This window comes from Sorex araneus, chromosome 6, assembly GCF_027595985.1.
Source record: "Sorex araneus isolate mSorAra2 chromosome 6, mSorAra2.pri, whole genome shotgun sequence".
Lineage (NCBI taxonomy): Eukaryota > Metazoa > Chordata > Mammalia > Eulipotyphla > Soricidae > Sorex > Sorex araneus.
The window spans coordinates 136,339,742-136,411,830 of record NC_073307.1 but is presented as its reverse complement, the minus strand read 5'-3'; the positions used below and the strand labels follow the sequence as shown (position 1 = coordinate 136,411,830).

Below are 72,089 nucleotides of genomic sequence, written 5' to 3'. Positions count from 1 at the left end.
CAAGATGCTGCTCTGTCTAACGTTCATCCATTTAAAGAAGGCCTTCAATTCTGTTGAGTTTGAAGTGGTCATCGAAGCTCTAGCCAAACAGGGCATTCAAACTCAATACATCAAGATCCTCCATGAGCTGTATTACGGATTCCCACCAGGATCTCACCATTCTAGAAGGAAGTGATAATTGACGAAGATCCTCCATGAGCTGTATTATGGATTCCCACCAGGATCTCACCATTCTAGAAGGAAGTGATAATTGACGTAAAGAGAGGGGTGCGACAGAGCGATACCATTTCACTGAAACTCTTCAGTGCCACCCTCGAGAACATCATGTGATGGCTGGAATGGGAAGGAATGGGACTGAATACAGACAGTCAGCAACTTCACCACCTCTGCTTCGCTGATGACATCGTTCTCATAACACCGAACATTAGCAAAGCGGCACAAATGCTGGCCAACTTCGACCATGAGTGTGGAAATGTCGGACTGCAGCTGAATCTCAACAAAACAATATTCAGGAAAAACGAACTAGTCCCTGACGTTCCATTTGTTCTCAAGGGAACAAACATCTCTGAATGCATCAGCTATGTATATCTGGGTCGAGAACTCAACATGAGGAACGACTTGGCACTAGAACTGTGCAGAAGGAAGAGAGCAGCGTGGACCACCTTCAAGAGGGTCGAAGAAGTGGTTAAGAGGACAAAGAACCTCTGGCTCTGGGCACATCTTTTCGACTCCACCGTTCTTCCTGCACTAACATATGCCTCAGAGACCTGGGCCCTACGATAACAGGATGAGAACACTATTTGGGTATCCCAAAGAGGAATCAAAAGATCTATGCTAGGAGTATTATGTTTCACTCAAGTGAGAGAAGGAATCCAGAGTTCTGACCTCCATCGATGATTGAGAATCAGGGACGCTGTCTTGTTTGCCAACGTGTCAAAAATCAGATGGGCTGGACACGTAATGTGATTCAGAGATGTACTAGAGCTGTTACCTATTGGACTCCATGGGATGTCAAAAGACCACGTGGCTGCTCACCAACGAGATGGTCAGACTTCTTCGTCAAAACCCTGAATGAATGGTTTGAGGCACTTCCTGTCCCTGGAGCAAGCAGATATCATTGGGCTACACTAACACGCAACAAGGACACATGGAGACGTTACTGGCACCCGCTCGAGCAAATCGAGGATCAACAGGATGACAAGTGATACAAATGATACTCCAGGGGCCAAAAACATCCTGCAGAAAAATCATCTGCACTCCTATGTTCATTGCAGCACTATTCATGATAGCCAGAATCTAGAAATAATCCAAGTGCCCTAAATCAGATGACTGGGTAAAGAGACTATGGTACATCTTCAATATTATGCAACCACCAGGGAAAAGGAAGTCATGAAATTTTCTTATAAATGGATGGGCATGAAGAGTATTGTGCTGAGTGAAGTGAGTCAGAAGGAGAGGGACAGACATAGAATGACTGCACTCATTTGTGGGATATTAAAAAAGAAAGAAAGAAAGGAAAACATAGTAGGATACTAATACCCAAGGACAGTAAGAACAAGGGCCAGGAGGACAACTCATGGTTGGAAGCTTGCTGCAGGTGGTGGAGGGGAGAGGGCAGTTAGGACTGACAAGTCCACTATGGTAGTGATAGTTGGAAATAATCACTCTGGACAAGAACAGAGAGCTGGAAGTAAGTAAAAGGACGAACATGATAAGCTTTCAGTGTCTGTACTGCAAACCACAGTACCCAAAAGGAAGGAGGAAGAGAAAGAGAGACAGAGAGAGACACACACAGAGAGAGACAGAAAGAAGAAAAGTTCCTGTCACCAGAGGCAGCCTGTGATGGGTGGGGAGGGTGGGAGTGAAACTGGGGTGTTTCTGGTGGGAAATGTATAGTATGAAGGAAAGGGTGTTGGAACATTGTATGCCTGAAACTCATTCCTGAACAATTTTGTAACTGTGTATCTCGCAGTGATTCAATAAAAGATAAAATAAATCCTAATATTGAAGTAGCAAATCAAAATAAATACAAAGTGGATGAACAGGGAAAAAAATTGGCAAACATTTACCACATATAATTCTCTTCAATTTAATATCTAAGATAGATACTATTGAATTATGGTTTTCTTTGGTCAAAATGATAAAAGTACTCAAGTCTTTTAAGTACTTAAATACTTGGCAATGTAAAAATTAAAAGAAACAAATTCCAAGGGAATGGAAAGTGTTAATTTTATCATTTGTAGTGCACCATTAATTATTCCTAAAAAACATGGTAACATAAATAACAATTGCGGGCTGGAGCAATAGCACAGCGGGTAAGGAGTTTGCCTTGCATGCGGCCGACCCGGGTTCGATTCCCAGAATCCCATCTGGTCCCCTGAGCACCGCCAGGAGTAATTCCTGAGTGCAGAGCCAGGAGTAACCCCTGTGCATCACCAGGTGTGAATCAAAAAGCAAAATAAAATAACAATTGCTCCAATATTAATATTTTTAGCTTTCAAATTTTCATAAACTTAAAGGTATTTTTATTTTATTTTAAAATTTTATTTATTTATTTATTTTTGATTTTTGGGTCATACCCGGCAATGCACCGGGGTTACTCCTGGCTCATGCACTCAGGAATTACTCCTGGTGGTGCTTGGGAATAGAACTCGAGTCGTCCTCATGCAAGGCAAATGCCCTACCCACTCTGCTATCGCTCCAGCCCCGGTATTTTTAAATAATAGACTTTATATTTAAGGAACATTTGTTTGAATTTGAAGATAGCTTCAAATTTTTAACTTCATGCTAAATTCAAGTAAACTAGTTTTTATTTTTGAATAGTACATAAGATTACATTTTTACCTGATTATTTCTATATCTGTACCTATCGTTTTTATAGAACAGCTAATAAATTAATGGATCTTAGAAATAAAGATTTACGTGGCTGGAGCAATAACACAGCGGGGAGGGCGTTTCCCTTGCATGCGGCCGACCCGGGTTTGAATCCCAGCATCCCATATGGTCCCCTGAGCACCACTAGGGGTAATTTCTGAGTGCAGAGCCAGGAGTAACCCCTGTGCATGGCCGGGTATGACCCAAAAAGCCAAAAAAATAATAATAATTAAAAAATAAAGATTTACAATTACAATTCTTACTATTACTTATATTCTTTTCTTTACAGTTCCCAACTCTAAATCCACCTACTTTTTTTTACTATTCTAGAAGCCTGAAATGAAGCCCAGCACATGTACATAATGATCGTTTTGACTGGTGGGAGTTGTTTTAGTATTTTTCTAGATTGATATTTTTATAAATAATAATCATGTGCCATGTTTTAAAGTTATGTAAAATTTTGTGTGAAATTTGTTTATTGGATATTTGTACATGTGACAATCTAGATAATAAAAAATAAATACCAAAGATTATTTATACAAAAAGAAATGATTTCTTTCTTTCAAAGCTAATTGAATCTCATTCTTCTGTTAAGACTTTGCTGGTCACAACTCATCCTATAATCTTTATATCACTCACTTTCTATTCATGTAGGTTCTGAGACCATTGCTATTTGTGGATATGTAAACCATTCCTGCTGCAAGATCTTTCTGGAAAATCATGCTATACTCTAACGTTAGCACTGTTAGGAAGAATACAGTTCAAGAAAATGTGGTGCCTCCTGTGAGTTCTGAATTTAAAGTTACACTCAATGCCAATAGCACATGTTTGTTTTTGCATTTATGGAAAAACTATACTTCCTGTTTCTAAGAAAATGTGATGATTAAGATTCAAAAAAAAACAGGACTTCACTCAATTTTCCAAACCTCAGGTGTCGCTCTTTCAGAGGGTCAACCTATAAATATGAAAGTGTCATTGCTGGAATCTGGATTAAGTACTAATTCTGCCAGCTGGGAAAATTGTTTCATCATTCTGTGCCTCCATTTACTGCTTCATAGGGAAAAGGTAATATTGAAGACACTATCTACATACCTATTAGATTAAATAAGTTCTGACAAGAAAGTACATAGTATTCTGTTGACTAAGTAAGCACCAAGTTAACACTGACCATTGCTTTACTCGTGAACCATGTTCCACAGGGGCAGCCTTACCAGGTGGAGACACAGAACTTAGATCTGAAAAGACTGCTTCTCAAGGCACTGACTTCTCTGGGAATCCAGGCTTTGCTGCTTTTGTCTTCACTCTCCTGCCACCTTCACCATAATACAAAACCACTTGAGATGACACTATTTTCACTTTAGCTCCAACCAAGTCTATCTCAGATTAGAATCATGACATAAAAGTAAATTTTGGACTCAACTCAAACTTTCAGAAATTTCTGGAGATTTCTATTTGGAATGACTTCACCAACGATCTAGTTTAACCTGTTGATTTACCCCCTCTACACCCCCTCCCCAAAAAAAAAACCTGAGCAAAAGAGTTTGAGAAACTTGTCAACTAGATTTATGGTAAATTAATGATGGAACCCATGTTTGGAACCCAGACCCTGAAGTTCCCAAATACTTATCCTACTGCAATGTAGCACTGTAGCACTGTCGTCCCTTTGTTCATCTATTTGCTCGAGCAGGCACCAGTAACGACTCCATTGTGAGACTTGTTGTTACTGTTTTTGGCATATCGAATAAGCCACGGGTAGGATACTCTCGGTAGCTTACCAGGCTCTTCGAGAGGGACAGAGGAATCAAACCCGGGTCGGCCACATGCAAGGCAAACCCCTTACCTGCTGTGTCATCGCTCCAGCCCACTGCAATGTAATACCCAAAATAATATCTTATTTATATATATGTATATAAAATATATAATTCTTAGACTATTAATCCAACTTAGATTTTTGCTTACTCACGAAGAAACTGAAGTTAAAGAAACTTAAGTCAACCACCCCAGGTAACTTAACTTGTAAGTAAAGCAATTTGGAACTAGTCTGTTTTCTACTCCTACTTACATAAAGATGCTATCTCCATCCCTAAAGTAAGAGTGAGTGTCACTGTAGGCAGAGTGGTAAAGTCTAACTGTTGTGTGAACTTGAACCAAAGTTGCTCGACCTTGTACACTGTGGCAGCACCTTATGCATTGCCTGTCACCTTGTTTGTGATCAGTGTGTAGGTGAAAATTGTTGAATATATGAAGCACTTTTCCCCATGTACCCACTTCCTCTTTTGCTTTATCACAAGGAACCCCAGTGTAAGCCCAGCATCAACCCAGAATCCTCTCTATCCAAAAATAGATGAGACACGTTCTCAGGTCAAATTTAAGATACGGCCTCTGTTTTCACAGCTTTGGTAGAGATCACAGACTCCATTGAGTGTGAATACACTGTTTGTTTTCCTTCTTCTCCTTCTGTTTGCCATTGGGAAAGTCCATTAGTTTGAATGACATGACTAAACAGTCAAAGAGAGAACAGTTGATGTGTTAATAACTCTTAGGTAAATACCATTTGTTATTGTCACCACTGAGACATTCAGAGAGGTGGCACCATTTCTGGTCCCGGACTGTCCTCTTGTCAGCTCTCTGTCTTTCAGCAACCTGAAAAGACAGATTTGAAGAGAGAGCGAGAGAAGTTTGAAAGGGATTGGTGAACAACAGGGGGTAAAGGGCATGAGAAAGGAAAGATGATCCTGAAAGAGAAGCAGAGTGAAACTTTTTAAGTACAGATATGTGCACATGGACACATACCCACACATACCCACACCACTCACACACAGACACACACACACAGAGTGAAGCAGAGGAAAGATGTATGAGAGTGATGGTTAGTAGAATCTTTTACTTAATCCCATGCTCTCTGTTCTCCTCTTTAAACAGACCTAGGGACCTTCTTATTTACCCTTCCTTAGTCGCTCTGACTTTGTCATTCTGGCTCCATACCTACTCTCTCACTGATTCAGATATCTATATTTTTTCCTCCTTGATCCATCTGGAACCCAGAAAGAAGATGGTGTTGGCTGGACTAAAATCTATGTAAGAATGTTGCTTAACATCCCCTTGGAAGTCAGGAAAAATGAACTATTTCTTGAGTTCATCTCTATGTAGAGGATGGAAGATCACTGGGATTATGATGAACCCAGGAACAGGAAAGTGGAGACTGAGGTGGAAGGATTCATGAACAGGAAAATGGGTTTTCTCTCTTAAAGGCCTAGGAGCCTTGGGTGTTTGTATCAAGTTCTCTGCATGCAAGTGAAATGACGCAGATGCAGTGAAATCATACAAATGAAACAATCTTCTAGCTCTAAGTATCTCAGAACTATGATTTTAAGGAACGTAAGATAACAGCTTCTGTTTGAAATTTTGTGTCTGACTAGGAATGATCTGACATGATCAAGTATAGGTTGAAATGTCTTGGGAGTGCCTCTGTTGGCTAGCTATCATTATGTTCCCAAATCAGACACTGAATGCTTCTCTTTGAGTTTTTATAAATTTAAAAATAATTGCTTAATTTTGTTTGGTGCTAAATTCTTTTCATAACAAGAGAGAGGATGGAATATTATGATTCTGATCTCAATTCTGGACTCCGGCAATGGTTTAAATATCAGTTCTGTCACATAGATGACACTGATCACCAGCAGGGTGATCTCGGGAAATATTATTTACCTCTTTAAGTAAAATTCTCATCTGTAAAATTAAAAATAATAGTGAAGCTTCTTCTATGGGGATATAAAATAAGAATTAAAATGAAATTAAAACAAAGTAGTATTCACTTGTATAAATAAGCATTTGATAAATCAAGTATGAGAATCAATCCACTTAATTCTCACAACATCCTCGAGATGAAGAAACTAGGGAGGTAGAAATTAAGCAGCATGTCTCCACTGTGACAGAGAGAAGGCCATGAGCAGGAGTAAAAATCTGAACCTTCTCCCATATTTTTATGAAATCTCTGAGCTGAGCTTTCAAGGACCTAAGCTCTGAGGGAATAACTTAAAGAGAGGATAAAAGAAGACTAAGTCTTTAATGAGGAACACATAGAGATAGAAGGACAAGAAGAATAAGAACTGAAGAGTGAGTATTCAGAAAAAGAAATAGTTGCAAGGAACAAGGGAGAAAAAAATATTTCCCAAAACTACGTAGGGAGAGAAACCAATATCAAGAAATCATGGATCCAACAGGTATGGCTTAGAATCTGAAATTTAGAAAAAATTCTTCAGTTATTCAACAAACAGTGATGAAGTCAGGCACATGTTGGCGTATCTCAGATGTAGGTGTATGTTGGTGAACATAACAAATAAGATACCTGCACTTCAGGACCATGTGTTCTAGCAGGGGGAGAAAAATCCTATAGAGCCAACTAATCGGGTTTAAAGTATAACTTCAAATAGTGTTAAATTCGGAGAAAATATAGTTAGGACCTTATAATAAAAATTGATAGCCAGGTATGTGAATAGTTGCTGCTAGTACGATTAGGAAAATCATCTTTGAAGGGCAGGGACGTACCTGGTGGCGTACAAAGCTTACTCCAGGCTCTATATTCAAGGATCGCTCTTGGCAGGGCTCAGGGGACCATACCTGGTGCTGGTGATAGAGTCGGGCCCATTGCATGCAAGGCAAGTTCCTTGCCCTTGCACTGTATCTCTGGCCTAGTAAAAGTAACTTTTGAACTGAGATATGTGTAACTAGAAGGAATCAATTATGTGAAAATCAAATGTGCATTTTAGGAAGAAGGAATAGTGAAAACAAGGTCCCTGAGACAGGATTGAATTTGACTGTGATCTTCAAGAGTGTTTTTAGGGATTGGAGAGTTCAAAAGACTGAAATATATGTTTGGTTTGCACAGGGCTCTGGATTCCATTCCATCATAGGAGACCAAATCAGTGACCTCATGTAACCACATGTAACACAATTCTGGTGGCAAAAGAAGAGGGTATTTTTTTAGTGAATGATTAGAGGTTATGCTTAAGAATTAATTTGTAAGAAAGTAAAAGCCTACAGTGTTTGCTCATATTCATGAAGTTGGTCTTATAAAGAAAGAAATAATATGAATTTCATTTATAATAGGGAATAAGAAGTTCCAATCTCCCTATTAGGCAATTTTTATTTATCTTTCCATTTTAGTGATCTCCTTTCTATAGCAACATATTCAACCAAAAAGTCACAAACTTGGACCAATTGTATTCATGACTCTAGGGTATTTGTGAGAGGCTAGAGATAAGATTAATCAAATCCTCCCACTCCAAGGCTCAATTGACAGCTTCAAACTTGTTTACACTTACAAAACTGTCACCATTCCAACAAACACAGTAATATTTGCTTTGGATCTTTGTTTATTTTATTCTCTACAGTTCAGGGTCACCAATGGTTTCTAAGGCTCACGGGATCTTATTTCACTGTTGGGTAGTTTTACTCACTATACTTTTTCTACCCTTACACCATATTTGCAGGTTTTATTCTAGAGCAGTGAGAAGGACTATCCAATATAACTTACCAAAGTAATGGAAAATTTTCATATCTCCAACACAATAGATACCAGCTATTCATCACTTGGAATGTGGATGGTGTGAATGAGAAACTAAAATTGATTATATAATGTTAATCAAACATAAATATGTAATATAGATATGCATGTGTCTATATGTGGTTAGTGTTGATGGTTTTGGACAGACGAAGCATTACACTTTAGGAGGGTTTTTAATTCCCAAAGAGGAACAACTTTGAAGTTTTTATTGTGTAGTGATTTAATAGAAATGCATCAATACAAAGAAATAAAGATGAGATCACCGAGGGATTGTTTTCTCAATGAGACAGAAAGTGGAATTGATTCAAAGCTGACCAAGTTTGATATGCATGAATATGCATACTAATTTAGTCCAAATTTAAAAACAATTTTAAGTAAAATAGTTTTATTTAAGAAGATCTATTTAGAGAAATGTGAAGGAAGGAGAAAAAAGAGAAAGAAAGAGGAAGATGTGTTCTAGAGAGGTCATGCATTTTTCCAGCTGGCAAAAAGCCCAAAATAATAATTTTTTTGAATCTTATCAATCTAAAATTTCCAAGTCTACAAACTATTCCTTTTCTGTATTTTCTAAAAGGTGCTGGTTTCCTGAATGTTTTCTTGATGAAAAATCTCCATTATCAAGCCTGATTCAGAAACTGAGAACACTTTTCTCTTAGAGATTAACAAAGCACATCATCACCATCAAGGTTTTGAGAAATTCTATAGTCAAGAGCTTTATACATCACTTTTTATTTTTTAATTAATTTTTTCTACAAGATGCACTCAAATACTAATTTGGCTATTCTTCCTGACTTCATTTTATTAAAGCACCACGAATTACAAAGTTATTCATAGTTGAGATTTTGACACTGAATGTTCTATCACTGATCCTGCCACCAGTATACATTACTTTTTAGATAAGTATATTTATAACGTCTAACCATAAAAAACGTGTGTAATAGCAGCATCCTCAGAAACTAAAGAAATATGAGAGTGCATAATATGCTCCCTAAGAAAAAGAGAATTAGATAAGCATCATCAGTTCCCTCCTTCAAACAAACCAGATGACTTTGAGAAGAAGGCAACTTAACTTTTTTGACCCTAATTTTCTCATTTGAAAATTAAAGATAGTATTTATCTATCACAGACTTGCAGGAGGATTACATGTAATAATGTATTTGGAGAACATGTCAGTAACTGGAACTAAGTGGATGTCTGCCCAATGATTAGATATCATTTTAAATTATTATTTTAAAAGTTGAATAACTGAGTGACAAACTTTCTGATCCCCAGGAAAATCTATTGTGTTGGAAACCTGGGTATGAAAATATTCTTTGCATTTCTCTTTGCTTATCCTTTACTAATAATGTGTACTCACTGTGTGTACTCTCACCCGTGTTTATTGCCTCTCTGCAATTCACTCTTACTATAATAGTCAAAGGGGTCCTTTGAATCTAGACACTGGAGCACGTCACTATTCCTTGGTTCCCCATCTCAATCACAGTGAAAGCTAGAGCCTTTACCATGAGCTCCAAGTTCCATGAAATCTGGTCTGCTAGTTTCTCTTTGTCATTTCTTACTATTGGACATTTTTTTTACAAGTAGACATTTTCCTGTTCTTGAATGTGTCAGGAGCATAGCCCCCCAGCATCTTTGCAGTTGTACATCCTTCTAGCAAAACATTGGCATAGCTCCTTTCCTTCCTCTGATACTTACTCAAATCTTTCCTCTGTGTTTGGTGTTCCTAGGGATAAATGTGTTTATTTCAGCTTAAATGGACCATGCACTTCACCATACACATCAATATTCTCTGCTCTTTCTTGTATCACAATTCTTTTCTACACCTCAGATATGCTGTAGTTTATTTGTGTTTATCTCTGCTCTGCTTCCATTGACTGGGCATTAACCTCACGGGCAGAATTTTTTTGTCTCTTCTTGGTACAGAGTAGATTTTTTTAAAACTTCAATGAATTCTTGTTGCATACATAAGTGCAGATATGTCACGTAGTTTGTGGCACTTAATTCAGTGTTCCTTACCTCTAAACCCAAGTTTGGATCCTTTGTTAAAGCATGAAACACACAATTAGAAACAGGTCTCGGTAATTTTTATTAGTGTCTTTGAGGACCCATCAAACAAAAAAAAATATGTTGAAAAATATACTTCTTTCACAAAACAGAAATACTCGGGTTGAATTTAACAATTGAAAGGTCAAGATTTCCTATTTAAAAAAAATAGTGGCACTTGGGGTTGTTTCCCACAAATTGTCAACCCAGAAACTTGATGGGAAGAAAAGCAAGAATTACACGGATAACTACAGAAAGAGAATCCCAATTTAACTAAGCTTGTGGAGGCCCATACATTTTTGTGGTTCATAAGGCACAGCTTCAAAATATTATTATTACATGCTCTACGTCTTAACTCAGAAGTGAAGTTCTGAACACCAATGCTGAGAATAATTCAACTCTAATATCAGGATTGCTATAATATTCTTGTTTTCATATGGGAAAAAATACCCAACTGATTCCTAGGGAGTATCTATTGCACTTCTAAAATCAGATAAGCTCCTCACATATATAGCCCCAAACTGTGCACAAAGTAGACACGAATTTTTTTTTACTCTAAAGGGATAGTAATATTTCCTTTCCAGTTGCTATTTACCTTTTCCTATATTTCATACATTTCAAAAACACAATTGCAAAGCTAAAATCTAATACTTATGATAATCTTATTAAAAGATCCCTCAGTATTTTTCAAAAAGGAAAACATAAACCAACCCCAAAACACTAAAACTTATAATTGCTTTACATTAAATAGCAATTTACATATATAAACACATTCATAATCTTCATTGGTTAAAAAATAGGTCAAAGGTTCATTACTGGTTTCTTGTACCAAGTCTTTTCATCCAACATATATTGGCTTGCAGAACAAAATAGCCTGTTCTGGTTTCATTCCGTTGCAGGTATGAAGGCAAGTAGAGTCTCATAGTAAAATGTCCAAGTAGCAGATAGCATTTCCTTGAAGAGCTACTTTACTGCTATTTCAGTGAAGTTTGAGCTATTTTGCTGCTATTCCAGTGAAGATAAGATTCACGTCCCATTTATGGGTATAGTCTCCCAGTCTGTGGAGTCTTCCAGAAGAAATTTATTCATTAATTCAACAAATTAGACCATTTATCTCATGCTAGGCACTGGAAAAAAATATTGATAAGATATAGTCTCTACCTTCAAAGACTTTATAGTCTAGTAAGGCAAAAATGTTGAGAAAACAATAGCAGATTTAAATGAAAAGGCATAAGCTGGGTCATCTCTGCTTTAATTTCAAGTCCAAAAAGCTATAGATATGTCCTTGGGAGCCAGGACCCTGCTCAAGTTTCATCAAGTCAAATATTTGGGAGCTCCAGATGGTGAGAGTCAGCTAGTCTTAAAGTCTTTGCAATACATTTCCTGTCTCATCCCAGGCTCCTGTGAAAGCTACAATTAAGAGCCCAAGTCTTTAGTTTACAGAAGTTTAAAGAGATCATGTGAACATTCAGCACAGAGGAGCTTCTTTGTGTGTCCTTCCAAATAGGGGGTTTCACCTGGTGCTGGGATTTTGCTCTCCCTTCCAACACTGCAATGGGAAGCATTCTGTTCTCACTCCACGTAGGCGTGGCTCAGTTGCCTTGGAGTTCTCCAAGTCAGGAACAGCACATAGAAAATGCATCAAACACAAGTCAAGACAATAGAAATATATGGGGAGAATTTAACACTCCAGCTGATTTAAGCAGGAACCCTGTGCCAAGAATTTGTCATTTCCAATAAATAAAACAATCATCAAGTTATCTGTAGAACTGTTCCTGTAGCTACACCCCAGACCCATTGACTACCTAGCAGGGGTTGTTCCTCAATGAAGAGCCCGAGAAAATGCAGTAGAATGTGAAAAACTCACAGGTTTAGGGAGGAGCATACTCCAAGAAGGATCTAGCTACCTCCGATGATGAACAGGCCAAACCAGGGAAGGAGCAGCGAAAAGCAAATTAGTAGATGTATGTAATCACACATTTCAGATGCACAAACATTCCTATGTTTATACCAAGCCAAATACCTAGATGCTTTATTCGTTCTGTGTAAAGTATAATCAGATGCTGGGAAGGTCTCATAGTTTCTTTTTTTTTTTGCTTGGGAAGCAAAGTGTGTCTTGAGTGTAGTAGTATCTCCACTGCATAGGCAAACTTTGAAATGCTCATTGTTAGTCTGCCCAGTTCCCTCGGTAACTGTTAGTCTGACAACACAGACTAAAACCTCTGTGTAAAAGACGAAGCTAAACAGAAACAAAAATCACACCTTCAACAGTTCATTTATCTCACTAAGCTGGTATTTCAGCTTATGGGTCTCATTATAATTAGGACAAATTCCATATTCTTCTTACTTCCAGCTTTCTGAATATTACCAATACTTTGAACCGTTGACCAAATTGTTCAACTCTTCTGGGTAAGACATTGTGGTCAGCATTCCTTTATAAAAAAAATAAAATTTTTTTCATTAAAAAATACTGTCTTTCCTTAAAAATACAGGTCATTATCCCCATGATGTTGCTCGTGTTCGAGAGGCAGGCAGGAAGAGATGGTCAAGAACTTGGAGATCCATTAGACAAGTTGCAAAAGGGTTCTGAATGTTCAAGTCCATTTTCAAAGTGCCAAAGGTTCGTGTTCTTCTCAGATTTTATGTCCCAGTAAATCTGCCGGTACCCCAGAACAACTTCTTAGGAATGATGGGTTCCTGAATTTATGTTTATTATTATTTTTCATCCTTCCCTCCTTCCTTTTTCTTTCTTTTATAAATAAAGCATTAATCTTACCTAGATGTAAATCTAGGTAACATACTACATTCACTTTGAGATGAGTTCAAATTACACAAGAAAGCAATGATTCAAAAGTGAAAAGATTTTAAGAAATAACAGCTGCAAAGAAAAATTTCAGGAGACCAAGGAAGATACTACAGAAGGTTGGAGTTTGCTTGCGTTTCACTGATTCATATTTGATTCCTGATACTCCATATGGTCCCCAAATCATAGCTAGAAGTGACCTCTGAGTACAGAGCTAGGAGTGAGCCCTTAGCACCACCAGGCGTGACCCCAAAACAACAACAAATAAAAAAAGATAATTTTTATAACTCTCCTTTGTTTTTCTCTTTTCTCTCTCTGTCTCTCTCACATAGATACACACAGGTACACACACACACACACACGCACACACACACATGCACGCAAACACACACATTATTTTCTGGGTGTTTCCTCTTGTAATATAATTTGCCTCTCTAATTCCAGAGAAAATATCTTCTCTTATATTTCCTGCTACATTACTATGTTTAATTTCTCAGAGTGTGGCTCTCATCTGAAAAGTACCCTTACAAATTTCTAACCCATTGTCCCTAATAATTTTTAAATGTTAAAAATAGGTTGATATTGAAGTCTTGCTTTTGTTCCCTCTAGGACTAAAATATGTGTCCTTCTTGTTTAGAGAACAAATCATCATTATCATCTCAACAGACTAACCTTGAGGTTCTCAGTCATGGAAATTTTGTCCCACAGGAGACACTTGGTAGTATCTGGAGACAGGTTTTGGTTGTCTCAATTTATGGGATGTGAATGTTTACTGACATCTAGTATGTTGAAGCCATGAATTTTGCTAAACATCCTACAATGTAAAGGGCAGCCAAACGATGTTCCACAGAATTATTTAATCAAAAATTTAATGTGCCAGTGAAGGAATCTAGGAATATAAGCATTAATTCATCACCATCTCCTTCTACTTGCTTATCTTAAAGCAATTAGGATAAAACTTAAAACCAAGACTTGACCTTCTTTCCCTCTTTCTTAAGTAACTGGTTGGGAGAAGAGGAAGCAGATGCCATTTTTATACTAAACATTCACAGAGAAGGGAGAAGATAGCCTTGGAATCAGGAATATTGTTCCCAAATGAGTACCTACCTCCCCCCTCCAGTGTTCCTCTCACAGATTTCGATGTTGTAGGTTCTGTGATTGTGCATTGTTTATCATTCACCCTAGATTTTGAATGTCTCTATCTCCATTCACTAGCTCCTGAAGATCAGATTTAAGCTCCTAGTATCCCCTGCTTCCCCTAATCATTTGGAGCCCCTACACGCCACCCCTCTTGGTGAGGCTACATGGATGCTTATATCACCTTTTCCTAAACAATTTTGCATAGAAAAACATGTAATGCCCTCTGATATTTTTTCTTTTTTCTTAGCAAGAAACACAAGACTGCAAAATGCCTGCTCCTCTTGCAGCAGAGAAGAACTTCACAATAGAGGCAAAAACAAGTCACAACCACATACAGCATCATATTTCACAGAAAACTGTGTACATTTGTTCCCCAGACAGAACATACTTCAAAGTAGCAAAATAATCTTATCAACTGTAGTGTTCCTTCTTCCCATTAGAAGTCAATCCCCACCCCCACCCCCATCGTGGTACATAAATATCAGAGAAAAGTAGTCTTTGAAATATTTACGTCCAGGAGTTCTTGGTTTGATATCATTTGGGTGTATTGGGGTTTGTGTTCAAAGTTTCGGTGGTTTCAGTTTTCATTTTCTCTCCATCCACGTGCATTCTTCCCAAATTTATATACCAGTCTTCGTCCATCCACACGTTCCAGGATTTCTCTTTTGTAGTAATATCTGGGACAGAGAGCAATATAAGAGGAAGCTGGTTAGACCAAGGGCGGGGGCAGGGCCTTATCATCTGTTGAGACTGGAAAGGCCTCACCTCATCGCTCTGCTGAGCTTCTCGTAGGTCATACTGCTGTTGTTTTTCTTTTTTCCCCATAGCTGAGCCACAGCCTCTGATTTCAAGAACCTGAAGATACCCTCAGACCGGTCTTCCCACTTGATTAACCCTGGATTCTTGTCTGGATTCAGAAGAATGTCTCGGATGAATTCCCATAAATGAGTCCCTCGGGGATCTGAGGAAAAGTTCCCAATGAAGCGTATTAATAACCAAGTCATAAGAAAAATAATAAAATAAGCAAAAAAGAAAAGGAGGAGGAGAAACATAGAATTAGAACCTTTTTCTCCTCTCCCTGCCAGACCATAAGTGTCAAACTAGAACACAGAATCCCCAACCATAGTATATTTAAAAAGAAAATTGGAGAATAAGTAATCACTTTTAAAGAATATTTTTTTACAGGGCTAGAGCAATAGCACAGGGGGTAGGGCATTTGCCTTGCACGCGGCCGACCCAGGTTCGATTCCCAGCATCCCATATGGTCCCCTGAGCACCGCCAGGGGTAATTCCTGAGTGCAGAGCCAGAAGTAACCCCTGTGCATAGCCAGGTGTGACCCAAAAAGCAAAAGATAAATAAATAAATAAATAAATAAATAAATAATATTTTTTACACATCAGATTGTGCTCTCTTTTTGTGCACTCCTTCAACCCTTAATCCCATGTTGCTGATATTTTACATATCTTTTTTATTTTTTGGTTTTATTACTAAAGTAAACAGAACTACTAAAGCATACTGTAGCACTGTAGCACTGTCATCCCATTGTCCATCGATTTGCTTGAGCGGGCACCAGTAACATCTCCATTGTGAGACTTGTTACTGTTTTTGGCATATCGAATACTCCACGGTGTGCAGGGGAGATACTCTCGGTAGCTTGTTGGGCTCTCCAAGAGGAGTGGAGAAATCCAACCTGGGGTCAGCAGCGTGCAAGGCAAATGCCCTACCCGCTGTCCTATCGCTCTGATGTTTTTTGTTGGTTTTTTTTTTTTCACTGACCTGGTTGGGGCGGGGAGTCCCAAGGGGCTCTCGCTTCTGGTGCCAAGTGCTGGGCTGGCGCCCCTCGGGCACAACCCTGTCCGGGGACAGCGCCAGGTGGGGAGTTTGACTGGGGCGGTACACCTGTCAAACGGTAATGCTGGTGTCCTAAGGCGAGCTCAGGGAGGACAGAAACCTCCCATGGAGCAGAAGGGCAAAATCTCGCTTGAAAGAATACTATAGCATCTAAATACTAATGATCTGGGCCTGGGGATAGGAGAGAGAGCACAAGGGGCTGACGTGCATATCTGTCATGTGCAAGGCCCTGGAATCAACCCCCAGCATCACATGTCTCTCCCCAACACCATAAGCATTACCTTGGTGGACACCCAGAGTAACACCAGGCCTGAGCATCTCTCAGGCCTGGACAGCTAAACCATGTAAGGTCAGAAGTGCTTCCACCACCTGGGGCCACTGAGCACACATGGAGAGTACCCCCATGCCCATCCCTAAAAAGAAGTCATTTATTGGAATCATAACCCTACCTAGAATAAGCAATAAAAGAAAAAACTTAGTCACACATCTTTTCTGCTTCTTCTCATTTTTTTCCTTCTTCAATTATTTATTTACTTTCCTTGAGAAAAAGAAATCGCTACTCCCAGGCTCGCAAAAATTATTATTAATCGATGTCTCCCTTTAAGAACAAATAAGACAAAATGAGGGAGAAATATCTTTGAGTCTCCATGCTGAGAAACAACTGAAAGCCATTTAGCCAGTGCAGACTGGGATAAACAAATAGAGACAGCAAATAGAGGTAATGTTTGTGGAAAAATTAGAGAACTCCAGTTAGACCGAACTTGAAGAAAAGGGTGAAGAGCAAGTCAACTTACTGTGCTTTTTAGTGTGAGACTTTGCAGGGTGGTCCTGCTCCTTCTTCATATCAGGTGACTCTACTAAAGAGAAAAAAAATGACAGCCACTTAATTGAGCCATGTTCCCAGTTATCATTTGGATTCATTCAATTAGCCAACATTTATCATGCACCCACTACAGGCTTGGCACTGTTCAGATAATGTGACAGAGACCAGAGCACAATGGAGATGGTAGGGGCCATGGTGAAAAGTATTACAGAGTAAGAAAACAGGATAACAGCACGGGCATGGAAACGATTTGCAACATCAGGCGATCACGAAAGGTCTGATAAGGAACCAGAAGGACGTAAGGGGGACAGACACAGAGTTTGTAGAGGAGCTTTCATTAATGAGAATACTTCAGCGCAAAGATCCTGCGATTGGTGTGTATCTGCAGTTCAAGGACACTCATGGGATGGTGAGCAAGGGGCAGAGGGTAGAAGCTGATCAAGAAGGTCTGCTGGGGTGTTTTTAAGATTTTAGCTTCTGTTCTGAGAGCTTGAAAGCCATCATGGGACTATGTCATTGAAAGGGTTTGTTGTTCTCTCTCTCTCTCTCTCTCTTTTTTACATAATACAAAAATGTAAACATTTATAACAAAGAAAGATGGTTTTTAAGCCAAAGGAGTGCCCCTTTTTTGGCATGCAAAGTTACATTTTAATCAGTCTGACAAAGGGACCATTGACTGACCAGAGCTAAGTACAGAAGGCCCATGGTAGACTATGGAAACACAGATTAGTTTAACAAATGATTCATTATGGTAACCTTTAGGAATAGCAGCAAAGAGGAGGTGACAGAAGCAAATATATGAAATAAGCTTTCTTAAAAAGTAAGTGAAATGATCTAACCTTGTTGCATGTGTATGAACATGTGGTATAAATGGACAATTCAGGTGCTGGACGCAGGCAGATCTTAACCCCCAAACCCCACAATCAAAAATCTTCCCATTTTTGTGGCCTAGGGACGTGGTTCAGTGGTAGAGCACGTATTTATCTGTACATGACCCTAGTTCAACCTTGCAGTTGCACAGCAAGTGTGACACCCCAGCACCTTAACCAGTGTTACCTTCTACACTTACGGAAACATAATAACAAATTCTCCCCGTTTCTAACAGTGCAGTTCCTAACTACAAGCCATTACTATTAAGAAATTGAGCCCATCAACATACCTCTCCCATGTGTATGACAATAACATCAAGCTTCCTAGCATAAAAAAACATTGACCTATATGTGACCTCCACAAGTATTTAAACTGGTGAAAACTTTCCACAGAAGGAGAGAGTCCAGGGTGTTGATTGAACTGTCAAGGTGAGGCATTTTTTTTTAAGTTTGAATAACCATATTTCCTAATGAAAAACATTAGGAACAACTCCTGTTTATTGAGCACTTACTGTATCAGGGTTACTGTATCAGAACTCTTGGTATGAATCACTTTACTTAATTCACAAACCAGTGGGTGTTATTGTGTCCCCTAATTTACAGCTGTGAAGAAGAATGAGACCCCAGAGAAGTCAAATGACTTATACAATTCCCACAGCCTGTAAGCACAGCCAGGACATAAGCACAACAGTGTGGACAGGGATTTGACTCATCACCACCTATGCACAAGATGTCTAAGTCTTTGTTGCCAATAATCAGGTTGAACTCTAGAATGCTCTGGTTAGTGGAAAAAGTTTTCCAGTTTAGTGATTCTGTGTTCCCCGACATGTGTGGCCTATTCATCTGATTACCCGACTTGCCCAAACTGAGACTGTGCCAGCAGTTTCTCCAAAAGCCAGGGCAGAACAGAGACGAGGGATTTTAAAAGATCTGGTGAAGAAGAAATATACATATATATAAACCACTCCTCTTTCTAGTGATGTGTGTCTCTCCTGGCATAGCTAGCAGGAGAACCTGCTCCTGACGTGGGCTTCTTTGAAATTGGGAAGGACAAATTCACAGGAAATCCAAGGAAACACCACTCTCTCAGCACAGGTTTCTCACTGAGGTTGCGACATCCCATCAGGATGTGACAATATTGCAACAGGTCTGGCACCCACCCTGGTTTCCAAGTGATACATCAGTCTGACAGGGCCACGTTGTTCTACAGACAAAGAGTGGCATTTACCCAGCAGGCCACAAGCAAAGCTCATTTTCAAGTGGCTTCCAGGAGGGATGCCGGCCATTATTCCAAAGCCAGGGTTGAATTCAGACAAAACCCAGGTGACTCTCAACGTAATTGGCCATTGTCTTTTATGGGGGCTGAGCTGATATAGAGTCAGTGGTTTATATTGAGTCACCTTTGTGAAAAAGAAAAAAGAAAAATCTGGGCCCTTGCCTCAAAAATACACACACACACATATACATACATACATATATATATACATATATATATACATAATGTGTCAGAATAGCACAGCGGGGAGGGCATTTGCCAACCTAGGTTCAATTCCTTGGCCCCTCTTAGAGAGCCCAGCAAGCTACCAAGAATACCTCACCCGGATGGCAGAGTCTGGCAAACTACCCATGGCATATTCGATATGCCAAAAACAGTAACAAGTCTTACAATGGAGACGTTACTGATGCCTGCTCAAACCAATTGATGAGCAACGGGATGACAGTGACAGTGATATATATCTATATCTATGTATATATATATATATATATATATATATGGGCTGGAGCAATAGCACAGAGGGTAGGGTGTTTGCCTTGCACACCACCGACCTGGGTTCTACTCCTCTATCCCTCTTGAAGAGCCCGGCAAGCTACCGAGAGTATCTCGCCCACATGGCAGAGCCTGGCAAGCTACCCATGGTGTATTCAATATGCCAAAAACAGTAACAACAACCAGTAACGTCTGGTTGTTGCTGGTGCCCGCTCGAGCAAATCAATGGACAATGGGATGACAGTGATGCAGTGATACATATATATGCATAATATATATGCAAATTAGATGTACAACTCAGGAAAGTCCCTAAACATTTTCAGGGAGTTGGGTCTCACCTAGGAATCCACAGACTTTTCATTTAGAGACCTCAGACCAGAAGGACCACAAGAGAAGTATTTCTTTGTTAACCATATACTGGGGTTATATCTCCCTTTAAGGCACACGTGCACGAGCACACACACACACACACACACACACACACACACACACACGCACCAAAATGCCTCCTTAATAAAAATCTGCCTGCCATCCTAGAAAGCAATGGGCATTTAAATACAGGCAGCTTTCTTCCAGCCCCCCTTGTCCTCCTCCAGTGTTCAGTGACAGGCTCTGGAATGTCTGAGGGCCTAGGCTCGAAGATCTTTTGATCAGTAACCTCAGTTTGAAATGACTGCCCCTCCCCCTTACCCCCCTCCCCCCCCCCCCGTCTTCCCCTCGGCCCCCAATAAAAGGCAAAAAGCTTTGAAGGGAGCCATGTGGTTAAGTGATTCACTCATAAAATAATGGCCTGCTCTGGGGAAGTTGTCCAACTTGGCTTTCTCTCCCTCTGCTCCCAGGCACCTGAGGCCAAGGTCCGGTCGGGCAGGGGAGCCAGCGCCCAGCCCGGGGTTTATGAGGTAGGCTCCCGAGAGCATGACTTCAACTAAGCTGCTTCGCAAGAAGGGAAGATTAGAAGCATTTGCATATGATTCAGCGGTGAGCCATTTCTTTACGGGATATACAAATTTCTGGGTGATAATAGACCGTGCCACCCTAGCTTTAGGCTCCACAAGCCAGCAGAATAAACACATCAGGCCTGACTTGGCGTGATGGGCTCGAGGACTATCGGGCAGATCAGGAACATTGGCGGTGGCCATTTTATGCAATGGGCAGATGACAGAGAAATCCAAACAAAGCCCGCTTCCCCGCCTGCCTTTATCACACAGGGCATCAGTTTACATTGGGCCTCGCCTTGGCGCTGCTTGTCACTTGCATTAGAAACATAGAAAGATACTTAACTGCACTCAGCTTGACAGCAGCTTGACATGGCAAGACCTAGGCAAGCGGCAGGGTACAGTTGGGGGGGGGCAGGGAAGAGGTGTCTGTTCCCACCCAGTAGAGACTAACCAACAGGACTTGACCTATTACAAGGTTGCCAATAGTTATCCCATTGGCAGCTACCTTTCTGTTACTTCAAAGAAATGGCCAACCCTTGACACCCAATTGATTATTTGAGTAATAATAATTCTGATAAAGGGCCTGCATGGCTTATCTCATTTTTCCAGCCTGTGTTACGATCACAGCCTAGGAGTGGGGTGCAGGAGTAGGTGGGGTGGAGCAAGAGATGCAGGGACAAGGATCAAATGGGTGGAGGAGAGCAGATTTCTAAATCCCATCTAAAAGACCATAAAAAAATAAAAGAGGCGGGCTCAGGAGATGTTAGGTTCCTTGTTACTGAACTATGAAAGCAAAAACTGGCCTCTCTCAATTGTGAGTTTCTAGAAGGTAATCAGGGTAGAGAAGAGGGAAGAAGAGTGGCCAGCGGAGAGGGCGGGAGAGCTGTGATTATGGCTTTTGGGTTTCCTGGGTACCAATGACAGAACCAGCCCCGAGGCTCAGGAAGTGGTTGGTTTAACTTGACTCTCGGTTACATCTTTTGCACTAAGCCAAAGACTGAATCAGAAGCCTGTGATTGGAAACCCCTGGGAAGTGGGAGAGGATGTCAGAGGTCTCAGAGCCGGTTTCCGAACTCGGAAGCCTTTGGTTTTGACTGGGTAGCAACAATTGCCACTGAAAGTTTACCCTGACTGGCTCTATTCACCCAGAATGGCAAATATACTGCCAAGCCTTTCCAGTGTTTGATCTATTTCCTAATTTCAGCAAATACTCAGAGTGACACATAATGCTATGGGCTGTCAGAGTTTGGGGGGGGGGGGTGCGGTGGCAGGGGGACAGGAGGCGGGGAAGTAGAGAAATGAATTGGCCTTAGTTCTTAATCTTAATTCCTGAAGCATTTACACTGGCTCCCAGCCCTGTCTCATTCAAAGGGCTTGACCCAAACAAAACCTCAAACCAAAAGCTCTCATAATTTTGGTTCTCAAAAATACACTCAACAAAGGCAAAAAATAGAGGGAGAAGAAGAAGGAGAAGAAGGAGAAGGAGATGGATGAGAAGGAGAAGAAATGATCCACAATCATTCATTTAAAGCCTGCTTCTACAGTTGTCCTAAATTTAATTCAAAGGAATAAATAATTTACTGACATATCTAAGTTCCATTTCAGAGACCCAAACAGATTCACACGCACATAATTAGAGCACGGAACAACATGAATCCCAATTCATTTTTACATAGTCTTGGAAAGTGTCTGTTTATATGGGGTTCAGGGGCAAATGCAGTCTGAAAACCCCTCTCTATGCTCTCCACAAAGACTCCAGACTCTCATCTGAGAGTCATGGTATCCCCTGATTGCATCCAGCGTTAATTAAATGTAACTAATGTGAGCATAATTCATAAAGTGCAGATGGCTTGACTGATGAGTCATCAGGGTCAGACTTAAAAACTGATCAAACAATCTGATTTTCAGAGTTCTGGAAATTTCCAACTGATACAGTTCTACCCAAAGACTATATAATCAGTTTCACTGACCTCTGAAAAACCTTATAGAGCTTTTTTTTAAAAAAAAAAAATCCTTTCAGACTTTTTACTAAGGCCAGTGTAATTTACCAAATATTAAAATGTTAAACCCTCTGGGGGTTAGACAGACAGTATAGTGGGCAGGGCACTTCAACCAGGTTTAACCCCTGGCACCCCAAATTGTCCCCTAAATACTGCCAGAAGTGATCCAAGAGCCAGAAGTAAGCCCTGAGCATAGTGGAGTATGGCCCCACGAAACAACAGCAAAAAGAAATTAAATTCTCTTCCGTAAGTATGCCTACACAAAGTATAAATAACTTTTCCAAATAATGTTCCCATAATTTGTTTTCTAGTATTTGTTTGTGAAGAGAACTTTTGTTGTCAGAGAGAATGATTTGTTTTCTTAGGATGACAAGTACTTTTCTGAAAAGTATCCTTGCTAATGGTCTTTAGGGTTGTGACCCAAAAGTCGACCATTTATAAAGAGGAACACCATCCTTTTCCTAATCTTTTAATAAAAATGACATCTAGCAAAGAGTCCATGTAGGATATGGGTCATTTTCATTACACGTCCATGAAGTTCACTCAGCCTGGATGTCAGAAATACTTACCAACAGGTAGGTGACCTGAGGTCGTCATGGAGATCTGGGCCCGGCAGAAAGTTTTGCTATCCAACAAATCTATGGCAATAAAAAAAATAAGACATTCATTCAAAGCCCCCTTCTATAATATAACACAGTGACTATCAGAGAAACAATAGGAATGTTAAAAGACATTAAGTGTTGGGAGTTAGTTACCTACTGTGCTACCATAGTTGGTGTCATATAAATAGTTTTCTTCTTTCCAGGTGTTCATGATGGAAGGGTCTATGAAGGACAGAAATTGGAAACGGTTAGCAATCATCTCCCTCTGGGTAAAGACTTTGTCGTTTCTAAAATACTACTTATCCATGTGGTATAGTGGGGATAGGGGAGGTGATCCTTAGTTAGAAGGCTCATCTGTATCAACAAAATACAACCTTTTTTAAAAGCTTTATTGAAGTTCTGTAATCCACAATACTGTTAATGATGATTTCCCATGCACATCATTCCAACACCACAATTCTCACCAGTGCCTTCCCCAAGGATGCCAACACCATTACCTTTTAATCCCCTACCCCCACCCCACCACCCCCCACCATGAACTCAGCTGGGTATAGATTGTTCTCTCACTGTGTTTCCAAATGCTACTTTATAATAGTGTTGCCCCATTTTCTTCCAGCCTGCTGTGGGTGACAGATTTTGTTATAGGCCCTATCTATATGTTCTATATCAATTGCATTTTTTGAGAAAAGGAGGCTCCCAAGTGGAACTCAGAAGCGTGAGGGCCCCACCAGCATTTTTATGCCAACGAGGCCAGTGATTCATCACAGGGGCCAAAGGTTGCCATGCTGCTCAAGCATGATAGTATAAGAGGTTGCCTAGGCCACCCAGAAGTTTCGGGGGTCACTAGGGCTGCATATTGTGATGCTCAGGGGACTATGTGGTGCTGAAAATTGAGCCTGGGTCAACTTCATCAGGACATGTGCACTAACTTCTGTACTATCTTCTAGTTTCTACACTAGATGTATGTTTGGAAGATAGTCCTATACTGAACTAATGTTTGATTTCCCAGGAATTTTTCCTGTCTCTGCCTGGCAAAAAAAGTTTCCAAAGCTTGGCATTGTCTTCCATTATCCTATATGGGCACCAGAATATTTTTATGTAAGATATAGAACATCTTGTTAAATCATGGGCTTACCCTAGTCATATTTTTCTGGGAGAACTAAAGACGTTTCTTTTAGGAAACTTCTTATCACAGAAATAAAACATCTTTATTGCTAAAATCCAGAGACATTCTTCTCTCAAGTGACAGATCTTGCCTCTGAACTTTTACCATTGACTTAAGAAGTGACATAAAATTTTTCAAAACAAAGCTAATGGGAAAGCAGAAAAGAATCAAAAAAACTTTGGAGAGTTCAGCCATTGGTTTGCTTCCAGTAAAACCTCAATGTCTTTCTCCCACTCCTCTCCACTCCTTTCTAGTCTCTCCTGCCCTCCTCTCACCTTTTTTGCTCCTCTCCTTCTCTCTCCCTCTCTCTCTCTCTCTTTCTCTCTCTCTCTTTGTCTCTTTCTGTACACTGCAACTCTGATTGACTTGTCAGATTTCATATACAAAGGAAACTCCCCTCCACCTACCCCAAATGAAGTTCAACTCCTACACAACCCCCAGATCTGGGCTAGTCTCCAACGGGGACTTTTTTCTTTCCTGGCTAGCTAGGAGCTGGAAAATCTGCCATAAGAGCTTACCTTGTCCCATGAGTAACTTCCTTCTCCCCCCTCCAACCCTCAGAGATGGCAGCTGCGACCCTCCACTCCCCTCCTGCCCAGATTCTTCTGAATTTCAGGGCCCGGGTGGTATGCCACTGGCCAGGTTTCATTTTGTTTTTATAGATAAATGGTATAAAACCTGACTCACTGACTAAGTCCTCTTGTTTACGACATAGGGATTTAGCTGGTATTTTAACTAATAGCTACGTGTTTGGACACCCCAAGCCCAGTCTCTTGGGGTTACACCCTCTCTCTCCTTGTTGGGTCACCTCATACACCTGTTGTTGTCTCTGAAAACAAACCAAACCAAAAAGGTTTTGGGGGTGTTGGCCCCTTGAGGAGCCTCTTCCCCCTCCTCCTAGGGTGGACCTGCAGCTCAGCTTTTCTGAACTGGCAACACAGGAATGTCTGGATGGTCAAGAAGGAATTATCAAGTGATTTGGGACCTCTCTAATGCCATCTTGGCACCTCCAGTGGGCCTATCAGTCAAGTCATAGAGGGGTGGGGTGGGAGGACCCCATCATCTAAATTAAGTCTATGTCCATCTCTAGGGCAGTCAGGCACATAAAGCAGAGGCCCCAGGTAATGCAATCCCTGGTCTCTGGGGATAGGTGGTCTTTGGGGTAGAGCTAGGAGAACCTAATTAATATGCTTTGTAGCATTTGTTTTTTCTTTAATAATTGCAGACTTGTCCACTTATAAAAGAGTAAATAACTGCATGGGGACTGTTTCAGCCTGGAGTGACTCACGAATCACCCCTAGGTCAAATTCTGTTCTTGGTGACTAGCACGCAACGCTCAGGGAGGGCTGTGGCAAATTTGGTCAACCCACATGGCTCGCAATCTCCCTGATGTGGGTGTGGGGAGTGACCCTGGAGCAGTGGCAGCTGCACAGTTTTTACAAAGGCCCAGGTCTGGGGTAGTTCTCTCATGAGTGAGTGGTCATAGGTCCAAATTCAGTATGCAAAGAACTTGGTGAAAGACCCAAAGACATTTTCTGGGCACCTGTGCTCCTCCATGGCTGAAAGCCCAACCAAATTCTTCTGGGGCTGTGGACCCAACGCAGAGACTGGAAAATGTTCAGTTCTCGAGGAAGTCGAGTTCTACAGCTGCCTTTGGACATCCTACAGAAACTTTAAACACTCCAGGAGCTATGTAACTACAACAAGAAGTCCTTTCCCTTCTCTTGAGAAACACTCTCCTACCAAGGCAAGACAGGAAGCAACATTTACCCTTGCTTTTCTCTCCTCTTTCTTCTCATAACTTGACACGTCTAGTACCCCTCCCTTCTTTGTGGTGAGTAGGGTGCTTCCTGGAGTACTGTATTTTTCCTTTACTGTACTGGAGTCTGGATTGCACATTGGACAAGGGAAGCAAAGAGGTGTGGACAGAGCTCAGTTCCCTATCAGTCTATAAATCAGAAATAGTATCCAGTCACTTGTCCCAAAGACTAGAAGCTCGTGGGGAGACAGTCCTTTAGAGACAGCCAGGGAAAAGCCCTCCATGGCCTTTACCTCTGTTTGCATCTACATTCCCCCTTGCACTCTCTTTCTCTCTCTGTCCCTCTCTCTCTCTCTCCCACTCTCTCTCTTTATGTCTCTCTCTGTCTCTGTCTCTCTCTTTCTCTCTCTCTTCCTCTCTCTCTTTCTCTATCTCTGTCTCCTTCTCTCTCTCTCTCTCTCTCTCTCTCTCTCTCTCTCTCTCTCTCTCGCTGTATCTCTCTCTCGCTGTATCTCTCTTGGCTTTCCACAGGATGTTGCCTACCAAACTGGCTTCCTTTGTCTTCCACTACTCACCAGTTTGTTCTGTCTTGACAATGACGTTATGTGTGGACTGGAACAGGTCGCTGCTGCACTGGCCTGTGAAGGACGTATGGGGAAAGTCAGAAGAGATTCTGATGGCATCAAACTTAAGGCTAAAACAAGGACAAGGCTGGCTTCTTGTAGAGTTCCTGATCACCCCACTGCCTGTTTCCCTCTACGTAGTGGGAGGAAGGAGTTTCACTCTCAGCGTATAGAAACTGAAACCCAAAGTTCCTGGTCTATAAAATCAGCAAACTAGAGCTCCTACATCAAATGGATTTATTTGACCTTGTAGAAAGAAAGAATTCAGTGAGGGCAGAAATAGTATTTCTAGGATGCAAAGAAAATTCTGGAAATCAGAACACCAGTTTTCCACTAAGAGCTGCAATGCACTGTACCTTTTTAAATCTTGTTTTCCCCATCTGTAAATTTAGGGGATTTTAAACTAGATAGTCATTAGGTAGGCTCTAAGGTGCTTTCCGATACTAAGATATGATAGAAAACAAAAATAGAAAATGTGAGGGAAACAACTTTAATTAAAATTGTTTGAGTCATCCTTCATCTTAGCCAAACCCATCTTATTTAGATTCAATATATGAGATTCACTTGGATGAATGCAATGAGTCCTATCCACGCTTTGCAGCAACTCTCCGGCACACATCTCGAAGACACATCCTTGTGAATGAATGTAGAGCACTTGTACTTCCCTGTTGTAATACCAGTGTCTTAGGAGCAATGTTCACATTGTTAACCTATCTGAATTCTGGGCTTTTTTTTTTGAATCTGTAAAAAATATTTATTTTCTTGGATAGTCATTAAATGAATTGATTCACTTTGAGTGCTTAAGAGGAGTCAGTAAATTTAAGTTAATAGAATGTCGAGAAATGAAGGTCAAATCACAACACCAACAAGACCGAGTGATGAGACACTCAGGCAGCAGCAGCATGTGACGGGGTCACACAAGTCACAGATGGACAAAGACAGGTTAGAGAAGGCCATGGCACCACCCCGGGCTACCAACCTCAGGCTTCAATCAGAGCAAAGCTTTAAAGGAGTGGATTTAATTGGAGGTGGGGAGCCAAATATTTTTAATTCTTCAAGTGTAAGACTGCTCTTTCTGAAGGCTCCACGGGTTATTTATAGAGCCTTGTTTGGTTTGATTCTAGTAAAAGAAAAATGAGCAACCACCTCTGTGAGGTGGGTGGGAAGAAGGGAGTGCCCAGGAGCTGAATGAGGTCACCCAAAATGGCGGCTGCTGCTGCCAACCGCCCTGCCAGACCAGGCCTCCTCCGTGTGGATAGAACCTGTATGAGTCGTGGCCAGACTTTGGAAGACTCGTTTCCAAAGCCCTGACTTCTTTTTTTTTTTAATTAATTTATTTTTTTAATTAGTGAATCACTATGGGGGTACAGTAACAGATTTACACATGTTCATACTTGTGTTTCTCTCATACAATGTTCGGGCACCTCTCCCTCTACCAGTGTCCATTCTCCACCACCAGTGAACCCACTAACCCTCCCGCCTCCCAATCCCATCCCCCTTCCCTCTCCTCCCCCCACCCTCGCCTCTGTGGCAGGGCATTCCCTTTTGGTCTCTCTCTCTCTCCTTTTGGGTGTTGTGGTCTGTAATAGGGGTATTGAGTGGCCATTGTGTTCAACCTTGCCCAAACACGGTTTCTGCTAAGATAGATGTGTCGATCCTCCTGCGCACAAGGCAGCTCGACATTCTTACATTTTTGTTGCTTTCTGAGAAAAGCATGGTTTTCAAAAGAGCTAGACACCATCAGGGGAATCTGACTTCAGGGTCAAGGGCATTTTCAAGCTGAATATCCTGTCCTACCACATCATTTAAGGCAGTCAAGAATATGTACATGTGTAAAACTATCACTAATGGGCAGCATTTGGAATAATGACCAGTGTGCTAGGGGAGGGCAGGCAGCATCCATTCCAGAAATCATGACAGAAACATCTCATATGTGTCCCCAGACTATTAGTCATAGCCTCATTACAAAGTTATATAGAGAGCTGCAAAGAATGTGTGAAAATATGATGCTGCTCCCTTCCCAGCACATAGATCTAATTTTGTTTATTTTCTTAACTCCCATTGATCCCAGCTCAAGAACCCAGGTCTACGAATTTAAAAATCAAAGAAGTCATAATGATTTTTAAAAGCTGGAATTAAACAATTGAACTTTGTTTGCAAGGAAGGGAGAGAAAAGAAAGATTTTTTTGAAAGTAGCAAGTGTTCCGTGAATATGCAGTTAGCCCTTGTCTCCTTGAAAATTAACTCTAAGGAGAGAATTAAATTACACAGGTGTTTATAAGGGATTAGACACACCTCATACCCTAGGCTTATTCATGTCTATTCACTCACGTCTTCTACTTCCCTATCACAGGAAATAGTTATTTGGAGGTGAGACTATCCTTTGTCATCCCTGACAAGCAACCCTGCCAGAGAGAGATAGTCTCTTTCCGGTAAGCCCCTCGACGGGAGAGAGAGAAACTCACCGTTCCACTTGAGATGCTGCAGGTTGCTGTAGAGAAGCTGACCCGCTGTCCCTGCGGCCCGAGTAAACTCTTGCAAAGTCATGCTGCAGAGGTGCTCGCCATTGATATCGAACTCCTGGAAAGGGATGCAGCTGGCGTCCAGCTGGTTGGTGTCCAGGAGGTGCTGGAGCCATTCCCACACCTGGTACTTGGTCCAGTACTGGGGGTGGATTTCATGCCACTGGCCTCCAAAGAAATTGCTGGAAACTGTAAAACAGAAAACAGCCCCATGAATAAACTGTGGGTTGTCCCTGGGCATTGTTCCAGACAAGAGGCTGAACTGCTGACTGCTGGACTCCACCACGCACATACACACACATATGCACCCCCTCCACCTGGGAAGCACAATCACGGTCACTAGGCCAATGCGTAGGGGTCAGAGCACAAAGCAGGTTCAGCAAAGAAGGCTCTCAGAAAAGGGGTCCTTCTCTCAGCCATCGTGGAGCCGATCACTTAGCATGTATCCATTCATATGCCCTCCATGATGCTTATTTGTGAGAACTAGGTGAGCCCAAAATATCACGAAAGCTAAGGCATTGCTACAATTTCAGGAACTCACTTATTGTCCACACCCAAATTTCTTCCTTTCTTCTCACCAGCCCCTACCTTTATCTTTGTGTTTGGTCTTTGTTCTCTCTCTCTCTCTCTCTCTCTCTCTCTCTCTCTCTCTCTCTCTCTCTCTCTCTCTCTCTCTCTCTCTCTCTCTCTCTCTCTCTCTCTCTCCCCCTCTCTCTCACACACACACTATAAATATTACCCAAATTCCAGTCTATTTTCAATTTTAAAATGAGGCCTGAGATTCTTTTCTCTGCGATACCTCTACATCTTCCAAAACTAGCACAGATAATTCATCTGCTAAACAGACTGCTATACCTCCATCCCATAATGGTTATTATAGGTACTATGGTATCATCTCCCTCTCAAATGCTTTTAGTAACTTCCTATTGTTACTGCATTAGATATAAAACTACCAAATAAGCTGCCAAGGAACAGCTACTAAAAGTTTTGACAGCTATTCTCCAAGTGACCTGTGACAATTATTTTTCTGAATATTGTTCTTTTACTTGGCTTATATTTCACTCTAGCTACCCGTGGCGTATTCAATATGCCAAAAACAGTAACAACAAGTCTCACAATGGAGACGTTACTGGTGCCTGCTCTAGCAAATCGATGAACAATGGGACGACAGTGCTACAGTGCTATATTTTACTCTTTCTCTTGAGTGCCTTCACATATTTCAGACTTCAACAGTCCATGGAGTCACTACAAATTCCCCTGACTTATTGTAAATGTTTGTTGTCACCCAAATCACCAGAAGGCCTGTACATTCATAATGGCTTTTATCATGTTCTGCTTTTATTTTGGAGTCTCTAAGTATCATTTATTCTCTATGCCCATTGTCTTCTCAGGACCATAGGCTCTGTTATTCGTCCTTGTATGTCCTATAAAAACTACCTGACAATTTAGCATTGTAGGTATTAGTGATACATTTATTGGAGGAATTTGTTGCAAATGATGTAGAAATATGATAAGATAATGTAGAAATAATAATGCTGTAAAGTGCATTCATAAGAAAATTAATTAAAATACCAGTAAAGAAGTGAAGTTTGTGCAAGCCAATAAATACTGAAAAGCTGAATAGGAGCTAAGTAAGCATCAATGCATGCAAGTCTCTGATGATCATTTAAGAGAATCTCACCAAATCAGCCCAAAACTCTGGGGAATGGAAAATAAGGAGCCAATCTCTGGGAGCATATAACAGACAGGTAGATATTATAGGTGCCTTGAAAACAAAAAATTAAGGTAATATGCCTTCTTCTGAGAAAGATGAGGAGCTGCCAAGCTGAAAAGGGGAAAATCTTATGGATTATGACATCCGTGTATTGCCACAAACTTGAAAATGAACCAGTAAAGGAAAATTTAGTCATAAAATTGTCCCTAATTTTTCCTTCAAAGTCATGGTAGATCAGTTCCTTTCAAAGTCAAATATGATTATGAATCACTAGAGAATATTATTCAAGTGCAGATTCTGATTCCATATAACTGGGGTGAGGCCTGAGTTTCTGCATTCCTAGTGCTCTTTCAGAGGATGGTTGTCTGTGGACAAAGTTTCAAGGAAAGGAACTAAAGACTCCTAAAAGTTTAGATTTCCCCTATCAACTATGGCCTAGCCCTCAATACCCTCAGAGAAAAGGGAGAAGAGGAGAATATTTCCAACCCAATTCCTCACCCTTCAGAATCCATACACTGGCTCTGGACCTCAGAAACACTAGAAGTAGGTCAACATCACATCACATAAGGTCAAAGATGACTATCCTGGGTACCACCTGCCACTCACAGTCAATTTTACTACCCTATTTCAAGGTGAGACTAAAGCAGGGTGAGAAATGAAAGGGGGTAAGGACTTAATTGTTTCTGCTTAGTTTGGGGAGCATACCCAGCTGTGTCCAGTGCTTACTCCTGGCTCTGCACTCAAGGATCACTTCTGTGGGGAGTTCAGGGGACAACAGAATTCAGACTGGGCTCATGCAGGCCAATGCCTTGCCTTCAGTATTATCTCTCAGCCCCAAAGATTGAAAAATATCATCCCCAAATTTGATACCCTAGAATTACTCTCAAATATAAAGACACACCAAATTTTTTTATGATGTGTTTCCACTACATCAGAGTTTAAGTATAGAATGTATTTTTTATGAATTCCTTAGTATTTTTTCCTAAAGTAATTGCAATGACTTCAGTAGACAACAATTTGTTATAACCCAATACCAGAACTGAAAAAAAATTATCTTCTCTCAATTTCACATGACCAGGGCTAAATGTCAGTTTCTTTAGGATAGCCTGTTAGAACTTGGAAGAACCAGAGAATTTTGTCTGAAGTTGAACTGCGGGATTATTTCCACTGACAGGAGACATGATTGTCAGATTCTAGGTCAGGACAGGAGCATGTTGTTCTTTAGGGCCTGCAGATGTCATAAAGGCAAAACAACACCTGAATTCCACTCCCTGCTGCACACATGGCCCAGCCTTCTGCAGAGCTGACAGGAGAAATGCTGTCTTCACCGAGGGCCCAAGGCCGGGAGGTGTCAAACTTTTCCAGTCTGTAGTACTTTCCCGCCCTGTTTGGAATTCCCCTTCAAGTTCCCCATACAGAAACTGTGCCCTGCAGTAGAAAAATACTACAACCCAGAAAGGGCAGCAATCTGGGGGTAAGGAGGAGACTGATGACCTAAGAAGGGAAGGTCACCTGTTCACACTTTCACCCATGTTTACCTGGGTTTCCAAGTGGCAAGTGTCAGACCTGCACTTACATCAGCTGCTTTGTGAAAAGAGAAAACTTGCAACTTCCACTCATCCTCTTAGGAGTCTCTCTGCTCTCCAATAGGCCCTTTTCATTGCTCCAGGGAAGCCGGCATAATAGATTTTCTTGTGACATGATCACCATCAAGTATGGGGTGGGGATAAGCCTCAGAACTATTTAAACCCACGACAGTGTGCCATGGAGCCATCTGCCCAAGCAGAATGCCTTTTCCACAGGGTGTGGGACACTGATTCAGCGACATACTTCTTCAGTAGAGCTTCTACAGTAAGCCATGAGTTGGGTCACCAATCCCTTTCTAAGCCTCACCACCTAAATGTCTATCTTCTAATCAGTAGGTTCTCAATGAAGTCACTTAATCTCAGAAGTAGGAAGGTCAAATGAGGGCCCTTGGTCTTCTAATTAATCTCCTCTTCCTTTACAAAGGGAAGTCAGGGGACATAAAATGATTGAACTGATACAACCTCATCAACTTCCACGGAACACACACACACACACACACACACACACACACACACACACACATTCCTTTTCTCCTGTCCTATTTTGATTTCCCAGATATCGTCAAGACTGTCAACATGTGGCCTTCCCTTTAGCCTTCTCTCCTACCACTCTCTCTCTTCTGGTTGCTGTGCTGGAAACAATGAAAATGTCAAATGAGTTTCCCTTTGGATCCCTGGGGCCAAAAGAGAACTCCAGCATAAAGAACTTTCTTCTATTCTGTGAAATCAGAAATTTCTGCTGAGTAAAGCCTGAATTTTAAAATCACTCGGTTGGTAAATGAAGCCTAACTAAAGCCAAAGAAGCATCTCCTTGGGGAAGGACGTTGACACCCACTCGGGCGCTTACCATTGCACGTGGGGTAGCTGTCTGTCCAGGTCGGCTGCTGGTGGAGGAGGTTGTTGCTGGGGTTGAGATTCATTACACCACTTCCTTCCAGAATCATGATCTGCAAGGGGATAAAACAGCCCATTCACTCAGTGCTCTTGGGCAAATGTCATTTGAGAGGACAGATCAGAGAGTTAATTTAGGAAGAAAAAAAAAGGGGGGGTTCTTCCTTCAACCGCTGCTTCTAAAGCATGTTGCCACAACCCTTTCAGTAAAAGCAAAACTTTCTGGCAATTAAAAATTTCCAGGATCAATTTTCATATGCATGAGGCAAGTTTTTACAGTCACCCATTCATAAATGAATAACCTCCAATCAGGAAGAGAGCGGGAAGAAAAGGCAATACTTGTTCACAGAGTGAGGTTGGCTGACTTCCAAGCTTCGCTTTCTTCTCTTTCTCCTTTTTTTTACTTCCCCCCACAAAAGTGAAAATGCCAAAGAGGTTTTGTTTAAAGTGGAATGGCAATCAATGAAAATCCAAGTCGGTTGAGACCTGGCACCTGTGCGAGAACCCAGACCTGAAACCAGACAGCTCTGACGCACCTGTAGAACCCTGACCCCAGCCTCCAGCCATTCCCTGGGTGCAGGGAGGAGCCCGAGGGCAGGCCACTTGCACAGAAACTCCCTCACCTGCGAGCTCCAATTCGAAAGCAATTGACTCGGTGAGAGTTTCCAGAAACCCACTGATTTTTCTGGGAGACATCGCCCCTTCCCCCTCCTTCCTAAGTCATGACCAGTTTTTCTATCTTTCGGAACACCTTGAGAAAACCAAGAGTTTCAAACGGGATCTCCAGATGATTTGTGGATTCATTTTCTCAGTCAAGGACCCTGGAGAAGAGTTTTTTTCTTTCACGGGCCTGTTTGGATTTATTATTACAGAGTAAAAACTTTAGAATAGTCTCTTCTATTCTATGGTACCCTCTGCTATCTATGGTGTTCCCACTGTCTCCAAACCAAACACCCTCTGCCTTTTGGACTACAGTCCCAGACGTGTGTTCAGTCATTCAAAAGAAAAGTTGCATATTTCTAGAAGGCAACTGAGCATTGTTCTCATCTCTAAGAGTGATGTGTTCTTTCTGGGAGGCTGAGAAAGTTACCTTGATAGCTGCACATTGTAGACATTTTTCTACCTACAGTGGAGAACATGTTGTATTTTCAATGTCACCAACATCTTTAGGATTGAGTTGCCCATCCAAAGCAGTTCCAACACTCAAATTCCTTGATCGAATTTGACTACTACTCTTAGCTCCCATCTACTGCCAGAGAGGGGAGAAAGAGGATCTAGGAAACCCTTAACATGTTTTTCCTATGGCACTTATCCAACCAATGTTTTTCAGTCCTGTAATAGACCAGGGGCTCCATATTTGGCCTGTAATCATCTTTTTTAGGGAAAACTAATTACTCAGCACAGAAAAATAAACTACTCAGCAACCCGCTAGAAATCTACCTTAAAGAAGGTAGTGAACAAACAGAAACATCCCATTTGGGATTTTTTTGCTTGTTTTGTTTTTTGGCTTTTGGAGGGTCACACACGAGGATGCTCAGGGTTTCTGTCTGGCTATGCACTCAGGAATTACTCCTGGCAGTACTCGGGGGACCGTATGGGGTGCCGGGGGTCAAACCTGGGTCAGCCGTATGCAAGGCAAATGTCCTGCTTGCTGTGCTATCGCTGTGCTATAGTTCCCCTCGCACCCCCACTCCTCAGTTGTGGTATCAGCCACATCGGGAAGCACTGATTAGACATGTTCCTAGGGAACACGTAGCAATGAGGAATCTAGGACAGACAGAACATTTATAAATGCTAATTAGCACCTCCATGGTTGTGTGGTAAATAATTAGGCCCGGGTCCAGGCTACGTGGAAGAAAGAAAGACAGGGTGGGAATGATGAACACTGTAACATGTAGGGACCTTGAGTGAGAAAAAGAGAGAATTGCTTCCTATGTAGCAGTACCAGTTTCAAAGCCATGAAAAGCTGGGGTTGATTCCGAGTTCTTCCCAGTTAGTGACTAGCTGTGTACCACCTGCACCCTCTCCGAACCCAGTTTCCTCCTATGCAAATGCAGGTCGCCATGCCTATCCATGTGTCTGACGGTTGGAGATTAAATGAGTTTCTATACCTCAAGTGCTATAAGCAAAACAGGACACAATTTTAGGCAGGTGTTAAAAAGACAGTCTCTCTCTATCTCTCTCTATTAGTCACTCTCCCCTCCCACCCCCTATCTTTTTCCTCGGAAAAAAAAAGACCGTGGGCCTCAGTTTCCCCATGCACAAACTTAAACAGGATGACTCACTTAATTCCTAAGTTCCCACCCAGAAACCTCTTTGGTTCTCACCTCAGAGAAGGAGCCAGCCAACCAAGGAAGTCAAACCCTTTCTCTCTTTTTTCACATTAACTGGGCTTTTTCCCATCCAGTTTTCTAGAGCAGTTGCCCGAAGTGAAGAAATCAGGTGGGGGACTTCAAGGCAGAAGCAAACTTCCAAGGCTGTGGGGAAGGAGGGGGCATGGCCCAGTCTCCTGTTTGCTCAAGGCTGGGCTTGTTCCTCGCCAGCATTTGCTCAACCACAAGCAGTAGAAAGGTTACTGTTTAACCCTGGAAGGGCTGAAGCTCAGAGCCCAGCCTACCTGCACAGAGGAAATGGCCCTCCTGGCTGGGGTGTCGGGGAGGGGTGTGCTAGGAGGGGCAGGAAAAGGCTTCCCTGAAATTCTTTCACAAGGATTTGCCTGGAGGGCTCTTTCAAAGTGCCCATTTCAGAGAAAGTAACGTCTGTCCTGGCCAACTATGAGCTACCTCCTCAGCGAGGCAGGACTTCATTTTACCTCTTCCCCCGAACCAAAAGGCCTAGTGGTGCGAGGCTCGGGAGAGTTCTAGAAAGCCGGGGGAATGTGGACTCAGTTGCCAGTTCCCCTGTGCGTGACCTTGAGCAAGTTCCGAATCTGTCCAGCCAACGTTTGTTTTTTCGGTGTGCTGTTGTTTGGAGCCACAGCCAGCAATGCCCATTGGTAACGCCTACTCTGCACTCAGCAATCACTCCTGGTGGTGTGCTGGGGACCAGAGGGGATGCTGAGGATCGAACCCGGGTCAGCTGCATTCAAGGTAAAAGCCCTACCTGCTGTACTATGGCTCCGGCCCCGAGCCAACAACTTTTTATAAATCCGCACTCACCCACCCCACCCCCTGCCTCCTATAAAGTGGGACTGACCCCAAACCCATGGGGGCGGGTCTGAGAATCAAACGCAGGTGTCCGTCGAGAGCAGGGAGCCATGAGTGTCCCAGGACAGATAAGGAAGAGAGATTGTCATTGGCCACCAGGAACTTATGCAGGCGTCCAGAGAACCCATGAGGACCTGAATGTGGCCACGTCCCCATGTCCTACGGCCTCCCCAAGACCTAGCTTGTGCGCAGGAATGCAGCTCCCTGCTGGCACCCTCTGTCTGAGGGAAAGCAGCTTGCATGCCGAGGGCCCTATTTTACAGGGCACAGTAAATGGTTCCTCCTCATAAAAGAGTTTATGTGGCTTAACCCTCAGTGAGTCAGAGTTCACTTGAGCTCACCCAGGCTTATGAGGGAAAATGATCGGCGTCTCCAATCCAGCATGGCGCTGCCGTGGGCACCATGCCCTCAGGTGGGCACATGAGGCCCCAACAACCCCAGGCTGCCCAAACGAAAGGCCTTTTACCAAGTCCTACCTGCCTCTCCCTGCTGAGGTCCAGCTCTTCGGGTGTAAAATGGGGACATTTGTCCCCACCACGAATGTTGAGAAGATCAAATGCAATAATGGATGATCAATGTGCTGAGAATTATAAAAAAAAAATTATTACTATAACCATCTGATCCACACCCCCATCTACTCCGTATACTCATAGACTTTCTATAGTACCTAGTGATTACGGGATAGAAGAAGCAATCCTTTTAATTACAAAGTAGGATATTATTGAATCTCCTTCTTTGAGCTTCTGTCCTTGCCTTCAGCATAACTTTTATTATTTCTTTTAAAAAATAAAATAAAGTCCTCAAGAATATGAAGTAAGGACTCTGAGGCTTAGCTTCAAATTCACTGTCTCCCAACCACATGACCTTGACCGATTATCTTTCCCAGCATCACTTTTTTCATGGTTTCTTAAAGGAAAGGCAGGTGAGAGTAAGAAGAGGGAGATATTGATGCCTTAAATGTCAAGGGGTTATTGGGATGATAAATAATATTCTCTAAAGCAGCATTTCTTAATCTTTTCCCAACGAAAGCCACTTTCAGCCCTTGTTTCCTGTCTGTGCTTCCTCTCTTCAACTGATTGGCCCTTTTGTCTTGTGTCATGGCTTTGCATTTACATGATTTTCACCCTGAGAATATCCTGGGGGCCCAAAAGAGTCCAGATGGCCCCTGCTTGAGAAACAGTGCCCTAATTCCCCCAACAGGTTTAAAAATGTCTAATCAGGCACCAGACATGAGCCTTCAATAAAAATCTGCTTTCTCTCCTTTCTTCTAAGATCACTTTGGGGTCAAGGATGTGGCACATGGCAAAGCACATGCCTTGGATGTGTGAAATCTGAGTTTGATCCATGGTACCACTAAATAAATAAAGGAGATAGAATTCCAAACATCTTTTCTCGAAGTATTTCTCTAAGACACTTTATTTCTGGGACTGGTAAAAGTAAATTACAAGCCTATGTAAGAAGGAGTCAAAAACAAAGGACTCACTTCTCTCCATGTCGCATTCAAGGGGTGATTCTGGGAGATGATCTACCTGTGTGCCAAGTGAGAGGCTGGGCTTCTGTCTCTACACAGATGACATTTTGGTCTGAGCTGGTTGTTCATTGCAGGGACTACCAGGGAATTTCCAGATGTGTAGCTGCACCCCTGGTCTCTACCCACTAGATGTTAGCAGTGACACTCCCCTTAAAACATGTCCCCTCGCATCCGTACATGCTTCAGCCAAGGACACTGGTTAAATGCAAAGCCTGTTGAAACCCGGGGTTTGTTCTTGCTGCTATAGCAACCTGGAGTTGTCACGTAGCCTTTCTGAACTGCTATTTCCTGTCATGGGAGGTCTTAGTGCCCACCACCCACATTTGCTGGAAGATTAAATGAAATAAGAGACCTTAGCGCCCCATGCACAGTTCCTGGCACGTAGGAGTCGTAGGTTGCACAGCGAGTGCACTGATGCCAGACATACACATCAGAAGCTAGAGCACTTGTCTTGCACGTAGGAGCCCTGGGTTTGAGCCTCAACATCAGAAAATAAAAAAAAGGGAAAAGCGGGGCCGGAGCGATAGCACAGTGGGTAGGGCGTTTGCCTTGCACGCGGCCGACCCGGGTTCGATCCCCGGCATCCCATATGGTCCCCCAAGCACTGCCAGGAGTAATTCCTGAGTGCAAAGCCAGGAGTAACCCCTGAGCATTGCTGGGTGTGACCCAAAAAGCAAAAAAAAAAAAAAAGGGAAAAGCTTTAACAGGTATTAAAACTACCTTTTGTCAATTCCCACAGTATAAAGTTAACTAGGCCCTTACAAACAATACATATCACACACACACACACACACACACACACACACATATTTAATTATATGTAAAGCCCAAAAAGTGGAATAAAATGTGGATTATTCAAGGATTTCTTTTTCATGTGCTTTTCATGTGCACTCTCTTAACCCCTCTTTCATGTGTAAAAACATCAGGAGAGCATGTATTTGACGCTGTGTTCCATTGACCATACAGACTTTCACTTTCACACACACACAAAAATAGCATCTTCCTGCAAAGCCGTTTTTAAGACTGCCAGCTTTGAAGACAGAAGTCTGCTCCTTATCTGAAGAGGAGGGGCAGGACATGCTTCCCAGTGGACTATAGTAGGAGCGAGCTTCTCATACCAGGACCTTTTGGACCTAAGCCTGATTGAAACCAACTTTTACAGAAAGAAAGCAGTATGCCCGCTGGGGAAACCATAACTCACATTACAGTGGGAGAGATAGGCTGCACTCGGCTCCAGTCTGTTCATGGACAGTTTCAGATTAAACACAAGCTGCCTTCGATGGCTAAGGACTTGGACAATTTCTGCACCGCCCACACAACAGAGACAATTGCAACCCCTGCATCCACTCCTCCTCCAGGCCTCATCAAAGACTAGACTCCATCCCAGCACCACTTTTACCACCTACACACACACACACACACACACACACACACACACACACACACACTGCTGGCCGGTGGGGTTGGACGCACCCTTGTCCTGGCCCTGGAGTTTAAGAATCTACATTTCAGCAGTAATACAAATGAAAGAGCCTGAGATTTAGCATCAGAGAAAGAATCTCCTAAAACCTGAATTGAGAGGGTATGTCCAAAGGTGTGAAGCAATGTCTTCAAACTCTTTTCGGGGCTGGAGTGATAGCACAGCAGGTAGGGCATTTGTCTTGCACACAGCCGACCGACCTGGGTTCAATTTCCAGCATCCCATATGGTCCCCTGAGCACCGTCTGGAGTAACCCCTATGCAATGCCAGGTGTGACCCAAAAAGCAAAAAAATAAAATAAAAAAGCTGTTTCTTTTCACTCTAGGCAGGAAGAGTCAAAGCTCAAGACTCCACAGCTGAGGGTAGAAATCTTGATCTTGACCCTGAATTAGCCGTGTTGACCTTGGGGAAATACTATCTTCTCTAAAGCCTTGCTTTCCCCACATGACAAAAACCGGAAAAAAAATAATTCTGTGCAGATCAAATGAGAATTCTTTCAAATATTCATAGATTATCTCTTAAATTGCAAGGGACTAAGAAATGGCCCCAGAGATCTCCGTCTAAACTGTGTTGATTGGTTTGAGAGATATCATGGGAGTGGGGGGCAAGTGCAGAATTTGGGAGTTTGATGCTCTGGAGTCAGATGGTCATAATTCGAATCCTGCCGTGTCAATTTGTGGGCACAACAAACCAAAAAGTGCTTTGATGTTTCTGGACCTCAATTCCCCTTTATAAAGTAGAAATCAAAAGCTATCAAAAGGATTGTTGGAAGACAAAAATGAAATAAGTGTAAAATGATTAGAAAAGTTTTTGACACATGGTATTTGGTAAATGTTGGCAGGTTATTAATAATAATATTTATTGTGTTGTAACTCTTATTGAATCACCAAGGAGGAAATTGAGGGCCACGTTCATATCAAGCAAGGCCTCCAACATGTGTGTGTTTGCAATATTCCCCCATGGAACCACCAAGGGTTCGATTGTTTGCCTGCTTACCTCATCCACCCCCTGTTCTGGGCTTCTGCATGGATGCACCATTAGGCTGAGCTATGAGCAGCAACATTCAGTGCCTGCTCACGGAAGTATGCAATGCCCCTCTGGGTATGACCCTGCTGGAGAGATTGAAAGTCATCCCTCATGCTCCCCTTCCTCCCACCACATACACGGTGCCCAAGGCTGCCAGGAACAATGGGAGACACTTTGATAGGCTCTGGGCTGGCACCAGTAGAGCATTCCCACAGATCACTGCTGGCTTGCAGGTGCAAAGAAGAGAGCAGCATGTCTCAAATGAGTGCTCCCAACAGTGGCACTGAGGGTTTCTCTATGCTCCAGGGTCCCTTAGCAGGAGGAATGCACAATTGCTGCCAAGAGCAGGGTTCTAGAGACAAATGGGAACCAACGTGTAGTACTAATCACTTATAGCATATCAAAACACCGTGCTGTGTCCCTTAAAGTGATACAGTGATAGTGTTAGTTATTTCTCCTTTCCCATCAACTGGGTAGGGAGGAAGAGTAGTTTCTGGGATTTGAACTAATTGAAGACAGGGAAGTGAGGGGAAGAAAATACTTTGTCAGAGAGCTAAAATTATGTACCCCAAATATGGGAGGTCCTGTTTAGTCTTGTAAACCCTCACAAGGTCAAGGATTGTTCGGGTGACCTCTTAAATACACAGAGAATCTTTCAGCAAAGGAAATGCTGATAACTTTGGGCCTCTCGCTGGAAGGAGTTATGGGCCTACTAAAACTTAGGATTGAAGGATATAAAAATAACAACTGTTATTATTATTATCCTATGCTAAGATATATTGAAAATTTAAGAAGCATTGGCTCTGTGTTAATTGTTTTAAATACACTATCTTTGTCAGTGCTCTCAATAAGGCATTGAGTCACTTTTTTTTAATTTGATTTTTGGGTCACACCCGGCAATGCTCAGGGGTTACTCCTGGCTCTGCACTCAGGAATTGGGATGCTGACCATATGGGATGCTGGGAATCAAATCCAGGTCGGCCGTGTGCAAGGCAAATGCCCTACCTACTGTGCTATCGCTCCAGCCCCAGTATTGGGTCACTTAAGAGCTGGCCTATGTGATGCTCACAGGGCATACAATTTCACTTGGTCAAGGTCACACAGCTTTTAAGGATTGGCAGTACAAAAGAATTCAAACTTTGCCTGTCTAACAAGCACATTTTGAAGACTTTCTGCTGAAAAGTGGGTGCCTTGCTAGAGAAGAAAGTTGCCCTCAGTGACTCCCTCAGGCGGCATACTTAGCCACTGTGTTCATCCTCGTCACTGAGGGACTCACCCCTTTGTTAAGACCACAAGTCAGGCAGGGACCTTCATCAAGATCTTGTTCTCTCCTTAACAGAATAACCTAAGCCATCGCTCTCAACACAGCCAAGAGCTTCTTTCAGAGTGGAAAAAAAAAACTGCCTTCATTTTGCCACTTCTAAAAAATCTGATATAGGAATATATTAATGATTCAAACACTGGATATGTTTTATTGAAACTACTCTTTTTTTCTTTAATAGGGGCCACACCTACTGGTGCTCAAAGGGCCATGATATACCTGAAATCTAACTCAGTCTTGAGTTAGAAGCCTATACTCTGTCATTTAATCACTTATCTCCCTGACCCTATTAATGATACTTTAAGCCATTGAAATAAATTTTCCTATATATTGTGCTCATATATATATATATATATATGTGTGTGTGTGTGTGTAGGTACCTATATACATGTACACATGGATAATATAGCATATAAATACTTCACCTATGATGCAATAAAGTTGTCTCTATCTTAATGCTGAAAACAATCACGTCCATAATTCTTTGTGCTTTATCTGAATTCAATCTCAGACCAAAAAGCATCATTTGTGCCAGCTCATTTGCTCCATCTCAGGCTGGAGAGCCATGGGGAGCTGAACCAGGACTTCCACCTACGTTCCCTGCTCCCAGTCGCAAGAGATGGAGTCTCAAAGTCACAGTTTGCTTTCCTCTAAGCTCCTTTATGCATTCAACCACATCAGCTTTAAACTGCCATGGTCCTGACTATGTCATGTGGGTATTTTTAATCCTCAAGCCAGAGGAGCAATTAGACATTTTAAATAATTACTGTCGCAATGACAGATATTCAGAACATGCATCGTCCTAAAAGTGACCAGTAGGTGAATTCACAGCACTTGTCCTAAAGATGTGGCAATGAGTTCCTAACTTCCTCTTTCAATATGGCTGGCTTTTCAAAAGAACTACTTGTGAATATGAGAAAAGAAAATGCACATGTAGGTGAAATCTAACTCAATATAATGCAAACAATAATTCGTGTTTTTCAAATGAATCAAAATATGAATCAAGCTTGGAGAATGTATTTGATCCTCTCAGAATTACATCAGAGGTAATATTACACCCTCATAATGTGTTTTGAAACAGACATTTCATGTTCCCAGGGGCAACATCCAAAGTATTATTCCTGGGCTTTCATGCGTTTTCATGAGCAATGATGCAGTATTGGGAGACCGAGTGTTGATCCATTATAGATACACTTTACTGATAGTGAGGCATTTGGAAATACATGCTACGCTGATTTTATCATTTTTGGTGCCAGACTCAGACAAGACGCAGACATTGACTGCGAATATGCACCAAAATTGATTTAAAAACAAGATATACTATAGATAAAACACTTGGGACCCTTATCAATTCCTTTCATATATGACATAAAGAATAACAGAGAAAACTCTGATTTTTGGAAGGTCAGAGGAACTTTTAATATCACAACATGAGACACTAATACCCAAAAGTAGTAGAGATTAGAACCATGAAGTCTGCCCCACAGATTGAAAACTGGCCTCACATGCTGGGGAAAAAGGCAGCAGAGACAAAGAAGGGAACACCTAGTAGAGAATATTGGGAGGATCCACTCGGGCTGAAAGCTGCGTACCAAAAGTAGACTATAGACTGAACATAATGGCCACTCAATACCTCTATCGCAAACTACAACATCCAACAGGAGAGAGAACAAAAGGGAATGCCCTGCCACAGAGGCAGGGTAGGGTGGTGGGGGTTGGGGTGGGGGTGGTAGGAGAGATACTGGGAACATTGGTGGAGGAAAATGGGCACTGGTGGAGGGATGTAAACCAAATACAAACATGAAAGTTTATAAGTTTGTAACTGTACCCCACAGTGATTTACTAATAAAAATTTTTTAAAAAGATTCACAGGGGAAAATACTTCCCAAATCTCTAGTATTTTGATTACATTTTTTCTATTTCCATATAAATGTCATCACATATTAGTGTAGAGCAAAAAAAAATCATAACAGAATCCAGAATTTCTCCTACCAAAAATGTATACTCACACCTGATTTTGCGTGTCTTTGATGGACCCAAGACCTCTATTATCCACTGACACATATCCAGTGGGCAGCAGGAGTTGTTAATAAATCTCTGTTGTACTTACGTTGGATTAATAGCTAAAGAAAAGTTTATAGTAGAATCGATATGGAGATGTAAATTTACTCTGACCCTTTAAGAGGCCAAAGAAATTCCGTTCTTGGGGCCAGAAAGTAGAGCAGATAGTACACTTGCCTTCTACACAGCCAACTCCAGTACAATTTCCAAAACCCCATGTGACCCTGGAGCACCACCAGAAATAACCCCTGAGCACAGAGCTAAAAGTATACTGTTGAGCATCATGAGGTAGGGCCCAAAAACCAATAAAGGAAACAAAAAAAATCCCATTCTTGCTCTCTTATATGGCCTGGGTGTTGCTTATAACAACATCAGAATGGGACCTACTGTCTCTCTCTACTAATAGCTGAGTGCATGCTTCCGGGTCCTTTTAGCCCTCTCTTTGACAGTGAATGAAGAATCACCATTCCCCTACCACTCTGAACTTCATTTTACGTCTCCATCTTATCTACTTACTCATTGTGCTTCTTTCTCTGTTCTAGACCAAATCATAAAGTTGAGCAAATAAAGTATAGCATACAAACAGGCCTCACAATCTTTTTGGTCTTTGGAAAGTCTTATTTACAGGAACAGAAGCACTCAGATTACTATGAATAATAGTTATTTTCCTACTTGACCAAGGAGGCCATACAGTTGCTTATCAAAAGTTGGTCTCTAGATCATCCACATCAATATCACACAAAATGTCACACATACAAAAAGCTTTAAGTTTTCTGCAGTGCCACTGCCAACATTGGAATCAGTATCTCTATTTTTTAAGAAGCTCACTAATATATCCTTAAGCTGAGAACTTCTGGTCATAGATTTACCTACTTGCCTTCCCTTATTTCAGCACAATAAGATGCAGATACTCTAGGAGATCAGCTTTCAAAGAAACTTCCAAGAGTGCCAGGAAATCCTTGTAAAGTTAGAGACCATACATGTAACCCAAGAACTCAAGATCCAGGCCATTAGTAGGGATTCCCTTAAGATATCATTTGCTAACTTGAAATAAGCCAAATAAACCGATAACACATAATCATTCCATTCCAGACTCAGCGACTTACAAGTTCTGATCTGAGGACTGATCCAAACAAACCTTATTTTTTGTACACGATAAAAATCCTATGCAAGTACTATTCTCCAATACTTGCATAGGATTTTTATCGTGATGATTAGCGCCAAGAAAATCTGGTGGCTGAATCATCCTTTACCCTATTCCACCTCTAGATGAGCCCTCCAAAAAATGACTTAGTCACCCAAGATTTTAGATCTCATACCCAAGAAAATGTGTGTCCAAGCTTCCAGTGTGGAGTAATAATCATTAAGAAATGCTGCGCCAGCTGATAGCAATATTTATTCCGTCCTGCCAACAAATATGGGACACAACAGCAAATAAAGCATAGCGATGGCCCTGCCCTGGTTCAGTAAGGACAGCACTTCCAAAACAATCTGCTCTTTCCAAAGTCATCCGAGTTCATTTCTCACATTCTACTGGGGATGGAGTGGGGCAAGAGCAGAGGGTGTCATGCAACTTGCTTCGGTATTTGGCAACAACCGACCTTGAAAAGAACTTCAACTACACTTAAAAGCAGGATGAATCCTCTTCTCTCCGGCAACCCCGTGCCCTCACCTTCCCCGGAAACCTTCACTAAGACATGGACTTGGCAGCCAGGGTAATGCTCCTGAGTTTCACAAAGCGGCCTCAGCCAAAACCAATCCCCACTCGGGGCAGAATAAAGCAGTTGGTTGTCTGCAAGGTTGAATGTCTCTCTCCAAGACAATGGTGTGTTTATGTGTCGGAGGGTTAGGAGCAGGTTGTTAACATAAAACCCACCGTAAACAGAGCTGTTAATTCAGTTGCTGGCAGGGGCTTCTGTTATCTTCTGAATGCCTCCCAGAGGGTATAAGCCCTACCTTTTCATTTGAGTTGGCAGCAGAGTTATTTTTTTGCACCTGTTGCTCTGCTCCGATAACAACGCAGTTAAGCATTGATTTGTTGGAAAATAAACAGAAAAAAGCAAAGAAAGGCATCTGCCCAAACAGCCTGAGCTGGTTTGACTGAGCATTCATGCCAATTTGTTTTTCCTATAAAACTAAAGAAAAACCTGTGCTTTTCATCTGGATGCTGCCCACCCACTCCCTTAGACGAAAAGGAGGGATGGAGAAGGTCAGCAGGAGCTGACAGAGCCAAGTGGCCAGAAGACACTGTACTTTTCCACTGGCTGATTCTGTGAGGGCACTGAGGGGTGTCCAAGATCTGCAGAACGACATGGCCAGCCTCCAGCCAACACAGGTTAAGATCATGAATCAGATTTAAAAGGGCAGAGAAGGGGCTGCCGGGATATGATCAAAACCCAAACCACACTCTTCCAAACGGTTGACTTCCGAAAGTCAATATGGTTTAGAGAATAGGTGTGGTCTCTGGGGTTACCTTCTAAAGAACCTGGGAGCACCTGAATTGCAGTTTAGACTCTCCCACAAACTTCCTGGGCCCAACTCCTTGTAATCTGAATGATTTGAAAAACCCCTGACCCATGGATTCTGGATTTTGCCATCAGGAAAATGAGGCTCCCTACCTCCATAGCAAGCTGTGCAGATCCACTCATGCCATGCCAAGTGGCTGGAGATCCCAGGTACCAGGTGGAAAGGGCCTGAGATGTTCAGATGTTCAAGGTGTGATTTCTGTATGAATCCAGCAGGACCATTCTCTCCTTTCTCATCACTTTGTCAATATATCACATGATGAGGTCAAGCCAAAAATAAAAGGCCACAGAAAGCTAAACATAACTCTAAAGGAGATCACAACACCACTAATTAAGCAATGGCATCATCAGCCCTTCTTCAACACACATGAGCTGAGGAAGTCTCTGAGTATCTTTTTTTAGACTTTGAGAAGAAAGTTCAGGACACATGGGCAATGTTCAATTCGGCAACACATAAAGAATTCACTCTTTCTCTGTCGCCCTAAACATCAGTCTCTGTCTCCATCTGTTCCCCCACAGTGCTCCTTCATATAACACGCCTCCCCCGTAATGAACCCTAACTCACCAGACTGCCCACTCTAATTTCACTCAGTCATCACACTCATTACACCCGACCACCAGCTTAACACTGGGAGGCGGAGGAATGGCCTGGGATTGCATGGAGATGGCCTCAAGAATGCCACATCTCAAGCAGCGTTGAAACAGGGTGTTCCAACAGAACAGGGATATGGCTGGCTGAGCATTCCCAAGCATTCTTGTCATGAGCAGGCAGGGAGAGGAGTGCCTCGGAACCAAATCGGGCAACCAGAAAAATAAAAGATTTAACAACACCCTCAGTTGACTGAAAAATAAATAAGACCAACTGCTCAAGAATGCAAGAAGGGTGGAGGAAGGTAAGAGAGAGGTGGGGATCAGAATCAGGGAGGGGTCAGGATGAATGGAGACAATGGATTTGACCATTTTGAGATTCCAGACTCTTCCCAGTAAAAGAACAGCAGCAATGCTCCAGCCGAGAAAAGATCAACAACCACCAATTTGGAATTTCATAGACTGTATAATTACAAAACTAATGAAACGATAGCAAAGATCATAGTCTGCATTTGTTGTTTATAATATGTGAGGAATTGAGCTACTCTTTACATTAATTATCTCATTTAATCCTTTCAATAACTTCCAAGTATTTGTTACAAATATTTTCCCCTTTTTACAGATGAATAGGCACAGAGAACTTAAGTAACTCATGTAAAGTCGCAGAGCTGGTAAACAGACATGATGCATTATAATAAGTGTAGGAGGCTGGTACGAGCAACACGGTTTTTTGTGTGCAGCTATGAAAGTGGATCTTTGTATTTCTAGAGAAGTGGAAATCCCTTAGAACCTCATACTTATTATTTGTGGGTTAAGATCCTTTCAGTGCAGTACCCATAGAGATTTTCCCCAAAAGACAAATAGGAGGCATATTTGTCATCGGTGGGCCCCAAAGTACAAGTTCCCTATAAAGTATATCACTTCAGGTATTAGAGAAGCCCCGTATAATTCCTACCTGTCTGTTAAAACTTTGGTCTGACTTCCTGCTGAAGTCAACCCCAGATTGATTTAGGGGTTGGGCTTGGCTGCCTCAAGTCACCTCAGACATTCACCATTATAATAGAGCAAGTATAGTATAACCAGCAAGGAAGGGGGTGGGGGGAACTACTGTAAAAGGAAAGGGGGAGGGGTGACATCTAAAGGAACAACAGCTGCTGTCTGAGCCATCCTACAGGGTTCATGGTGAAAGACACATTGTGTGTGGTACGTGTCACATCGAGCAGAGAAAATTTGTGGCTGTGTGGTTTGAGACACCTGAATTCCGTCCTCCTGAGAAACAAATCTAGGAAAGTTCTCCCTCTCTCCTACCAGCACCATGCCCGTGACCTTGGAACAGTTTGTAAAAACTTAGTTGTCAAATATAGACAGAAACTCGGGAGGCTTGTTCCATTATTATTTTTGCGACTTGGGTAGTAAAAATTACCTAAATTTTCTCACAAGTTAGAAGTCAGATTTTCTTTTTGTACAGACAATCATGAAGTGACAATAGACCAGGATCCAAGTTCCTTTTTTTTCTTTCTACAAGAACGGCAGACACCGCATTGGGTTTCATTTTCCCTTCCAGAATGCTCTTTGCTCTGCTTTTAGTACACGGGTCTATGTAGTAAGTCCTTCGGAAAACACAAAATGCAAATGCTCATCAGCGAAGCAATCCATTTCTGACCAGAAAGGTGTTCCAAGGAATCTAATCCCCTTTAGTCAATTATTCAAACGCTGATTACTTGGCAGGAAATCTTCAGGGCTCAGACAAAATTAGAAAACTCACCAACTCAGAGCCTCCAGGAGCACTCCTTGTCAGGCCTCAGTTTTCCACTAGAGCTCAGTTAGATGAGGAAAAACTGAAAGGAGCAGGGACGTCTCCAGACGGCTCCCGGCTATCCAGGGGTGGAAGCAATCACATGCGCTAAAACATTCCACAACCTCCAGGGGCGGGCTCAGCTATATTGCCGGGCTCAATGCAAAAGGAAAACTTGGAACTCTTTGTGCAAAATGTATCAAGAATTTCAGCCTAGCAAAGTCAGAAGAACTTGAAACCAAGGGCAAAGCCTTCCTAAAGGTGGAAGCCTGTGTCATTACGCAGACTGTATACCCACAACACGCACCTTATTCCTTGGCCCAACTTTGACGTCCACCTGCACCAATGTTCTGTGGCCATAAGGGAAAATGTTTTGTCTTTGTCATACAAGCAACCTCCTGAGGCAGCTACAAGGTTGGGAGAGGTTGTACAACATGATATCTGTCCACACTCACAGCAGACCCTCAACAAACATGAGCTCTTATTTCCATTATTATTATTGTCATTATCCCATGATTCTGAGCGGCCTTCACAACTCCAAAGCTCTCCATAGGCCGAAACAATTGGTGGGAAGAAAATATACTTCTATTTTGACAAAATACAGTTATTAGTTAATGCTGTGTGGGATCGTTTCCTTAACCCTATGTAAGCAAATGTCATAAATATCAGTTTCTTGGCCTTTCTACAGTCTAGTTTGGCCTATAGAGCCATTATCAAAATAAGTAAAGCATACAAGATTAGAAAATACTTTACTTTTAAGTTAGATTGAGATACCATTATAATATGTGTTATTTTTTATGAACACATTAGATAATGTGTTCAATATGGAGGGAGTGATAAAAGTCAATGATTTAGGGCATCTACAGCAAGTGTAACATGATATAAAAATTTCTATAATTTCTGAGATGACAGTATGGTTACAGCTACTGCTGCTGTGGAGTTTTGTCTACCTTCATATTGAAAGAGACATGAAATTTTAGTCAGTTTACCAAAAATTAAAAAGTAGGTTTTTTTTTTTACATCCAAGTTTACAACTCTCCTGAATTCTCTCCATAGATGCTAGGAGACCCTTGGATCCCAGGCTAGGAGCCCTTGCTTTTTCACAGCATGGATCTCTTTCTCCTCTCAAATAACTTCTAAAAAACACTTCCAATTGACCAGTAACCTCATTTAAACAATGTATCAAGAGGAAGAGCCTACAATGTTTTGATAAAATGTGTATGAACTTTTACCCAAGAATGCCCAAGTTAAGGCCTTCATTTCTATGGTCAGGAGAGACTCTCAAGAATGATAGGGATTGCCAACGGGACATGATATTGCAGTTGTTATAAGAACTGACAAGAAAAGGAATGGATCAGTTTTCTCTAGAGACCCCACATACCAAGGCACAAAGACATGCTAAAAAAAAATGTGATGTGCTTTTCCCAGGTATTTTCTGAATTCCATATGTCTTATCACTTACAGCCAGTTAAAAACAAGGAGGTAAATTTGGAGGTCCCCCCATGGGCATGGTTCACCCATCTCTCTGCTGATGGGTTCCAAGTAAAAACCCTAATATATTTCTTTCCCAAGATCACACTATACAATCAATGTCAATCATTTAAACAAACAAATAATCCAGTCTAATCCAGTAGGTACTTGCCAAAAATAAAACGATCGAGAGCCTGAGAGGTAGTAGAGCAGGTGAAGCACTTGCCTTGCACGTGTCTGACTCAGGTCTGACCCCCAATATCCCACAGAGTCCTCTGAGCACCACCAGGTATAATACCTGAGTACAAGACCAGGAGTAACCCCTAAGCATTGCCAGGTATGATCCCCAAACTAAAATCATCAAAATAAAAATGCTTAAATAAGATGATTGAGGAATTTTTATCAATTTCCATTCCACAAATTACTAATCACTTAATCACAAGTATTTTTTTTAAGCGAGGATTGGAGTCACTGCTAGAAGTGCACAGAGCTAAGTCCTGGTTCTGTGTTCAGGGATCACTTTTGGCAGTTTTGGCCGAACCGTAAAGAGTTCTGGGAATCCAATGAGGGCGTGGGGGTTCATCTACATGCAGGGCAAATGCTTTCATTTTTGTTCCATTCTCACGAGCATTCTTTCAGGAGCTTTCAGATTCCTTGTCTCATTTAATCCTTACAACAGCCCTGTGCAATAGGTGTTATTAACCCCATTTTCCAGGTGAGGAAATTTTATTCTCGAGCTTACATAATTCACCTAAAGGCCTTTCAACTACCCAGCAATCCAAATGTGAGCCCAGCCTCAAATATTCTGCCGAATTCGAAACCCAACATTCTTTGCACCATATTCCACCCGCTCCCAGGCAATGAAAACTCACAGTCGGCTGGAGAGATAGTTCAAGGGACCGAGTTCATGCTTCGCATGCAGTTGGTCTGAATTCAATCCCTGGCCCTAACTGAACCTCTGACCACCAATCCAAAAATTGAGCACTGTCAGAAGCAACCCTCAAGTACAGAGTGAGGAGTAGCCCTGAACACAACAGAGGCTGTCCCCCAAACAAGACAAAACAGAGAGCTCACAGCCTTCCACCCCTTCACATTCACAGCAGTAGAGTCCACTTATCAATGTCCTGCAGTTCCACTGCTTCTTGCCAATGCAGTTAAGATGGGGAAAAGGTGAGCTAAGTGCTCCCTGATTTTCTAATGAGACAGAGGTTGAATTGGGTGCGAGACTAACGTCTAAGGTAAGAACAAAAGGAGTCTTGGTACCAGTCATTCTCCCCTCTCAGACTCCACCTACTTTATATATACTAAAATATATCATTAACTCTGTTTAAGGAATTTTTTCAATGCTTCTAAGAGGAGTCCTATAATAATATCTGGAAATAATATCAATCATATTCTCTGAGTTCCATTGTTACATATAGCACTGTAGCTCTGTAGCACTGTTGTCCCATTGCTCATCGATTTGCTCGAGCAGGCACCAGAAACATCTCCATTGTGAGACTTGTTGTTACTGTTTTTGGCATATCAAATACGCCACGGGTAGCTTGCCAGGCTCTGATATTCAGGCAAGATACTCTTGGTAGCTTGTCGGGCTCTTCGAGAGGGACGAAGGAATTGAACCCGGGTAGGCCGCATGCAAGGCCCTACCACTGTGCTATCTCTCCAGTCCTTGTCACATATAAAAAAGTATAAAATATTTTTCTATTCTAATAAAATTCAAACCGATTTTTTTTTCAAACCGACTTTTAAAGGAAATTTGCAACAGGCTGAGATAAAAAGGGCAGGTTGATTAAAATTTCTGGAATCTAAAACTGGAAATTTCTGGAAACTAAAAATCAGGTCCCTTGCCCTATATTGCTTATTTTGTGCCTATGATCTTGAGTAAGGGAATTACAACATAACAGCAAAGATAATGTCATTGACTCAAGGTCATAAAAAACAAAAATGAATAATTCTGTTAAATAGTGTATTGGAGCCAGGGAGATAGTAGGGGGATTAAGGCACTTGCTTTACATGCATCCAACCCTGGTCCCCCAAGCACTATCAGGAGTGCCTACTGAGGACAGAGCCAGGAGTAAGCTCTGTGTACTTCTGGTTATGGCCCCTAACCACTCATCTCCCCAACCAAAAAGTGCAGTTGATGAGATGATTTATTAGTCTGAGAATCAAGATAATGTAATAGATGCTTAGGGAACTTTGGCTGCATCGAAAATATATTTTAGATGTACTCATATTGCTTATTTTATTTGAATTCTGCGTTGTAATTTGGCTTGGTTTGGGGGCCATAACTGGTGGTACTCAGGGTGCTACTCTTGATTTAGTGCTTGAAGTTTGCTCCTGAAAGTGCTCGGAAATTATGCGTTGCCATGGATCCACAGCAAGCTAAACATACACTTCAGTTCTTTGAGCTATCTCCCCAGTCTCATATCCCTTTTTAAAAAATGATATAGGCAGATACTCTTAATAAGGATTAAGATGCTTCTGAAAAAGGAAGGGAAAGAGGCTCTGAGGGCCAGGGTGTGAGTAAAGATTGGAGAAAAGAGATAATGTGAATCCAATGAACCAGAACAAGGAGCCCAGCCCTATAAAACAAACTGAAGACAGAGTGTGGTTAGGTGCTAGTGAAATCAATTTTCAAAGGAGTATTTTTACAGGGTGTCTTTTTTAAAACAAGGCCAATTAAAACCCTGGGAGCCTCTTTAAATGGGCCACCCTGCTTGACCCTGTTGAAAGCTCGGATTGCTCCAGATACGAGCTGAGTCCCTCTGGGAACATTACATTATCTAGGCTGTCTGCCCAGGGGCTCAACCAGCCATACTTCCGGGGGGTAGTCCCCCTAGAGTAGTGGTACTCCAAGAGAAGCGAGTTCATTGGATTTACCGATAATTTATGGATAGTCAGGCAAGATGGCCAGCATCACACAAACTAAGTAGACTCAGCAAGCAACCTAATATTCAATTCTAAGAAGTTTGCTTTGGTGCTTTATAAAATAATTTATTAGTATTCTCTTAGATACCAACTCTTTTCTGTGATACAAAACAGTTGGTTTCTTCCATTTATACACTCCTTCCAAGTTTGGACACATGAGGCAAATTGTTAGAGATAGGATAATGTCATAGAAACTGACTTAAACTTCTTAATAAGTCTCCAGGTGTCCCGATGCAGTACCTCTACCAGCTATGTTCTTTAGCCAAAATTCCAAGACCTCACAGGTGACATTTAAAAATTCCAACTGATTTTCCCCTTCTCTCATTCATAGGAAGACATCTCCCACCCCTTCCTCAATTTTCATAGATTTTAAGTGAATCCTGCTGACCTCTCAGCAAGTCTGATTTTCCCCACTCCAGTCATCGGAACCTGAAAGTTTAAATGAAGCTTAAAGATAATAAAAATGAAACGTCTTTCATCCAGGTTTGGATACAAACATGAAGAGAGGTAGATTGTGGGCATGAAGCTTTGAGAGGGTGAGAAAACTAGGTCTCTTAGTTACTTATTTGGTACACTGTCCTTCACATTGACTTGTTCACACCACTCCAGTCACGCAGAAGTATGAGTCTGAAATTCCTCATGGGAGATTCTTAAAGAAATATTTTCCCCACATTCAAGTCAAATAAAATTGTTGTTGTGGTTGTTTTTAATCAAATAACTATGAATTTTCTGCTTCAATTTTCTGAAACTTGAATATACATATCATCCTAATGAGTTCCCAGAAGAGAGACATCCTTCTTACCGTATTTTTGTTTTCTAAAAAACCTAGTAACCTGACCCTTTAAAACCCTGATTACTTTCGGGGCTGGAGCAATAGCACAGCAGGTAGGGTATTTGCCTTGCACTCAGCCAACCTGGGTTTGATTCCCAGCATCCCATATGGTCCCTTGAACACCACCAGGAGTAATTCCTGAGTGCAGAGCCAAGAGTAATCTCTGTGCATTGCCAGGTGTGACCCAAAAAGAAAAAAATAACAAAAAAAACAAACCCTGACTACTTTAAAGTTTAATATATCTCACAAGAGCATAAGAGCATAATGACCTGATCCTTAGAGGAAACTATTTATTTTGAATTACATTATTTAAAAATTGAATTAAAAGCATGAAGGTTTATTACATTCCCTGTCCCTCCAATTATTCAGCAACAGGTTTAAAAAGAACCATGGCGAAATGTTCTCCCAGACAAGGATTTCCTGCTCGTGTTTCAGATGATACTCTCTGTGGCAGATTCTACTTACCCAAGCTGAAAGCCACCCTACTCGGCCAGTTACCAGTGACAGAGCCGGGGTGAGACTGCATAGTCTCAAACAATAAGGCACCAAGGGAGACAACGCTTCATAGCAAAAATGTCCCTTCAGAGCTACCAGAGAGCAGTCTTAACAAGACAAATGGACTGAAACAGTGGCAAAGAGACATCACTGAAAAACAGTTTCCAAATTTAAGTTTGGTCCCTTAAACTGTAGCTTCTCAAGTGTCCTAGCAGGTTTTACTATGGCATTCTTAGTATCCATCCCACCTCACCCCCCAGAAGTCTTGAAAACTAGATCTGTTTTAAGTATTTAGAGATAATTCCTTCTGAGGGAAAGAAGGAATAGTATTTCCATAATCTAAATTTCCATATCTGGTGTTTGATACTTTAATATTAAATAGAATTCTTAAATAGGATTTCAGAAAGCAAAATAATATGAAACATATAACTTGCTCTAAAAATCTCTGAATTTTGGAATTGGGGGTGTGATGAATGAAGAGGAAAACAAGAAAAAGCATTGCAAGATTCCAGAAACCCATATTCTATTTCTTAGAACTGAACTTTGGTCAAATGCACTCACATTCTGACCTGAGATCTGATACCAGTTCCTTCCAGTTTCCAATTAGCTAATTGAATGCTGTTTAGTAAATGTTTTAACCTCTCCATTTCATTTTTTCTGTCTCTCAGGAAGTCAAAAAGATTTTGAAAGATAATCTGGGGAAAACTGGTCAAATAAAAAGAGTAGAATCAAGAGAAGAAACATGGACTCATGAGCGTGAATGTAGGATATTTCAGAGGTCCAGGAAGACCCAAGATCCTTCCATTTGAGAAAGCTCACAATATATTAGGAAATGAAAAATACCCAGGGTTGTTTGTGTTTAATATGTAGTTATCTTATTATAAGATATCACAAATACAATCACACGAATTATATATGGATGATTTTATATATATATATATATATATATATATATATATATATATATGTGAATCTGATACATTTTATATGTAAGGGACTTGGGTCAAAGGTATTGCCTTTATCCATAGCCACCTTTAAAAGTCCTGGGTAGTTCCGCCATCTTGAAGAGTAATGTCTGAGAACTCAAGAACAAATGTTTCCTCAAAGTTACTTTCTTTTTAAATGCCCTGTAAAATACTTTGGAAGCATGGTGAAAGATTGTCTTTATTATATTTATCAGTTTTTTCACATAGAATCACAGGTTCCCAAATAGCCTTCATTTTATAGTCTATCATCATAATTATTTAAAATCTATCTACAAGACCCATTAGCAAATAGTGGGGAAATAATCCTACATGATTTTGGATTACAAGACTATGAAGTGAACTAAGAATGCTTTAGTTTATAGTCTCAGAATTTAAGGTCTCAAAAACAGGACAACCTTCTGCAAACTCCAAATGTCATAAACTTCAATTAAAGCCATTCTTAAAATCTCTTCAGAGCCTTTTCTGATAACATGCTTATTAATGAATTCTTCATAATACACGATTTTTCCTCTACTGTTGGAAATCAACTTTCCCCATGACCTGGGGAATTAATTAGCACACATGCATCCATGATCACCAGCTACCCTTTTACACATCAGAACGTTCTATGGGCACACATTTGCACACTATGCATATAGAACCTGTCCTCAACTAGATCTTAAACCAGGAAATTCTCAGAATGCATCCAAACATTCTCTCGTTTTCTTTCTGTTACTAAGGTCAGTCAGATAACCAACAAAGACACCTGTGAACTCAGTCTCACAGAATCTTAAGCTTTCCCATAAAGAGACACATGCTCCCACAATACTGGGAGTACACAAACTCTTTGCAAAGTCAGTGGTGAAAATGTCATTCACCCTCACTCAGTGCTACTATTTACCAACATGAATATTGCTACCACACTCCTTCCAATTCTGTCCACCTTGAGTCCAACATCTCTCCACAGTGCCCAAACAAAATCAGAAGAGTCCCTGTGTTAGATAGCATTTGTTGCTGCTGACTCACATATGTTGTCTGGTTATAGTGTCGCATTATGGAACAAAGAAGAGTTGATTCGTTCCTTTGTGATATGGCAAGACTCTTTACCAAATTGTCTTTTGATTTATTTTGTTATTTCTCTTTCTGGACAAAACCATTTCTAGGTTCTCCCCAGGATCCTCAGGGGTGCCTGGGCATTATTTTGAGTCTGAATATCGACTACTACCCTTATCTGTTACAGCCTGGAACATACCAAAGATGAATCTGCCTTGCCATATAACTAATGAGTTAGAAATGTCATCAACAAAAAAATATTTCAAGAAAGTGACAGCATGTGCTCAGAGCCCCAACAGCTATTCAGCTTACAAGTTCTTCCCTGACCTAGATCCAGGCACCTCTCTCTCTGGCCACCTATTTGTTAAAGTCGGAATCAATCCAGGAGAAAGGCTTTGTCGCACAGGTAGAAAGAAACCGTGGGGCTTTGAAATCCACAGGGATGGGAAATCTAGACGCAATGCACCAGATTCACAGATGGCATCCAAAGTAGCCTAGCTGGCCTCCCCAATCAAATTCTGAGAAGATTCGAGTAATGTGAACACAGGGGAGGCAACTTCCCTTCCTGCCAGCCTCCTCCGGGAGGCTGTTTTATTTTCACCTGTCTGCTTCAGGTAGGTTTCTCTTTCCACTCAGTTGGTTGAATTCCAGATTCAAAAGAAGGTTTAAAAATAAGGACTTACCTCATTTACCTAAAGATTCTGGGTGGGAAATCCAATAGCTGTGGCTAATGGAGGGCAGGCAGCAGACGGCACGCTCGCCACCTCCTTCGGGAATGGGGAGACAGGGGAGCTATCACGCCTGAGCCCTCATCAGAGTGAAGATAAATGCATGCATATGACAATAATTTTAAATCATTTTGTAGGATGTTAAGCAATAAGCCACCAACCGGGAATTCCCTAAGTCACTTCCCCCTCTTCTGATTGGCCACCGGGCCCTTTAAAAAAATAAAATAAAGGATTACAAACATTGGCTCATTTGCATTTGGCCAACTCACAGGGTTAGTGTTCAAACAAAACAGGTCTAACCAGGTTATGCCTGTGTCTCAAGAACAGAGAGACAACCTGTTAATAGATGAGGAATTGATTTGGTGGTGACTGTTCTTTTCAACTTCGAAGCTGTTTTCGGGGGGAATGCACCATCCTTGCTCCCCCAAGGCAACCCCTAGAAGAAAGAATATTAAAAAAAAAAGAGCAGAAGTTTAAGGGCAGTTTACATGTGTTAATATTAACAGATGTACTGTGAAACATCTTCAGCATCGGTCTCACGTACTAATCTGTATTTCATTTTTGGCATCAGGACATTTGCCCTGGCTGTGCGGGGACTAGGTTCCGTGGGCAGCCCAGAACCGAGCTTCTCTCTCTGCCAGCACCACAATGCCCTCTTTGATAGTGACCCCTGGCAATTTCAGTAGGCTTTGAAAAGCCAGTCTCTTATAGCCCCAGGTAAGGACCTCAGGAAATTTGGAGGGACAGTTCATGAGGGAGAACTGCTCTCAGTCAAAACTGTGAAAGTCTATTATCCAGGTCCTCAACTTCCTCTTAACATTCACAAGGTTTCATTTTGTTCTGTTGTTGGCTTCTTTTTTTTTTTCTAGTTTTCATCATACATTTGTATCTCCTAGCTCCTACAAGAGCTAGGAGAGGAAAATGCCAAGAAACCAAAGCTGGAGATGAAAAGAATAATTTTTAAAAAGCTGTTTAGACAAGAAACAGATAGAATATGGAGAAAGATCTTTGATTCTTCAATGCTCATGGGATCCACATCAGCCTGGGCCAAAGACCTGCTTCACTGGGTCCCAAATGTACTTCCCCTCCTCCCATACAGGTGAGTAAGTGCTCCTGGCAAGGAAAAATACCCTCACCTAACCATTAACTTTCCCTCTCTGGTCTTCCTAAACACCAGCCTGAGCAAAGCTAAGCAATCAGTGGATTTCTTTAACTCACTAGGCCTCCCTTCTGTGAGAAGGAAAAGAGAAATTGAGTTTGGGCCGAGACAACTGTTTTGTGATCAAAACAAAAATTCTGTAATCAAAATTAAAAAAAAGTTTCTCACCTGAAAAATAAAAGAGACCAAGTGAAAGCAAAAGTAAGTGGTTGTGCAGTTGAAGTGAGGGGAAAGAGCATTTCTCTCTTACTCCTTTTGTCTAGTTTTCCTGTTTGTTTTCTGTAACAGGAATGAAGAGGTTTATAAAAAAAGGGAAAGAGACTTGCAGGGTACGCAGGGGTGAGTTGGGGAGGGACCTTGGAACTCAGGTAGTGTTTGAAGAAGGTTTGGAAGGTCTGAAGTGCGGTCCAAAGAGATTCTGAAAGACCTTTCTGCCTCTCTCTCCTTCCCTGGTGCTTTTCCCAAAGGCTCTGTTAAAATGCAAATGTCTGATAAAAAGCAGTAGATGTCATTATTGCCCATTATCACATTAGCCCCAATTAGTCTATCAGCTGCAGGATCTCAGAGCAGGGCCCGGAGGGAACAGCCAGGTGACTCTTTTTTTTTTAGTTGTTTGAAAGATGAATCAAGAGTAATCTCAGGTAGCCACTCCACCCACTACAAGGGTGTGTGTGTGTGTGTGTGTGTGTGTGTCTTTGTGTGTGTGTGTATCTTTGTGTGTGTGTGTGTATTTGCTTGTTTGGGCTGCAAATGTGTGGTGGGGTGAGGGTGTAATTAATGTATGTCAGTGGGACACCAGGAAGCAAAGCTAACTTTGCCACAGTTTTTGCCTGAGATTAACCTGAGACAGCAGGTTGGGGGGTAGAAGGTGGGGAATGTGTGGTCAAGAGGCAGTAGACATCAAAAGCAACTCCAAAAATTGAGGTGGCTCTCTGACCCAGTCATAACCACCTGTAATTATAGGCCCTCTCACTCCTCAGAGGACAGTTGGTCTGCAGATGTGGTTCTCCTGGCATAAGCAGGTCAACGAATCTCCTGACTGCAGGCTGGTGTGTCTCTGCCGTGCTCGTGGCCCCTCCTGGTCTGTGCACCATCTTCTGTTTCATCTTTGACTGCCTTTCATCTCTAGGCACTCACCCGTTTTTGTTAAGCTTGCAAGTTCAGGAAAGCAAGCTACTGTCTATTCAACACGCCTGTGGAATTTCTAAGAAGGATTTACAATGCAATTTGGGGTTCACTCAGTTTACACTAAGACACCCAGAGATTGCTGGATGCAGAGGCCTCTGGAGATCTGGTTTGTGGTGGGAGTTGAGCACAGCACCAGGGCTGGAGACAGTTGCCACTGAGCACCTGGAGAACCTGAACAGATATTCTTTCTGTCTGGCCTTAGTTTCCTCAAGTCTGACCTAAGGATTGGATTGGATAAAAAGAATGATGATAAATGAGGCTGGCTTCTCCTTGCTAAAGTGCTTTTATTTTGTTTTTGTTTTCTTTTTAAATGATGGTAGTTCTCTGAAGCAGTGCTCAGAGAGACTGGGAACTACTCTGTGACACTCAGTCAACCCAGTCAGGTGGCTGAATGCAAGTTCCCAAGTACTTGGTGTTTTTATTTTCTGTTTTATTAAAGTAAAATTAAAATGTAACGTTAAAAATATTAGAATCTTTAACGCCTGGATAAAGATTTCCTTTTATACTTCTACTTCTTTGTCTACTCTTTTCCTTTCCAATTGGATAAGAGGACTGCTTCATTAAGGCCTCCCTGCAATGGTTAAAGAGAGAGGCAGGTATCACCCCAAAACCCACTTTATTTGTGGAGTTTTTAAGATCATAGTTAAGAACATGTCTGGTACTTAGTTAAGGACCAGTTTTACTTTACTTGAGACTTCCTTGAATCTTCCAAAAAAATTAAAAGAATATCTCCATCCCAGGAAAAGACTATATTTTTAGACATGTCATATCTGCAAAGAAATTCCTTCAGCGTGTGAAGTTTTTTACCCTTTGGTCAACTTCAATGAGACAGCACTAGCATCTGGATACATGATGGATAGGTAGGTAGGTAGGGGGGTAGGTAGATTGAGAGATTAATAGGAAAAAGTCCTAATTTTAACTAAGAATCCTGAAATTAAGACTTTCTGCTATAAGACACTCAGATATTTCGAACATGTTATTCATGAATCAGAACTTTTAGTGTAGCCACAAAAACATGCATCAGAGCTTTTGCACAGATCCATTGTTGGTTTTTCATAAGTCAGTTGTCCAGACAGAATCAGCCAAGAATCTCATTTCTAGGTCCTAGTATCTAACCTGTACCTCTAGCTTAGATCCTATGCACTCAATACTCCCAGGAGTCTCTGGGAGACTGATAAAGACTGAGGGAAGTGAATTGAGTGATGAGACAAGTTGATTGCCTGGGAAGATTTAAGAGAGAGGTGAGCTCTCTGGTTAAGATCAAAAGAGTCCTTGAAACTGGAACTGACTCTACAAACAGAATCACTCTGCTTTGATATCTTCCCTGTCTCACCTCTAAGTAAGGACCCTGCCTTTGCCTCAAACCTGCCCAAAATAGGGAGCTGGACAGATTCTGGATGCCTGTTTCTACAAAAGAAAAGGTGAGCAGAGTAAACCTGAGCCAATCTTGTGCCAAATATGTACTGACATAGGGATCCCAAGTTCAGTTATATTATCTATTAGTAGAGCCACTCCCCAGAGCCAAAGAATCACAGAGACCTCAATTTCTAAATCAAGTCCAAAAGGGGATCAGAGAAAGTACAGTGTGCAAGGCAGTTGCCTTGCATGCAGACAACCCGGGTTTGAACCCCGGCATCCCATATGGTCCCTAAGAAACACCAGGAGTGATTCCTGTGTTCAGAGCCAAGAATAAGCCCTGTGCAACACCCAGCATGGCCCCAAAACAAAAACAAGACAAAAAAATTCAGGCCAAGACAAAGAATCTCTATAAGCCAAGTATCCAGCCCTAAGGTGTCTGAGTCTTAAAGCCAACACAGGCTGTGGTTACAACGTTAATGAGTGTTGTATGCTTGCTTTTCAAAAAAGAGGATGCTTGCTTACTTTGCATAGCACCTTTTAACTAGAGGCCCTATATTTATTTTTGAAAACAAGTGTGTGTTTATATATGTTTCTCGCTATCATCCCCTCCGGGGCAGAACATGTCAACTATTTAATAAGCCCCACAAAGAATATGACTGTAGACTGACAGGAGTACCATCCTCTGTTGGGTAGTAGAGGAGGGATTACACAGAAGATAATACTGATATCAATTACTTTGACTAGAGATAAATAAGAGTATAAGTTAATAGGTATGATCTTATGACTTAAGGTGCTTGTACTGCATGCAGACAATCCCTGTTCAAATTCCCAGCACTGTATGTAGTCGTTCTAGCACTGCCAGGGGTCACTCTTTAAGAACAAAAGCAGAGATTCCTTGCTAGGAGAACTTTGGTTCTTGACTCAGACTTCTTGGACAGTCTAACAGTATTTTTCTCAAGATCCAGGAACAGTGTTCCATTTCGGAGTGAGGGAGAAGACCCAGTCCGACTTGGTCACTTCCAGAAAACACTCCTACAAAAAGAAAAGTTAGCATTTCCTATTTGAGTATGTGGGGGGTAAAAGGGCAGTTGTTACTGCCACTTTCTTATCAGTATAGTAGTGTTTCTACACATTATTTTTGCACAAACACTTCTTTTTCACGGTGGAAAAGTGGAACCCCAACTGTGAAAGAGATAAAAGAGATGCTGCTGCATGTAGATTGGAGGTGAGGTAGCTAGTGCCTCCCTGACCTGCTAGCCCTACGCTATGCCCATCATCTTTTTACCCTTCTCTACTGTAGTCTCCTTCAAACTTTATCCTTGCTCTAAGCCAGTGGGGCATCAGAAACACCTTCACAATTTCAGATTCCTCAGTTCTTCTCACACCTGCCATCTGACACTCACCTGGGGGTGGAAGCAATGACAAAGATAGTTGAGTTTGTATTCATCACCTTCCATTTCTATTTTGCGAGTGTTCAGATTATTTCACTAATGTGGTGTGGTACATTAGTAGATGTGGTACCTACCAGCTGGTAGATGTGGTACCTACCAGCTCAGAAACGGTTTTAATGCAACAAACCTGGGGCAAAAGTCTCATTATCTGGTCTTTTTCACCCAGGGACCAGGGGCAAAAGCAAACTCTCAGACTAGGTAGAAAATGTATGTATTCAGGATATAGATGCCAAGGTATTCTAGAAAACCTAAAGGTTCTCTAGACTAGGGTAGCTCACAACCTCTGACCTCACCCCAATAGGACTAACAGCCTAATGTGTGGAAAGGAGGACAGATAGACCGGGACAGCCTTGTCACAGTCACTTAAACTTTAGGTGTTATTCTCCTCATCTGTTTATCTGGGACAGGAAAGTTCTCTGTGTGATGTTTGGACAGTTAAATGAGAGATTACATGAAATGTCTGCAGAGTGCCTGGCATTAGTGTCCTTTCAGGAAATTTTTACTTTCTAAGCAAAAAGTTTAAATTCCACAAGGTCCTCTTAGCAATAGAGGGAGTTGCATGTGGATGTCCAGAAAATTAATTCTCCGTATTTCAAGAAACAAAACAGAAGAAGGGGATAAAGCTTGTCTTCACACCCTTTCCTACAAAGGTTGTAGGGAAAAAAGAGTAATAATGATGCTTTGCATCTAAATTTTAACATTCCCAGTCATAAACTGATCATTTAACTTCTATCACCTCATTTAATTGTCACAAAACCCCATCAACAAGGAATTATTACTTTTCTTACTTTACAGATGAGGAAGTTGAGTCATATAACTCTGATATGCCAAAGCCACACACTGAAGTCAATGTGTGTGGCTTTGTTACAGAACAAAGTCAATGTAAGCCCAAACAAAATCTCTCAACTACACCCCTATTCAGAGAGAGAGAGAGAGAGAGAGAGAAAATATTGACAGTTGCTTGAAATTCAAACTCTAATACCTTATCCAGACTTGGAAACCAAGCTCACTTCTGGAAAAGAGTTGGAAATGTAGATGCTTCTGAGAGAAATATAGAGTTGAAATGGAAAAGCATTAAATAAGCAAACAGATCTAGGTCAAATATAACACACTTCAGACCCTGCCTACCCTTCAATATCAAATAATAGATGCTCATCTAACCAAAGTTAGAGGGTCAGGATAAGAATTACGGGGAACTCCACTAGAAAAGCTTTCACTTGTTTTTTCTTAGCAGTTATGAGACTCTTTTCACACAAAGGTCACTTTGTTAGCCATCAGACTAATTAGCACTGGGCAGGCTAACTATGAAGAGTTCTTAGGTATCTGTATTCAGAGAAAGCAGTTCTTGAAGAGTTCTTAGGTATCTGCATTTAGAGAAAGCAGATGTATAGAGTAATGGGCTGGAGCTACAAGATGATATAATATCTGAAAGTTGAGGGCAGAGTGGAATGGGTGAAAGTGTGGGTCTCCATTAGTTTCTTTATCCTCATTCTTCAAAAACAAAGAAAATCTCAAGGAAAAGTAATATCAAATTGATTCTTCTCTAAAATTTTTTCCATATGAAAATTAAGGCTTTTAGACACACTCATACTTCTAGAAATCGTGAATAGAGGAGTATTCTAAAAACGGCATCTGAGAGTTGGCAAGCAGATTCACTGGGAGTATGCAAAACTTCCATTTGCATAAATAAATTATCCATTCACTCTATTCAAAACATCTGCACCTGCACATTGGTAGAATGTCAAGAAAGAAATCTTTGGAATAATTCCTGAATAATGCCATCTTGAGGGGAATCCAGATGAAATCTCCCCATATATATCTGGCATGTCTATGATTTTTCTTCCCCTTTTTCCCCCACCTCCAATATTAGCCACCAGATGTGAATTCAGGGTTTGGAATTAGTCAATGTCTTCTTGGACAAGTACTGTATACCAAAGAGTTCTATTTTGAGACTTTGTTTTATAAAAATGCCCCAGGAAAATTTTTATGAGAATCCTGATTTGGTGTTGGAGGTTAATAACTCTGAAATTCTGAAAACCGAAAAATACTGTGTTGGTGGGTGCCCAGTGAAACTGAAATAAGGAACTGGGCAAGCCAAACCAACAGAGTTCATCTGCAAACTCTTGGGCGGGTAGCCCTGCTTTTGAAAGGGACCAGCCACAAGCTACCCACTTCCTTACAGTGGAGTACACGGTGGCCCTTGAGTTCTGTTATGCTGGGAAGCACAGGAGATGGTAAGGAAGGATCAGGAGCCACCCCTTGACAAGATGAGTATATGAGAAATACCAGGTCAACTTGCTGGGAACTTTCTTCATCAGTATCAATGTCTGGTGTTGGTGGACTTTTTCCACCAATACCAAAAAACTTCAAAGTCTTTCCAAGGTTGACCAAATTCCTCAAACTCACCATTTGTGGTTCTCCAGGAGTGGCCAGAACCAGCAGAGCAGAAAACCTCAGAAAGCTCAACCTTAACTCACAATTGTGTGTGGTAGTGGTGGAGGAGGGGTACCCTTGGCAATTGTCTGATTTTTTGCTAATCCATTTTCATTCCAGCTTGGCAGGTCACCTTAACTTGGAAGTTGAATGCACAGCTGGGAAAAATACACTTGTTAGGGGATGGATCAATGCTCTGTGAACTTGAGCCTTGGCTGGGGGTAACATTCTTTGAACAACCAGGTAAGACAAGCTTAAGAAGCCAGAGCACTAGACTAATATGGTTACAATCCAGACCTACTGTGGGTCACATTGCTTGGAGTGGATCATTTGTTCCCCTAACCACAATCTCTCTGCATTCCTCAGAGTTGGTAGCTTATGCAGGAAAGCAGAGTAACTGGAAAGGGGAGTAAAGTGAAACTGAGAAACAGAGAGAAAGAGAGCAATTCTGCTTCCTTTGTCCCAATGCCCATTAAAGAGAAAAGCCCCCAAAACTCATCTTGGTAATATTTCTTATCATTTTAGTCACAGTTGGACCAGAATTTTATACATATATCCTCTTTACTGATGTTTGCTGTCTTCTCAAAGAGCAGCAAACTAGTTTCATTATTTAAAACTTTTGATCAGTTTCTCATTACTTGGCTCTGTGTTCATTAAAGGAAAGTTCACCTTCAGAAAGTAGTTGCACATGATTTTAAATCCAAATAATATTTTAAAGTCTGTACTGTATTTCCTCCCTTTCTCCTTTTGTTGTTGCAATGACTAGGAGTAGCATGTTTAGTTGTGGTCCTCGCACACACTTGATTGCAATGTACCAGAAATCACACACTTGCCTCTGGTGCTGAGTGTCCCCCAAAAGCAGGGCCACTAGAGTTGCACTCAGTATGTGGGACTGTGCTGCGGATTGAACTCAAGTCCTCACACCTGCAAAGCAGGTGTTCCACCAAGGAAGAGGTCCCTGATCCCCCTTTATTGTATGTTTTTGATATGAAGAAAAGCTTCAGAAAAATGAGAGTCACTGTAAATCACTGTAAAAGTCATTTGGTACTTAGACATGTTGGAGGACAGTGGCTTAATGACAAACAGTTCAAACTCCCTAAAGGTATGCTGAAGACTGGACTGGTCCTCCACCTGGTGTCCATTGATGTTCTAAGTCCTTTTGTGTCCAATTCTGACCTCCAAACACATGAATTCACATCCTTGGATTCCCTGCTTGCTATTCCTCCCCTCCATGTGGACCACATTTTGCCTAGTTCTGCTTATTGAACCCAATCTATCCTTTCTTCTCAGTCTTCCCCAATCACATCATCATAACTTCAGTCTCCCAGATTAGTGGATTAAAATTGGAATCACTGGACAATGAGTGGCTTAGAAAGGAAATCAAAGAGGAAATCAAAAGATTCCTGGAAATGAACGAAAATGAGGACATGAGTTACCAAAACCTATGGGACACAGCAAAAGCTGTGTTGAAGAGGAAAGTTTATAGCTCTACAAGCATTCCTCAGGAAGGAGGAACGAGCCCACATAAGTAACCTAACTTCACAGCTTAAGAGCTTGAAGAGCCCAGCCGGGGGCCGGCGGCTCGGCTCCGGCCGGCCGGGTTTTCGGCCCGGATGCCCATGTCTCTGCAGAGCCGGTGGATGTGGAATGAGCGGGAACCAGAGACAGCTTTAGGAATTGGGGTTCCAGCAAGTGCTTGCACCCATGTATGGAGACTGTGAACTAACTTTGGCTACATGCTGTTCCAGGAAGGGAAATGATTCATTTTCAAACTTAAATCTTCGCGGACTTAATTACTATAATACAGAAATTGTAAACTGCGCGGCCGCTACTGTGGCCGCTCGACATTTTATCTCTTCATTCTCATCAGTGGAAAACTTATTATCAAATATTTCCCTGTTAATAGAGCTGTATTCTTAGGGGATAAATTCCAACAAAAATAGTGAGTCTGTTTTGAAACTCTAACAACAATAGTGAGTTATGTGTTGAAATCTGGAATGTAATCAAGGTAAAGAGAAAAGGAAGTGAAATTATCACTCATGTACGGGGTGGGTTGGGGGGTGAGGGGTGGGATGTATACTTTTTGTTTGTTTGTTTGTTTTGTTTTTGCTTTTGTTTTTGTTTTTATTGGTGGTGGAATATGGGCACTGGTGAAGGGATGGGTGTTTGAGCATTGTGTAACTGAGATATAAGCCTGAGAACTTTGTAACTTTCCACTTGGTGATTCAATAAAATAAATTTAAAAAAAAAGAGCTTGAAGAATGACAATAAAAGGAGCCAAATTCGAACAGGAAGAAGGAAATAATAAAACTCAGAGCAGAAATTAACAAGATGGAAACCCAAAAACAATCCGAAAGATCAATGAAATCAAGAGCTAGTTCTTTGAGAAAATAAACAATATCAATAAGCCTCTAGCAAGACTCACAAAAAAAAGGGAGAGAGAAAACCCTAATAAACCAAATCAGATAAAAAGGGGGACATTACAACAGAAACTACAGAAATTCAAAGGATCCTCAGAGACTACTTTGAGAATCTTTATGCCATGGAACACAAAAACCTCGAGGAAATGGATAAATTCCTAGCTTCCTATAGCCTCCCAAGGCTGAACCAAGAAGACCTGGAATACCTGAAGAGACCTATTACCATCAAGGAAATTGAAACGGTAATAAAAAGTCTCCCCAAGGAAAAAAGTCCTGGCCCAGATGGATTCACTAGTGAATTCTTCCAAACCTTAAAGAGGACTTACTCCCAATCCTCTTTAAGCTTTTTCAGGACTTTGTAGTATCAAAAACACTTCCAAACAGTTTCTATGAAGCAAATATCACCCTGGTACCAAAAGCAGACAAAGATACCACAAAGAAAGAAAATTACAGACTGATATCCCTGATAAACACAGACACAAAGATCTTCAATAAAATATTAGCAAATAGAATCCAACGACTCATCAAAAAGATCATACACCATGACCAAGTAGGATTCATCCCAGGGATGCAAGGATGGTTAAACATTCTCAAGTCAATCAACATAATTCATCATATCAATAAAAGAAATAATAAAAACCATATGATCATATAATAATGCAAAGAAAGCATTTGACAAGATCCAGCAGCCATTTATGATGAAAACTCTCAGCAAAATGGACATCGAAGAAACTTTCTTCAATATAGTCAAAGCTATCTACCACAAGCCCACAGCAAATATCATTCTCAATGGGGAAAAACTGAAAGCCTTCCCTCTAAGATCGGGCACAAGACAAGGTTGCTCACTTTTGACACTCCTATTCAATATAGTACTGGAAGTCCTGGCCATAGCAATTAGACAAGAAGAAGATATTAAGGGCATACAAATAGGAAAGGAAGAGGTCAAATTATCACTATTTGTAGACAATATGATACTATACTTAGAAAACCCTAAAGATTCTACAGAAAAGCTCCTAGAAACAATAGGTTGATAGAATAAATTGGCAGGCTACAAAATCAACACCCAAAAGTCCATGGCTTTCTTATATACAAATAATGAAAGAGAAGAAAGAGACATTAAAACACAATCCCGTTCACAATAGTACCTCAGAAAATCAAGTACCTTGGAGTCAGCTTAACCAAAGAAGTGAAAGACCTATACAAGGAAAATTACAAAACACTAGTTCAAGAAATAAAAGAGGACACTAGGAAATGGAGACACATCCCCTGCTCATGGATAGAGAGAATTAACATTTTCAAAAATGGCAATAATGTTCAAAGCACTATACAAATGTAATGAGGTCCCTATCAGGATACCCATGACATTTTTCAAAGAAATAGACAAAACACTCCTGAAATTCATATGGAGAAATAAACCTCCATGAATAGCTAAAGTAATCCTTGGGGAAAAGAGATGGGTGGCGTCACCTTCCCCAACTTCAAACTCTACTACAAAACAGTAGTAATTGAAACAGCATGGTATTGAGCTAAAAACAGACGTGCAGACCAATGGAACAGAATTGAATATCCTGTCACAAACCCCCAAATATATGGCCACTTAATCTTTGATAAAGGAGCAAGAAATGTGAAGTGAAGTGGAACAAGGAAAGCCTCTTCAACAAGTGGTGCTAGGAAAACTGGATAGCTACCTGCAAAATAAAAAAACAAAAAAACTCTGACCTCTGTCTAATGCTAGGCACAAAAGTCAGATCAAAGTGGATTAAAGACCTCAATATCAGATATGAATCAATAAAGTACAAAGAGGAAAATGTAGGCAGAACTCTCCATGACATTGAAGCTAAAAGCATCTTTAAGAATGAAACAGCACTGATCATGCAAGTGGAAGCAAACATAAACAAATGGGACTACATCAAACTAAGAAGCTTCTGCACTTCAAAAGAAAACAGTGACCAAAATACAGAAAGAGCCCACAGAATGGGAAAGAATATTTACCCAATATCCATCTGATAAGGGATTAATATCCAGGATATACAAGACACTAGTAGAATTGTACAAGAAAAAAACCTCCAGCCCCATCAAAAAAATGGGGAGAAGAAATGAACAGAAGTTTCCTCAAAAAAGGAAAACAAATGGCCAAAAGGCACATGAAAAAATGCTCCATATCACTAGTCATAGGGAGATGCAAATCAAAACAACAATGAGATATCATCTCACACTACAGAGACTGGCATACATTCAAAAGAACAAAAGCAACCAGTGCTGGCGTGGATGTGGGGAGAAAGGGACGCTCTTTCATTGTTGGTGGGAATGCCAACTGGTCCAGCCTTTCTGGAAAACAATATGGACAGTCCTTCAAGAACTAGAAATTGAGCTTCCATATGACCCCGCAATACCACTTCTGGGAAGATATCCCAATAATGCAAAAAAAAACACAGTAGAAATGACATCTGTACCTATATTTTCATTGCAGCACTGTTCACAATAGCCAAAATATGGAAACAACCCAAGTGCCCTAGAATAGACTAAGTGCCCTTGGTTAAAGAAACTTTGGTACATCTACACAATGGAATAATATGCAGCTGTTAGGAGGTATGAAGTCATGAAATTTGCTTCTAAATGGATAGACATGGAGAGTATCATGCTAAGTGAAATGAGTCAGAAAGAGAGGGACAGACATAGAAGGACTGCACTCATTTGTGGAGTATAGAATAACATAACATGAGGGTGATACCCAAGGACAGTAGATACAAGGACCAGGAGGATTGCCCCATAGCTGGAAGACTGCTTCATGAGCGGAGGGGAGAAGGCAGATGGAAAAGAGAAGGGATCACTAAGAAAATGACGGTTGGAGGAATCAGTCGGGATGGGAGATACATGCTGAAAGTAGGTAATGGACCAAACATGATGACCTCTCAGTGTCTGTGTTGCAAGCCATAATGCCCCAAAGTAGAGAGAGGGTATGGGGAATATTGTCTGCCATGAAGGCAGGGGGAGGGTAGGAAAGGGCGGGGGGCATACCGAGGATATTGGTGGTGGGGAATGTGCACTGGTGGAGGGATGGGTGTTTGATCATTGTGAGATTGTGGCCCAAACATGAAAGCTTGTAACTATCTCATGGTGATTCAATAAAATTTAAAAATTAAAAAAAAAAGAATTGGAATCTATGGACGACTCTCAAAAAATTAGAGGTTGAGCTCCCATTTGACCCAGCAATACCACTGCTAGGAATATATCCCAGAGAGGCAAAAAAGTATAATCGAAACAACATCTGCACATGTATGTTCATCGCAGCACTATTTACAATAGCCAGAATCTGGAAAAAACCCGAATGCCCTAGAACGGATGACTGGCTGAGGAAACTTTGGTACATCTATACAATGGAATACTATGCAGCTGTCAGAAAAAAGGAGGTCACGAATTTTGTAGTTAAGTGGATGGGCATGAAAAGTTTCATGCTGAGTGAAATGAGTCAGAAAGAGAGAGACAGACATAGAAAGATTGCACTCATCTATGGTATATAGAATAACAGAGTGGGAGACTAACACCCAAGAATTGTAGAAATAAGTACCAGGAGGTTGACTCCATGGCTTGGAGGCTGGCCTCACATTCTCGGGAAAGGGCAACTCAGAGAAGGGATCACCAACTATAATGTAGTTGAAGGCCATATGGGGGAAGGGAGTTGCGGGCTGAATGAGGGCTAGAGACTGAGCACAATGGCCACTCAACACCTTTATTGCAAACCACAACAGCTAATTAGAGAGAGAGAACAGAAGGGAATGCCCTGCCACAGTGGCAGGGTGGGGTGGGGGGAGATGGGATCGGGGAGGGTGGGAGGGATGCTGGGTTTACTGGTGGTGGAGTATGGGCACTGGTGAAGGGATGGGTTCCCGAACTTTGTATGAGGGAAGCATAAGCACAAAAGTGTATAAATCTGTAAATGTGCCCTCAGGGTGATTCACGAATTAAAAATAAATTAATTAATTAAAAAAAAAAAGAATTGGAATCATGCAACAGACTGCTACTGAGCACCTAACTATGCCAGGCGCTATGGTCAGCCCTGGGAGATTCAGAAGGGGGGTGTGTGTGTGTGTGTGTGTGTGTGTGTGTGTGTGTGTGTGTGTGTGTGTGTGTGTGTCCTACTCACACAGAAAGTATATTCAGTGAAATCAGATGGTTGATTTGCCATCTGACATTGCTTAGGGATTGATCTTTTCCCAGACAGACAGACAGACAGACAGACAGACAGACAGACAGGGTTTTCCTCCTTCCGTTTCCATGGAGATCAGAATGAAGCTCTTTTTCCAAAGTAGCAGGGCACTGAATTGGCATTTCTCAGCTGCTCAAGTCCCCAGTTTGGTGAGTTTATAGGCCTCTCCTTAGAGCACAATATCCCTTGGATATGTGAGGCAGAAGGGGCTTGAAATGACGACCCTGTCAAGTCGGGCGTTTTTCCAGAGATCATCCAGCTAGCACCTGGGAGTCAGTGGCCCAAGGTCAAGTCCAGGATGCCTAGTGGCTGTGTGTCTCAAGGCTTGGG

The 72,089-nt window shown here is 41.5% G+C and overlaps 1 protein-coding gene across 1 annotated transcript; it reads right to left on the bottom strand.

Moving 5' to 3' along the window:
• Nucleotides 1-15,003: 15,003 nt before the first annotated feature.
• EHF (ETS homologous factor) lies at nucleotides 15,004-57,602 on the bottom strand. Its single transcript, XM_055141957.1, has 9 exons — nucleotides 57,498-57,602; nucleotides 33,495-33,594; nucleotides 29,291-29,536; nucleotides 26,778-26,840; nucleotides 23,432-23,500; nucleotides 23,246-23,314; nucleotides 17,073-17,135; nucleotides 15,192-15,387; nucleotides 15,004-15,103 (listed from the first exon to the last, which is right to left on the bottom strand). Exons 2-9 carry the CDS (start codon nucleotides 33,589-33,591, stop codon nucleotides 15,004-15,006), a joined length of 903 nt encoding a protein of 300 aa, XP_054997932.1. The 5' UTR covers nucleotides 33,592-33,594; nucleotides 57,498-57,602.
• Nucleotides 57,603-72,089: the final 14,487 nt, after the last annotated feature.

Coding starts and splice junctions, on each gene's coding strand:
- EHF (XM_055141957.1), bottom strand. CDS start 33,591: ATGATTCTGGAAGGAAGTGGTGTAATGAATCTCAACCCCAGCAACAAC. Junction 26,841..29,290: donor GCAGCATCTCAAGTGGAACG/GTGAGTTTCTCT, acceptor CGTCCTTCACAG/GCCAGTGCAGCAGCGACCTG. Junction 23,501..26,777: donor TGTCAAGACAGAACAAACTG/GTGAGTAGTGGA, acceptor TGTCCTTCATAG/ACCCTTCCATCATGAACACC.